This window comes from Lissotriton helveticus, chromosome 3_1 (genome assembly GCF_964261635.1).
Source record: "Lissotriton helveticus chromosome 3_1, aLisHel1.1, whole genome shotgun sequence".
In the NCBI taxonomy this organism is placed as follows: Eukaryota; Metazoa; Chordata; class Amphibia; order Caudata; family Salamandridae; genus Lissotriton; species Lissotriton helveticus.
Genome location: NC_136061.1, coordinates 1,619,207,450 through 1,619,279,538, shown reverse-complemented (window position 1 = coordinate 1,619,279,538; position 72,089 = coordinate 1,619,207,450). Strand labels below are relative to the sequence as shown.

The 72,089-nt window shown below is 44.1% G+C and overlaps 1 protein-coding gene across 1 annotated transcript; it reads right to left on the bottom strand.

The window, feature by feature from the left end:
* Positions 1-24,089: 24,089 nt before the first annotated feature.
* LOC144823665 (uncharacterized) lies at positions 24,090-65,843 on the bottom strand. Its single transcript, XM_078682373.1, has 4 exons — positions 65,687-65,843; positions 59,386-59,581; positions 36,157-36,215; positions 24,090-28,499 (listed from the first exon to the last, which is right to left on the bottom strand). Exons 1-4 carry the CDS (start codon positions 65,841-65,843, stop codon positions 27,964-27,966), a joined length of 948 nt encoding a protein of 315 aa, XP_078538499.1. The 3' UTR covers positions 24,090-27,963.
* Between the last annotated feature and the right edge of the window lie 6,246 nt (positions 65,844-72,089).

Genomic DNA, 72,089 nt, shown 5'->3' with positions numbered 1-72,089 from the left:
CTACCACAAAAGTCTGTCCTTAACACTGCATATTTCATTTCCATGCAGCCCTCTGAACTGAAAGCTTTAGTGCTAATTAGTGCTATTAAGCTTAACCGGTCAAAAGTTTGGACACTATTTGCGAAAGAGGGCAAGCAGGTCAGGCGAAGACTTATAAGTTAAAAAAGCGTAGCTGAACGAAAAGGGCCGTGCCATGTTTGTTTACTCGTACAGAGGCTTGTGCTGCAAGCAGGAACGTTTAAAATGTTTTTAATGGCGGTAAGGTACACACAGGTTGCACCCCTTAGAAGAGTTTCTAGTTTGTACCAAAGGGCTGCTCGGTTTCCCTTCTCCCCCACATTTTGATTAAGCTCTTTAACAATACCTCGTTATTTTAGGGATACATCTGCAGAGAAAATAGTTGATTTCCAGCTTTGTTCTTAATTTTTTGCACAAACTGCGTGTTTTTAATGTTGACCATCTGGATAAACTACCTACCAGTTCATCCAAAATTGGCAGTGACACCAGCATCATAAAGTGGTCCTCGATAGTTTGGGACTTCTATATGGTACAAGACTCAGGTTGAGACACCAAGACAAGAGCACACAGTGTCTGCCCCGCTGATACGCGCATTGAGCCTACTACCTTCTGCTCTCAAGAAGTTACCTGCATCAGTGGCACCAGAAAAGAATAAAATACGGGCTACTATTCCTAACATGTTTAGGCAGGAGGGGCAAAACGGATGAAACCACACAATGGCATGTTTGTACAATGCAAAGCCTGCTAAAATGTTAAATGTGCATCACTGCACACTGGATCTCTACAGTGAGGGTTAGAGAAATGATATCTGCAGGTTTTGACACTGCTGAGTTTTTTAATGACGCTCAGAAGCATGCAACAGTAGCCATGTTCGCCACGGAGAAATCCCATACTGCGGCAAACATCTTGGAAGACTTTAACAACAAGGTCTTTGAATGGATGAGACCAAGAGGGTTAACATTGGATTTGTTGCCACGGACCATGGCAGTAAAATAGTTAAGGCCATGGCAGATGGTGGCTATTTCAGGGTCCTATGTTTGGCACACAGCATCAACATCATTGTACAGGACTTTCTCAAAAAAGAAGACCAGGTCAGCAAATCACTGTCCACCTGCAGAAGAATCTGCACTCATTTAAGCCTTTCTTTCACAGCCTGGAAGCAGCTAAGGGTCATACAAAGTGATAACAGAATGCCAGTTAAAGCTCTCATACAAGAGGTGCCAACACATGGGAACTCAACTTATTACATGTTGCAGCGGATGTTTGAGCAGTACAGACTGATCAATAAATATGTCATGCAAAGAAGGGATGCTTCTGTGAAAGGCATGATCATTGAGATGGACCAATGGGACCTACTCAGATTCTTGACACAGATGCTGTTTCCTTTTGAGGTTTACCAGGGAAGTCAGCAAGGAGGCCAGTGCCATGGGCTCAGCTATCCCGCTGTTGCATATGCTACAGGAACAGCTAAAGGATGTTTCTGAAATGTACACAGGTATGGATGAGAAACAAAAGATGCACATGAGTTAGTGGAGAGCTTAATCCTTCGTGTATCTGTTAATTCAAGGGTACAAAGAGAAATTGTGCCATCCAAACATTATATGTGCGTCACAATTCCTGATCGATGGTACAATTATTGGCCACTTTCATTCATGTCATGTTTCAAGCTACAAGACATGGATTTCTGACCAAGCCTGGGAACTAGAAAAAGAACGTCTGGGAATTAGAGGCCCACTCTTCCAGGGGACAAGTTCTACGGTGCAGCCTTCAACTTCAGAGCCTGAGGGCAATTCTGCTATTTGCTCACAGTACCCAAAACCAACAGCAAGACCACCCCCAACCACAGGAGCAGGAGCATTGCACCCAAATCTACAGTTGATGTATTTTCTGAAGGCAAGGATTAAGTCCAGTGCAGAAGCAAAAGCAAAAGAGGTCGAGCAATGTGGAGCGCCAATGACTATTGAGAGAATAGTCCAGGCCTATCTGTATGACCCAACAGAGGTCGAGCTTGATCAAACCCCATTGTTGAATTGGTATGGGAAGAGGCACCAATGATCAGTGATCAGCAGGCTGGCAATAAAGTATCTGGCTTGGCTGGTAGGCAGTGTGTCCACTGAGCGTGTGTTCAGTGCAGCTGGTGGTCATCTCCTACGCTGACGACACCCAGCTAATTCTCTCCCTCACCAATGACCCCCCCACCGCCAGAGCAAACCTACACGAAGGGATGACAGACGTAGCCAAGTGGATGATGAACAGCCGCCTGAAACTGAATTTGGCCAAGACGGAAGTCCTCATCCTGGGCTCTTCACCATCCGCCTGGGACGACTCCTGGTGGCCCCCCACCCTGGGCAGTGCACCCAAACCAACAGACCACGCACGCAACCTGGGTTTCATCCTGGACTCCTCCCTCTCCATGACCAGACAAGTCAACGCCGTCTCCTCGTCGTGCTTCAACATCCTGCACATGCTACGTAAGATCTTCCGGTGGATCCCCACCGAGACCAGGAAGACGGTCACCCAGCTCCTCGTCACCAGCCGTCTGGACTACTGCAACTCCCTCTACGCCGGATCCACCGCCAAACTCCAGAAGAGACTCCAGCGGATTCAGAACGCCTCTGCACGACTCATCCTGGACATCCCCCGACGCAGCCACATCTCCGGACACCTGAGAGATCTGCACTGGCTCCCGGTCAACAAGAGAATCACCTTCCGTCTCCTCACCCACGCACACAAAGCCCTATACAACCAAGGCCCAGGATACCTCAACAGCCGCCTCAACTTCTACGCCCCCACACGCCAGCTTCGATCGACCGGCCACGCCCTCGCCTCCGTCCCCCGCATCCGAAGAGCCACCACAGGAGGAAGGTCCTTCTCCTACCTGGCCGCCAAGACTTGGAACTCCCTCCCGACCCACCTCCGCCTGACCCAGGACCACCTTGCCTTCAGGAAGCAGCTCAAGACCTGGCTGTTCGAGCAGTAGCGGACCCCCCCTCCCCTAGCGCCTTGAGACCCTCCGGGTGAGTAGTGTGCTATATAAATGCTTCGATTGATTGATTGATTGATTGATTGTGCAGTTGTCACAATGGGAAGGACCAGTCTCTCACCCCAAAATGTGGGGAGATTAACCATGATCAAAATGAATCAGCTCTTTATATCACCCAATTATACCATACCTGACATACAACAGGAAGGGAATGAGGGCGATTGGTCAGACTCAGGTCATGGTGGTAGTGTGTTAGCTGACTAAAATCTGGGTGGACCACCTGAGTTTGAGGACAAACTCTACTTCCCTGACTAATAGGCCTGGGCCACCAACCATGAACTTTCTATCTTTGAAGTGCTTTGACAACAAAAGAAAAGAAATTAGCTAAGAGAACATTAAATTATTTTGTTTGTTTGTGTCTGACTGACTAATGCAGTCCCACCATTTTAGACACATTGTATTGTATTCTTGGATTGGAGTTGGGCCAGTGTGTAGTGAAGAAGCCTCCCCCCATTCCCCTTAAGGACATTGGAGAGGAAATGTGCCTGCTGCCACCATGTGCCTATCTATCATTTCTTTATTCCTGTAGCCGGACTGCCCCACAATATTTGATTTACAAGACTCGCCAATGTATGTTTAATGAAACAAAGAGGATCAGCAATGTACCACCGTCACTGTGTTGGAATGAGAACAGGTACATTGTGGCATTTGCACAACAAAGGTTTTGCAGTGTTAGTGACCTAACGATGACGGGTGATAATGTTTTTAGCTGAGGTTGATTTTTTCCTCCTCCTTTGACACTTAGCGATATTTGTTTTCTAAGTCCACAAGCTTTGTCTTCTGCTTCACAGTTCACACTCCTCAAAGACCCAACCAGTCCCTTTAGTTAACAAACAAAATTGAATCTCGTCTATAGAAAAAATGACTCAAAATGCCTCTTGTTGTTCATTAACAGCTTTGCACTACATTTGAGTCGTGACTCAGTCGGTACATTACTCAGAGTCAGGAGGATGATAGAAGGACTCAGGGGCTGACTACTTCAACAAATGCCAGAAGAAGGACATTATCAACTGCACACAAACCATCATGGTGAGGACTCTAAGAGGCCTACTGAACTCTGTGAATTGGTGCTGAGAGTTATGTTGATTTTACTTGATTTGGGAAATGCAATGTTGATGAGTGTGTGTGCTACTGCTGGCTGGCTCAAATTTGAAACTATGTGGTTGTTGAGTGGGGGGGCCTGTAGTTGTAAGTAACAAACAATAGAAATGTGGTGGCCATCACACTATGCACACGCTAGGCTCCATAATATGATGATGATCATGACACTTGCGAGTTTGATCAGCCCGATACATGCGTCACTTGCCTATGATTGTTGGTTGTTGTAATCGCCCTCACCTAATTGATCCCAGATCTGCCATAAAATGAATGATTGTAAAAGACTATTCTTCTCTCTTGCACTGCCTCTGAGTCTGCTTGGTACACTCCTTATGAGGTTTACTTTCTGTCCTTTTCCTTGATTCTACAATATAATTTTTGTTTTACAATCCACAGGCCTTTTCTTCTCCTGCACAAAAAGACTGAAGCACCATAACTGCATCCGCCAGGTACTCAAGATTGGCGGACAATCCATGAAGAATGTAAATGCACCTCCCAATTTGGCAATACAGTATATTTTTTCTTTTAACCCCTTCCATGCTCATGATGGAACGGTTCCGTCATGAGCGTCGGTTGAGCTGTGCTCATGACGGAACGGTTCCGTCATGAGCCCATAGGCTCATTAGAACCTTCAGCACAGCGCGAAAATTCGCGCCGCGCTGAAGGGGTTAATAATCATTTTTTAGAACTTTGTGTGTGTTGTTCACTTCACTCCTACGTTATTTGTATTTACTATTTTCCCAACCTGGGGGACTAATAGAACATTTAGAGATACATTAATGTAATATGGGTCTCTCTGGGGATGATGAACTGTTTGGTTTGCAATGCACTGCATTCATGTTAAATATGTCACAGTCATTCCTTTGTTTCCCTTTTCCTCCCACCCATGTCCACAAGTAGTAGATGGTGGGGAAAGCAATGTACTGCAGTACAGGGAAAGGATTAAGGGACAGGATATAGCTTTGGCATGTTCATCACAGACTTTCCCATCCACAAAAGGCAAGCAATTATTCATTCATCATTTCATTGTTCTTTTAGTATTCTTAATCTTCACCCTTGGCTTTGATTTACACCATTTAAGCATTGCATTGTCTCATCCACTTTTTCAGCATTGAAAACCATCCATCCATGTATATATATCTAATCAATCCATCAATCCAAACATAGATCTGAACAAACCTTTCAACTACATCCATTAACCCATCCATGCATCCTCACACTCAGGTATTCACCCACCCTGCTTTGCCTTTAGCACACCCAAGCATTCCGTCCACCCACCCAGGCAGGCATCCTTTCACCCATATACATATATACTTTTTCATCTGTCCTTCACCCAGCCAGGCAGACTCCTATCATCATAATCACCCACATATATCTCTGCATCTTTTCACCCATGCATCCTTTCACTCATATAATACATACATTTAACCCATCCATTCTCCTCCCATCCTGCTTTCCATTTCCCATCAACCCGTCATTGTTAAAGTTCATCTATGAACCTTTGTCTACTGAGTTGCAGATAGAAGAAGACATAACTACTCAACTCCCGCTATATATGCTAAAGCAGGGTGTTCACGATTCAGAGCCCTTGCAGTGAGTATATTACTAGGCCTGGGTGGAGCTCGCAGAGTTTTACTCCGCTGAATTCCATGAAGTTACCAAAAAATGCCACCAAATTCTTTACAGTGATTGGAACAATAGTACTACTGCACACCACAGAGACTACAGTGCTCACTGCGATCCTAGGTCCTGCCTCCTGGCTGACAATCCAAGCACACATGCACCCACCATTACCCACGTCCTGCAAGTTTCCCACATGAACGTCTATGCAGTATGTATCTCTATTTCCACAGTCCAGCACCTGCCCCATGTGACAAAGTATGTCTGAGTCCTTACCGCTCTTGGGTCCTTTAGTTTCCACCGTCTGACCGCCGGTTGCTGCCATTGCTGCTGTCCATGTCAGCACCACAGTGCTGGCTGTACTCAGATAGGGATGGGGAGGCAGAAGGGGAAGCAGAACATGAAAGATGCTGGAGCAGGACACTGAGGCTTATGGGGCTCAGATGCTGCCGGAATATGAGGCATTGTGGAAACATCCAAGAGAAAAAGATCCAAGACAGCACTCGGTAGTCGGTAGAGAAAACAGCCATAGTGGTGGGCTTCCCTGGGTGAGGGGCCTGAGGGCTGCCAGCACAGGGAACAGACGCAGGGACTGGAGGGGAGTCCTGAGGTGGGTACTGGTAAGTGACAGATGAGGTAGAGGGGCACAACGATGGATACTGGGCTGGTACCTCGCTCCGAGGGGTGGTGGAAGTCACTGATGGATGGCATAGTTCGGGATCAGGCGCTTGAGGTGGACCCCGAAGCCACTCGCTACAGTAATAACGGCGCAAGCCATGACAGCTTAGACCCAGCCATATGCATATGCATATGATAAGGGGTGATGCCCCGAAACTGGTCCCAGGATGCTTGCTTCTGGTCTAGGGAGGACCTGGCTTGGCAGTTCGGTCTGGGCTGTTCCCATGAGGCACAGGGTCAAGACTGATTTGCCCATGGCTGGGTCTAAACTGGGGTGCCATGGTGAGCAAAAAGAACAATGAATTTAGCCTAGATCTATTGACTGGGGGAGAATGTTTGATTTACTCTACATTCCGTCTATTATCTGTGTGTCTTTTACAATGGAAATGCAACCAAAAGTGCGTGGGGGAATGGTCCAAATAAAATTAGATTGGAATTCTGAGGAGCAGAGTAGTAATGAAAACTTGTTCATTAGGTAGTGTCTGGGTTGTAATTTAGTATTTTTTACACAGTAAAGTATAAATATCATGCTTTAACAGTAGATTACTCCAAGATGAAACTATGAATTCTTGCGGAAGTAATGAAAATGTCAATATTTGGTTACATTTCGAATGCAAAGAATTTCTAAGGAATATGTGACAAGCATCTGACGTTGAATACAGGAATTTTCAGAAGGATATTACAGTAGGTGTTCTTTCAAAAGAGGGGAAGCATCTGCTACATAAATGTATTCTTAAAAAACGGGGAGAGGAGGTGGCCTAATGGCTAGGGCGGCCCACCTCGATTATGGGGAACTTGGTTCAAGTCTCGGCAAGGACACGCAACATCCAGTGATTCTGGACAAATCACTTAATCTTCCCGTGCCTAACAAAAATAAATGTGTCCTCATGTAATGCAACTGGTGCTTGTGTAAAGTGCTCTGATACCCGATACCTTTGGGTCAAGTTTGTGCTATATAAAACTCTGTTAAAAAAACTATTTCTGACAAACAAGACACCAGAGAGAATGTGCACTTTCGTCCAAAAAGGAAAGCCAATTGTGTGCCTAATGCCTACACTAGCAGAGTATAAAGAATTGCTGGATTTGAAAAGGAAGACATTTTAGAACAGACAGCTATGGACAAAAAGGAACATCAGGGCATCAAAGTATTGCTAAACGAATGATTGCAAATAAAAATGGATTCACTGAAAAAATCAGTTTAAAAAACTGTAGAATTGGTAAAATGTTTAAGTGTTGTTAAATGAATGTTAGGGTCATTCTCAACATTGCTAAATTAGCATAAGCTCTGCTGCCATGATGCTTCTTTTGCGCATGTTACTGTATGATTATATTTTGCAATACTCTGTCTGTGCCTTTCACATGATAGCTGTCTCCTTTCTGCGTTCTCAGCTTTTGCTTGGAGTTTACTCTGAACACGATGTGCAAGGTCGATAAACATGCCCCTTGTTATTCTGTTCTCGTCAGTCCCTAGCACCTAGACAGACCCTCCAGGATTTCACGATTTTGCAGTTTGCCGCGAAATCGGCACTTTTGTAAAAATGACGCGATTTTTACAAAAGTGCCTGTGAAATCGGCACTTTTGTAATATTCGTGGCATTTTTACAAAAGTGCCCGGGAAATCCAGACTTGCACAGGGGGGTTCTGACTCATAGAAAGCTCAATAGAATATTTAACTGAGATCCAAGCGACGTGTCCCACAGGCCTTTTTGATGATGCTTTCTTTTTCCATATGTTGTGGGACTGCCTGACACTTACCCCATTCTAGGAGTTAGCAACAGACGGTCTTAATGCTGCCACAAGCTGAACTCCTGATGGGCCACGTGCTGTCTGCTTGCTGGGGTTATTCCCCAAGCCCCGTGGAAGACTTATCATTGCCAAGTTTGTGGACCGGCCTTTATTCCGGCATGCCTGCGCATCGCTATGGCTTGCAGATTTCCTGTGGGATTCTCTCTTTTGGGATGGGGGCAGGAGCTATCCAGGTGTGCAGAATGTGAGGGTGACATTAGGAAACTGGAATCACATACGGGCCAATGCAGCATAGGTCACTTGCAGCCTTGGTACTCAATACTCCAGGACTGCCCACTGATAGCAGTGGACAGACGCCTACTTACCATACCTGAAAATTTCCTCTCTGACGAGAGCTGAGTTGTTCTTTCCCATTTTAGGAGTCGCTTATCCCACATGCACTGTACCCTCAAGTATTATTAAGCCTGTTTGGTTCCTGTACATGTTGCCTTCCCATCCAATCTTCATTTTACATAGAAACAAAAGCAGCTGAGTATTGAATGCTCCCTTGCTATTTGACCTTCATTGAGTTTATTTACAAATGCAGGAAAAAAATGAAGGGTCCATGCTATCTGCCTTTCATTTCTCTTAATCAGCTATTGCATGAAAGATGTCATATCCAAGATGACAACTGTAGTTCCATTTACATTAAATCTACACACAAAACCCTAGATCTTTCTAGGGGAGGGAAGTTGAGGCTATGGGGTGTTCAGTGTGAGCCGGCCTCCAAACCTTATATGCACACACAAAATGAGGCTACCCTGAATAAATTCTCGCTATTGGGCCAATAGAAGGGGGGTCCTCACAGCAGGCAGATGAGGTGGTGTTTATTTACACTTCTCATAGCCCTGCTATGCTGTTCTTTTTTACATTCTGAGGCTGAGGGGACTCACCTGGCTGCTGTGGAGCATCCTCGGATTGCGGATCGTCGGCGGCCCAGGTATGCTGCTGCTTCTGTGTTTGGTGCCCGCCTCGTGCCCAGTGTGCGGCGGGCCCTGGGGTCACTGTTTTGGGGCCCGCCGCACACTGGGCACGTGGCAGGCCCCAGTTGCCATATTTTTTTTACAAATGTTTCTTGGTGGGCCCGCTGCATGCCCAGTGTGTGGCGGGCCCTGGGGGGCATTGCTTTTGAGGCATTTATTCATTAACATGTTTATGTCCTATATGTAGCCTTGAAGCCAAACAAAGTGTCTACATTGTAAATAAACCAAATATACATAGCTTCATGTTGTTAAATAACTCAAAAAACGAAGATATCTGTGTTATTAGTTGGCAAAATGGCCAAATAAAATGCCGCAAAATTGCCGCTAAATTTCCATATTTGTGCCGCTAAATTTCCATTTTTGTGCCACTAAATTTGCTAATCCATGCCGCTAGATCCTGGGGGGGTCTAACGAAACATGCTAAACACAGCTGCACTGTTGGAGACTCGTCTTTGATATTACGGGGATGCATGTTGTTCACAGACACTTGGAGAGGGACCTTTCCTTGGAGAAGAGCTATGCTGTACCTATAAGTAAACCTACTATCTAGGCTTTAAGGTATGGGGTCTGCTGACAAAGCCCAGACATCATCCTTTATATAATAAACTTCAACTTACCAAGGGGAGGGTGGTTAGGTCTTATAGTCCTTTTCCCTCCGTCTGTATATGATGACAACACTCTTAGTAGTCTATGGTATTGTATCAATTTTGACTGTTTTAGGTTTTGCTTTTTGCTGCTAGTATTGGCTTGTATACTGCATCATAGGGCAAAATAGTTCAAATAAACATTTTAAAATATACAGTGACTCTGACAATCCTCATTCTGAACAAGTATGAGTGAGTGAGCGAAAGGGAATGTCTTTCTCCTGCGATTCCTGAGAGAGTCAGTAGTGTTATGTTCTGGGTTGTCTAATCATTTGTAGCTTTGTGATTGTAAAAGACAAAAAGAGATACTATAGCTAGTCGGTTTGGGGATTTTGGGTACTAGGGTGGTAGGAAGGTACAACCCCAATACACGAGGTCCTGTTTTCCTGCGCATAGTTCTGTGCATGTGCAGAATACCCGCAACATGGCTCCACCAATGTTTGGTCTGGTTCTTATCTGCGAGACTCTCGAGTAGTGCTTGTGCTAGTCCACAATCCCCTCACTTCTGTTTCCGGAGACAGCTGTGACAGTGTAGCCTCCTATATTGTGATATTCTATAGGATTTTCAAGCTTGAATTTTAAAAGGTCTTTCTCTTTTAACCCTTTGTTGCGCCGCCACGCATAGGTTGTTCTACTTTCTTATTTATTATGTCAGTTGCCATTACGGCTCCTAACCGCTCACCACTGAGGGCTTATTTGATTCAACATTGAGTGCCTGATCTGGGTATTGCGCTTATCTTTGTTGTTGAGGCAAACCCAGCATTCAGCTTTGAGGTATTTTATTCTTAGGTAACCTTTCCAGCGGTCGATAGAACAGATAATTTGTTTCACAAGTATACTGCCGCTGAGACCTCGCTGGAATATAGACCCTATAGAACTCTAGAGGTTCCGCTAATGGCTTGGCAACACCAAATATGGTTTAAAGGCACCCTCCCTCACCCAATGACACCGGTCCGTTTAGGTCCTTTATCAATAGATGGGCCACTTGGCCTGTTATGGCTGGGTATACACCACACCCAACTTCTCTCACTTCTACTGTTATAGGGCTATGCGGAATACATACTTCATTGATATGTATACATAGAGCTGGTATTCAGTTCATGTCGTGCAACTTCCAGGTGGGACCACCATGCGCTGCTGCGCAACCACCTGCACCAGGTGCTGTGACCATCAGTCCGTTGATGGTTAATTCCATCATGGGCAAGTGTACCCAGAATAAGGATGAATTTCCTTATTGGCTTGCCGAGAAATTTGGGTAACTCAAGGCTATTTTCCCTAATACAACACCTGTGAAGAAACACAGGATTTTGACAATAAATCGACCGAAAAACCTGGTTCCAGAATTAGCTGAGAGTAAGACTTGCGGTAAAGTGTTTCCAGCAGTATATTCACTGTGCTTTGGCACCCCCTCAATGAGGAAGGATTAGTTAATGGAGGTATGGCTAAAATTATTGATTTCTTTAGCTTTCCTAACAGGAGTGAGATACGGGTCCTAGAAATTAAATTTGATCAGATTGATAGCGTGAAGCAGATTGGAAGAGGCACTGTACATTTTTTGCTTGTGAATGACTTGTATGTGCAACTAAAACAGTTTTGAGATTCTCTGGCATACATTTTAAGTATTCGTAAATCTCAAGGATTAAATATAGATTCAGCATGGGTTAATGTTGGGAGTACAGTCGTTAAGGAAGGAATGTCATATGTACCCTAATCTAGAGTTTGAAGATTGTCGCGTTTGTATTTGCTTGCATTTGATGACAGCCAGGTAAATGCTGATCCAAATTGGGTTAATGTGTACAATCGATTAAGAAGTGTTTATCCTCCTCATTTAGGACAGTATCCTATTGATGAAAAATGCACCATCTGTCCAAAGTGAAAAATTACAAAGGACTGTATTTATGTTGTTGAAAAAAGAAAATAAACTACAAGGAAGCTGTTAAGAGCAAACAAATTGACAGTGAGGGAGATGTTGGTTACCAGTGGTCAATCCCCTCTGGTGTCAACTGCTATGCAAATGTTGTTCTGAATGTTCTGTTTCAATTGTCTCAGCTTGTACATGCAATTGAACATAAACCAAAGAAGAGATTGTGCTCTGCACTGTGTGCTTTGTTCCAGTGTTTACATAGTGATGGGAATATAACACATTGTGCTTCACACATTCCAAACCATGTAGATATTTGCAGTGGAACTGTGCAGTTTACCCAAAACACTAAACAAGATGAATTGGATTTTTTTATAGTGATATTTGGAGTTTTAGGAGAAGAAGAAATCCAAATTGATGAATTATTTGGACTCTCCTACTCATTGAACCATGAGTGTCAAGATTTATATCAAGTACAGAAATATATTCAGAGAAATTGCTTTATTTAATTCTTCCGGAATGCAACACGGTGTCTTCTGGCATATTATTCAAACAAGCTACACAAAAAAATACCTGCCCAAATTGTTGATCAGATCTCTTTTCAACATTATGTCTATAAAGAAGAGGCAAATATGTTTATTTTAATGCCACATCGATGTAGAGCAGATGGAAGTAAAATGGAAACAGAGATTACAAATTTCTATTTCTGGAAGAACGTATACTACCATGTCTATAATATTCCATGAAGGACTTACTGTCACATCTGGTCACTACACTGTTCATGTAAAAACTAAGGGCCTCATTTGAAACTTTTTGACGCATGGCAGTGATGCATGTCACTTTGCTCCTGTGTCCTGTGTCAAAAGAAAATGGAAGGAATGTACTGTGTCTGTGAAATTCAGTGCATTCCTGTCCTATTCTACTGAGCGGGCACACAATTGGCTGTTTTGTGCCAATGCAAGCACCCTTGCACTCCGCATTGTAGGATGGTGTATCTTCCTCCTCATCCTCAATAGGTTCTTGATGTTCATCCTGGACAGAAGATGAAGCTTCAGCCACTGACACACTCAGTCTTACACCGATACAGTCACTGCCTCATTAAAAACACAGAGTTAGCTTGGTATTTGACCAGATGGTGGTTCTAAAAAGAACCATTTTTTTGTAGAAGGTATTTTTAGTTTTTTTTCTTCTTGTCTTTTTTTCATGAAAAAGTAAACAGTGAACAAAGGGTAAAGCAAGAGAAGTCTAAAGAAGTAATTGGTTTCAGTGTTAAAAAAACATTAACCAGCAAATGGAAACAAAAAAAAAAACTAACAGCAATACTTCATCACTGAATCCAAGAATGCACCCACAGAAGACATGTTTACAGCAGGTACTTGGTATTGTAATGACTGCAGCTGATGATGGTTCTCCCCAGGCTGCTGCAGAGGTGGACTGTGCTGCTATACCTGCTCTCTCTGGCATCTTCTTGTTACAGACCCTTTCTTGAGTTTTTGTAGGTTGGAATATCTAACAGACGCCTACAAACATATAAATAATGCGCAATGCTATAAAAGTACCAATGTACAACACATAAAAGAAATTAATAACAGTTTTCAAGGGGAACTAATAAAATGAAAAAATGAGGGATATTGACAACAGAAAAATACCAGTTTCTCTGCAACGATCATCCAATAATGCCGGTCATACATTTCATTCCTAAAGTTCACACAATTATCTTCCCCATACCTAGAAGGCCCATAATTTTTGCTAGGAACAGTATTTTTTGAAAGAACATCCCAATATGTAAAAAAATGTCTACAAGAATACATGCATAGTCTGCCATTGTTTGATCAAGATACAGGTGATTTCCCCAAAAGAATATATGATATACCCTGAAACAGTGAATACCTACTAATGACATTGGATATAACTTCGCTTTATACAAGCATCAAGAATCAAGATGGACTGAGAGCAGTGGAATATTATCTCAGAAGTAGACCGTTGAGATGATATAATCATAGCAAAATGCTTTTATCTATGAGTAGACTGTGCTTGGAGAATAACCTTTTTCATTTTAAAAGTGAAGTTTTTCAACAACTAAGAGGAGTTGCCATGGGTGCCTGCTTCTCACCCAGTTATGCGTCTTTACACATGGGCTGGTGGGAAGAAAGTGTGCTCATGGTAGACGAGGGGGAAGATTGGGACAATCATGTTATCTGTTGGCTTTGCTAAATAAATGATGTGTTAATAATGTGGAAAGGGTCTGAAGTGAGTGTCAAAAATGTTGTGGAAAGGATCATTGTAAATTCTGTGAATTTGCAGCTTAAAGCACATATATGCAAAAAAATGGATTTTCTCGTTGTGCATGTTTTCATGGAAAATTAACAGAATGTAGTCCCAACTGTATGGAACAATAACAGCTTGCAATAATATACTGCGTGCCAGCAGTTTTCACCCTAGACACCTTAAAGATAGCATGGAGAGAGGGACTTAATCAGATGTCAAGAGGAAGCCAAACGGAGATTCTTGGCTCGTGGATACAAAGTTAAGACCCTCAAACAAGCAATTGTAAGAGCTAATCAGGAAAGTAGGGAGACCATTATATTTAGGGATGGTTCAACTAGTAAGAATAAACACATAAATAAAAGACACTACAAAAATACAGAGGGATTACTGCGAGTTCCTTGGAGGGCATGCCCCCTTTCTCCAATACTCGGCAAAACACACCTTCCGGCACACTGCTGGTTGGTGAATGAGGTTTTCGTGGATGTTGAGGGTCCTTGAGGGCCAACAAGCCCTCCTGTTACCTCCAGTAAGTCCCACACAGCGGGATTGCTAAGAGTTTGTTGGACACCCCCTTTTCTTCACCACTCTGTAAATCCACCTCTTGGCACACCACTGGTTATGGGAAGAAGTCCACTTTAATCCTGAGGCCCTTAGGAGGCAAGGGAACCTCATCCCGCAACAGGGCACCAGGAGGTCCGTTTTCAGAGTGTTTGTAAAATGGGATGTGGCCTCCAATGACCTCTCAGCAATCCAACTGTGTGGGACTTACTGGATATAACTAGAGGTCTTGCTGGTCCTCAAGGACCCTCAGCAGCCAAGGGAGCTTTATCCCCCAACCCATAGCATGTCAGGAGGTGCATTTGCAGAGTGGTGGAGAGAGGGGCAGAGGCCTCCAGCAACTTGCAGGGTGTTTTTTTCCCTTTCTTTTCTATTTTTTGGGAAGGGGTTAGGCAGCACCCCTTTCCTGGGCTGATATTGGCTCCTGAGACACCATACCCCGGGACATGGTGGGCTGTGTGGCCCCCTTCCCCAGGCAACTTTTGTCCTCAGGGACCCCATTCCCGGGGCCCGGCCTTTTTCCTTTCTTTTTTTATTATTTAAAAAACAGGGGGAGAGGGGACGTGCAGCCCCCTCACAGGCCAATTTTTACCAGGGGGGCCAGCCACTAGTGTGAGTGCCCTGGTCTCACCCAGGCCAACCACTCACAAAGGATGGGGACTGCGGTGGGAGCCTCAAGGCCCCTGCTGTCCCTCCTGGCTCCCCACCTCCTGCAGGAGACGGCATTGCTTTTCGACAGAGGGAGCTGCTGGACTGAAGCTGCCTCTGTCCAAAAGCAATTCTTCTCGGCTTCATGGAAACAAGAGCATTTTACATACTCTTGCTTGTACGAAGAAGAGCAGCATTTGCTAAGCCTTGATGGGAGTGGTGCTCCTGCCAAGTCATAGGAAACTGCAATGTCCTGGGGATTCGCATCTGTTCAGTATTTGCTAAGAAATATAAAGAAATTCACAGTTGTATATACAGAGGTGCAGTGGATCCGCGACCCCTCCCGGTCTCATGCTGACATCTGATTGGCTGCCAACACTTCAAACCAGGAAGTGTTGGCAGCCATCTTGTGACTCGCTTGAAACTTTTTTTTAAACGAAAAGGGGGCAAGGTAGAAACACCCTGACCCCTTAGGCCTCTTGGGACTCCGGGTTGAAGAATCCCAGATACATTTGAGGAGCGAAGCGCATTGGCCCCCCAGCTAAAATATCTAAAGCCCCAGGTACCGCCACCTACCAGGGGCATTTTTTAATATGTATGCATGGGTTGCCCTAGTGCCCGCCCCATGCCCTGTGGACCGCATCCTCCGCTGGGCTTCATATACCAGTAATGCAGGAGACCGCATGGCCCCCCCGTAGCTTCGGGGACCGCCACCTCCCAGGGGCACATACTTATTAAAACAATTAAAAGTGGGTTTGACCCTAGGGATTGCCCCTCAGCCTTGCGGGCCGAACCCTCCCAGGGTCCCAGGGCTGAAATAAATAATGATGCAAGGGTGACTCCAGCCCCCCCACACAGACCTGAGGACAGCCACCTCCGCGGGGCTCAAATAAATTAACGAAGGGGGTCTGTTGCGATCCCCTGGCCCTGGACACCATCACCTTCCTGGGTCAAATTTAAAGAAGGGAGTGGGCTGCGTGCCCACCCTCCTGGAACCCTTGATCGCTCTGAGGACCACCACCTCCCAAGTCTGGCTCCAGCAATGTCCCGCACACCCCCCTCACTTAAAAAAATTAAAAAGGGACATGCCATGGGGGTTGGGGTCCCCGGGGCTAAAAATTACCTAGGAGGGGGCCATTCCACCCCTCCCTTTGAGTTAAAAAAATAAATAGAAATATAGGCTGGGCTTTTTGCGATTGGGTCCCTGGGTCTGAAATTGGCCCAGGAGGGGGGCCGCCTAGTCCCTCTCCTGTTTTTTATATTAAAAGAAAAAGGATCAGACCCGAGAAGTGGGATTTCCAAAGCCCAAATTGGCCCATGGAAGGGGGGCCATGTGACCCCCCTTCCTTAAATATATAAAAACAAACAAAAAAGCTGGCAACTCACAGGAGGACCCAACTCTTTTTCCTCTTCTCTGCATACACACCTGCTAGCACACTGCAGGTCGGGGGCTTAAGTCCCCTTGGCTGCTGAGGATCCTTGGAGGTGACAAGACATTCTGTTACCTCCAGTAAGCCCCACACAGCAGGAGTGCAGAGAGGTAGTCAAAAGCCACGCCCCCTTTTTCCACCACAGTAAATGTGTCTCTCAGTACACTGCTGGTAGGGGGCCAGAGGTCCCCTTACCTCCTGAGGGCCTCAGGACTAAAGTGGACTTCCTACCCCAACCAGTAGTGCACCAGGACACAAGTTTGCAAAGTGGTGCAGATAGGGGGAGTGGCCTCTGATAACCTCTCAGCAATCCAGCTGTGTGGGTCTCACTGGAGGTAACAGGAGGTTTAGTTGGCCCCCAATGACCCTCAGCAGCCAAGGGGACTTTAACCACCAAATATTAGAGTGCCAGGAGGCACTTTTGCAGAGTGGTGGAGAAAGGGGGTGAGGCCACTAAAAACCTCCCAGCAAACCCACTGTGTGGGACTTGCAGGAGGTAACAGGAGGGATGGTTGGCCCCCAAGAATCTTCAATAGCCAAGGAGACTTCAACCCCCTACTAGTAGTGCACCAGGAGGCGCATTTGCAGAGTGGTGGAGATAGGAGGCGTGGCCTCCTACTGGGACTCAGCAATCTCCACTGTGTGGGAGGTACTGGAGGCAACAAGATGGGTAGTTGGTCCCTAATGACATCCTTGAGGGCCAACAATCTCCCCTGTTATCTCCAGTAAGTTCCACACAGTGGGACGCTACGGGGTCTTCGGAGGCCATGGCCCTTTTCTCTACCACTCTGCAAACACCGCTCATAGTGCACTAGCGGTTGGGGGATGATGTCCACTTTGCTCCTGAGGAACCTTGAGGCCCAAAAAGCCCTCCTGGTACCTCCTGTGTGTCCTTCACAGCGAGATTCCTGAGAACTGGTCGGGGGCCCAGACCCCTTTCTCCACCACTCTGCGAACGTGGCTATAAGTTAAAAAAACATAGAAATTCACTGAAAAAAGCAAAAGTTACAGGGACATTATAATTTGCAAATAGAATTACAAAAACCTTAAAAAATCTATGAAAAAAATGAAGGGTGCAGGGATTTTATAGTTAGGGTCAGTTTTTACTTGTATAAAACCAGTGAAATTCAGCAGATATAGTTACCTGAGCTAACTATAACTTATGCCCTCCATTGCACTGCTTATGGTCTCACATTACATTACTCATAACATGGTCAGTAACATCACTGATGAAATACCCGATGACATCTCAAATTACATCACTGATAACACCATCCACTTTGTTTAAGAGTTAATGATTGTTAAATATATATACTAAGGTACTACAAAAGGTAAAGTAGTACAATAGGTGTAGTAGTAATGAGTGATACAACTTTCAATGTGTACCATGTGAAAGGCTGTGTGGCTGTATGTACCCTAACTATGTCCTAACATATAAGTGAAAGGTTACAGGGATGTTATAGTTAGGCTGACATTTGGCTCGTACAAAACCAGAGATATTCATCAGTTACACCTACTGACTCATCCATATACATATTCCCAAAGCCCCTCATGTTAGTAGGTATGTTTAACACTCAGCAACTTTTAGAAAACACTCACATATGTCATCAGTGATGTGAGTAGTGTTGTCATCAGTGGTGTCATTTGAGATGTTATCAATGATGTCATTTGGGATGTCATCAGTGACATCATGAGTGATGTCACTGAGCACATCATGAGTGATATAATATGTGAGGTCATAAGTAGTGCTTTGCTGGGATGTAAGTTATAGTTAGCTCAGATAAATATAACTGCTGAATTTCTCTGCTTTTATACGAGTCAAATGTCAGTCTAACTATAATGTCCCTTTAACCTTTGGTTTTTTCAGTGAATTTTCATATTTTTTTCCCGAGTAATCCCGTTTGTAGAGTGGTGGAGAATGTGTTGCACTCACTAGAGGTAACAGGAGGGCTTCTCGGCCCCTAAGGACCAACAGATTTTGAGAGGACTTCATTCCCAAACTAATGGTACACCAGGAGTTGCGGTTCTAGAGTAGTGGAGAAAGGGTGTGTGGCCTCCAAAGACCTTTCAGTAATCCCACTCTGTGGTATTTAGTAGAGGTAACAGAAGGGTTTGTTGGCAACCATGGACCCTCAGCAGTCAAGGAGAATTCATTCCACAACCAATAGTGTACCTGGAGACAAATTTGCAAGTTTGTGGAGAAAGGAAGCAGGTCCTCTAAAGACCTCTCAGCAATACCGTTGTGTGGCACTTACTGGAGGTAACAGGAGGGCTTGTTGGACCCGAAGGACCCTTCGGAGCCAAGTGGACTTCATCTCCCAACCAGAAGTGAGCCACGAGGCACGTTTGCTGGCTGGTGGAGAAAGGGGCTGTGGCCTCCGAAGTCCTCTGAGCAATCAGGTTGTGTGGGACTTACTGGAGGTAACAGGAGGACTTGTTGGTCTCGAAGGACCCTTTGGAAATCACACATCATCAGATACAGGAACATTCTAAAATCCAACATCTATCCAGACTTCATCAATCACAGGGACATTGCAGAATGCAAAGCTCAAACAGACATTATCAACCTCAGGGATATTACAAATTTCAAATAGCAACCAGACATCATAACACAGAGGACGATTAAGGAACACAAAACGTTACCAAACTTCATCAAAGTATGGTACATTTCATAACCCAAGATACAACTGCACATAAGGCTACACAAGTGTATTCAGAAATCCAATAACACATCATCTACAAAAATGAGCTTTCGGGAATCTACATCCCAGCTAACAACATAAAAAAGAGACTCTTCCTTGAATTAAAAACAAACTCTAACGACATCGAACACCAGGGCATTCAGGAATCCAAATACCCACCATACATCATCAAGAAGGGAAATTCTGTGGTTCTTAGTTTTGCTAATTGTTGTGTTGCATGATTGCGTATGGAAAGCGTGCTGTTTTTATTTTCACCATATGACCCCTATGTTCTGCATCCTGGGTGTTCCTATAAAAAACCCCACTCCAATGGAGAAGCAGTTGTTAAGTGTTCTCTCCACTCCCATATGGAGTTCATTAGGTAGATTGTCTTTTCTGTGTAACTGGTGGGACTTCTTTGCTCAATCACATATTTCCTCACTCACCCAGATACACATACTCAGTCATTTCAAGTCAATTTTATTTGATTACACTAAGTAGCCATAAAAGCACATAAAAATAAAAGAAGTACATATCCATATCATAAAATAAGCAGCAATTAGAGCCGCATGCAACATAGTCATGGCATATGAGATTAATTCACATTAAGGTAAATCATCCATTTGACTGAATACAATTGATGCAAATGTATCAGTTTCTGTCTTTCTTGCCTAGGCACTGGTTACAGTAAAAATTCAAAAAGTTGAATATCAAGAGAGTGATAATAAACCACCCAACACAGGAAACCACATACTCAGCCAAATAGTAATTCATTTGAAATTATCATCCACCACAGACCCCTTATTAAAACCCAAATTTTAACTCCCTAAAATTTTCCATCAAGGTAAAAAAATCAAAGATTTCCTACTATTAAAGGCACATTTTAGAATGGAACAAATATGGATACAGTTGGATGGGGAATCCAGATGCTGCAGATAGACCAAGGCTAGTCTAGAACTCCTGATTCCCTATAACTTAATAATAGGAATAAAAACATTTTAGTAAAACCAAGATAAAATTAACAGAAGAAAGTAAAATGTAACTGGCTTTATGTAAAGGCTTTGTTACAGGGGCAAATTAAAACTTTACGTAGATCGAATTAACCAATTTGAAACCCAGAGGCCACCTCACGAATCCACCCCTAAACCTGGTTAATAGTATTCTCTTCCAAAACAAATATGGTTGCATGGTTAAGGAGCTATGCAAATCCAAATACTCCCTGACAGATGGTTTACTAAATTCCAACTCCTTCATGCAGACTTTCATCCTGGTCCTAAAAGTAGTTTTAACACAGTTCAAATCAGTTTTAGTTATGGAGGTGAGGTTGGTAAAAAGCGTTGGCCTTCTCAGCTTTGTCAGTTCAGTCTTGACATAACTAATCCAGCAGATTTTGAGGGCTCTCTCACACAAGAGGCAATCCTCAATACCCTCCCTATTAAGTTCCGCATGTGCATTTACCCAAATCGAACATCACAGTGTGTGTAGTTCCTAAAAATACATAGGATCTGCGCATTTGTTGGACAACATAAACCAAGGGATTAATGGCTAGACTGATTCCGGACACAGTGCCACCATTAAGCCCCCTAACCTTACCAAGGAACAAAATAGTTTATGGCAGCCATCGAACATAACAACCCTTGACCCTCTAGGGATCGTCGAAACAGTGCAGTACTTTTCGATCAGTCAAGCGTGCTCACTTAGGGGCTCATTATGATGGAGGATTTTCCGCATTCTCCGGGCCGGCGGAAGCCACCGCCGGCCCGGAGGATGCGGAAAATCCTCTGCGGACCCACCAGAGACCCACCGCCACATTAGGATGGCTGGTGGGTCCTGGTTTAGGTCTGCTGATTTTCCGCCGCGGTTGGCTTACAACCGCGGCGGAAAAGGCCTGATATGGTGGCGGTGTCTCTCAGACACCGTCCACCATATTAGGATGTCTGAATTTCAATGCCTTTACACGGCGGCATGTCCGCCGTGCAAAGGCATACGGATTCTTGTTTGGGGGCCCGTTGCGGGCCCCCAGGGGTGAAGAGGGGGTGGGGGGTGCACATGGGGGCCCCTGCATTTGCGTGCACAGAGCGGCAGGCACCACGCGGTGCCTGCCACGTTGTGCATGCAAATGCAATGCGTGCATTTTTAACATTGCTGCGGGTGCAGCTTGAAGCCGCACCCGCCGCAATGTTAAAAATAGAGGAAGTGACCGCCAGGGTGGCGGTCACATCCTAATTGCACAGGAGGGAACTCCGCAGGACATGCGGAGGCTCCCTCCTCCTCTATGGTCGCGGACGGACTCAAGTCCGTCCGTGATCATAATGTGCCCCATAGTCTCCGAGAGATACACAGAATAAAAGTTGGGTAAATTTTTCAATAAGCATTTCGTGACCCAGCGTCATTCTTGTATAAAACATATGTGCTGCAACAATCAGTAGACAGAAGCAAATGTAAGAGATTACAAGCACCAAAAGAGTGAACGGTAAATACATTTCTACCATGATGCTAAAGCAATGAATATATGCAGGCATATATGAAAACAGGAATCTTTGTGTACTCCTACGATGCGGGCCCTTCCGAAGTGTACCCACGTGTACCTAGCATGTATGTTGGTGTAAAGCCAAGAATCCCAGAGAAAAGAGCCAACCCCATTACCTGATGGGAAGGAATGAAGGACCCCGTCTTAATCACGAGTTAGACGCCCCACAAGAGATGTCAGACCACTGTGTGTTCAAGCCTCAGCGTGCAGGGACCTCTGCGTCAGTGTCAGCATAGAAGCATCTCCTCTAGTTACCTAGTGAAGGTGCTGTGCTTTTATACCAACAAGGTTGCCTTGGGATTCTACCACAATCAATATGTTGTGAGTAAATCAATAATTGTAATTATGCAAATTAGCCCCGTCATCCAAGGATGAATATAACGATGACTTTTGTACAGAGTATGTTAATTATGTTACGTACAGGGGATTTAAGATATGATGCAAGGAATTTTCATGCATAATAAATTAGGATGGTTTCAAGGAAACCAATCAATATTTATTCAGTAAATAACTGGGTAAAAAGTCATTGCTAGAACTGTTATGCAGAGCAAGGTAGGACAAATCAAGAAAAATTGTTGCTTTGCTACTTAGGTTTAGGTTAGGAAATATAACAACAGAAGCAGGGGGCTAACATAATAATATTCTCAATGTAGTCCATCCCCAGCTCATAAAGCATAATATAGGTAGAGCAGGCAATGGGACACCCAAAATTTGCCTAAGTATGCTGTTTTGCTCAACCCGTAGGGGGCTTGTAATAGAGTATCATCATATACCTCAGCTGTATGTAAGAACTAGGAGAAACTTTCTCCTATAGCTCTCCGGAGGGGGTGGGGGGGCGGGCGTGCAACATGTTTTTTTCCAATGTGTTTGGCCAAGTTAAAACCATGCCCCACCAACCTTAAACATTTTGAACGCACACAGGCAATGGGGAAACATCCTTTATAACGGAACCGCTACAACGCGGTACCGTTACGATGCAGTTTTAACAACGAAAGTCGTTACAACGACTTTCGCTGGAGGGCGCTCCAGGATAGGGGATAGTTTAATTTACTATCCAACACCTTCCCTACTATCCACGGGGACTGGGGTTGGAATAGTAAATTAAACTATTCACTATCAGCGCCCCCCAACGCAAGTCGGTGTAATGACTTGCATTGTTAAAACTGCGTCGTAAAGGGACGCGTTGTAACGGTACGTGTTGTACCGTCATCCCAGGCAATGCAGTGTCACCAATTACCCCTTGCGTCCATACCTACAAACAAGTAGGAGGAATACTGAGTCTGCGCAACGGGGTGGCCTTGTAAACATATATCCCTCATCTTAAGCTGTCTAGGCATGCACACCATTATTTTGGTGTTTGCTTGATAAGTAACCAAACCCAATGACCCCATAAAAGAAACACATTATTGAAATAAGGCATTGGGTCGTTAGGAGTTCTCAAGGGTAAAACTGCATTGTCTGGATAATGAGTACTGGTACCTTTTTCCTGCCAATTGAGGGTAATTAAATCTCTTACCTGTTAATGAAACATAAAGTGACTGTAAATTACACTGTGATGGAAAAGGAAACATTCAAATGTTCTCCTTAAAACACATCTCACTCTGAATTGTTGTTAAATATTCTGATATATATGACCTGCTTTTTCAGAATTTCTATTATTGTACTCTGCAAGCATTTGTTCTACCTGACATTTTTTCCATCGAGAGCAGAAACCATGGTTAAAACTAATACTACAAAATATTGTCAGACAATTTCCTTTGACGAGAACAGGGGGAGCTGAAGAGACTAGACACCCTGCAATTATAGTACAACTTCCAGCATTATTCGCCATTTCTCGATTTTGTTTATGATAGAGTAGATTATACCTTATTTTTTTTATATAATATGGGATCTATGGCTTATATAATACAGGTCCAAATGTGAAAAAAGAGTCCGTTCACAGTTCAGTGGTGATTGTGTCATGTTGGTGCAGTGTCAAAGCAAACCATTAATGTAATTTGTGTGTGAATTTTCACACCACTGCACCAGAGTTCTGTCCACCTCAAGAAGTTAGCATGAAATGGAGTAAAAAAAAAGTGTTAGTTAAGGGTTTGCCACTCATAAGCAATGGCAAATAATAATTGTTTTTCTAGGAAATATTTCTCTATCAGTGTGATTTTACTGTAAGGCCCTCCTTCCTTAAAATGCACATGAAAACAATTTCAAAGTACGTTCACCCCACAATAAGAAACAAAAAACGTCAAATCAAATCAAAAGAGACTTTATTTCGGTTATATTTCAAACCATAAAAGTGTACATATATACAACAGTTAAAAAGCATTACACACATTATTGCCATATATGAAGTCATTATGCAATACAAATTTCCTTTGTCCCAATATCAGTATACATACAAGATAGTTATAAAGTACAAAAAACGTCATGGTATATACCATTATTGCTTTGTTCCACAACATAACACAGCATTTTGGTAGCTGTTGGAATACTCTTTATTTTCATGCTTGGCTTCGTTTCTTGGGATGGCAATATTGCAAGGAATGTTTGAGGAGTCCAGTTTGACTGCTCCAAAGAAGTCCATAAACTAGACTCCACCAGATGAAAGAGGAATATAGACCAGACAAGCAAAAAAAAAAAAAAGATAACAAGAGCAGCCAGAATGTTGTACTATGATCTAGAGCCCTTCAATCATATTATATAATGTAACATTTATGTTTATAACAGTGGGTTGATTGTATTTGGTGTCTGTGGTTTTAGGCATAAAATGGAAAGCTGGTAAGCTCTCAGTTGTGACTCATTAGCCCTGAAAGTTTTCCAGTCAGAAGAAGGGTTAGAGTTGGAAGGGCATCTTTGAAACTTATAAGACTCACAAATATTCCTCGTAGTCATACTGTAAGTTTTGCAGGTCGATATGAGTATAAAGTTTCAAGAAACATACAGCACTGAAGTAAAGCATGTGCAAAGCAGGCACACAGACCAGCGTGCACCTGCTTGACTGCAGTGCTTTTTAGGTTTTTCCTGTTCAGCGCGTGTGCTGTGCTTCTGAAATCTCTAGTATTTAATATATCTTAAAAGGGGGGTCTTATCAGTTCCCATAGCCAAGTTACTGTGCTCATTCGATTTTGTGTAGAAGGTTTTTTTTGTTAACTTCCCATGGCTGCACGCATTTATGATACTTCTACTGAAGCTGTTCACACTGTTTAAGCCCCATTCACTGTCAAGATAGGTACTCTTCCCACGGAAAAGGCAGAGAGCTTCTTTCAGTATGCGGGAATGCTTGCTTTTTATTACCTACTTGTGCAAAGCAGATGCTTTAGCCTTAGAACATTTGTGGCATTTCCTATTCATGCCTCAGAACCTTTCTTTGCACTTTGTAGTCATTATCGGATTCAATTTTTCATTGAAATCTATTTGGTCTTTATGAATAAATTCAAAATGTTGCAATAAACATTGCACCTTAAAATAAGAGTTAATATACAATAGTTATGCTACATTTTACTACTAAATAGGCAACCACAAGTGCAGTTACCTTGCAGACAACAGGGTCATGATTTGAATGGTGCGGCAGGTGCAGTAGCACCGAGCCCAAAAGTTTTCAGAACAACTCTTAAAACATAAAATTGCTAAATTTGACTACTAAACAGATATTCACAATTGCAGTTACCTTGCAGTTAAAGGCAGCTTGATTTGAATGGTGCAGCAGGTGCAAAGGCATCAGGGCCAAACGCTTCAGGGACCCCTCAAACCCCACATTATTGCTAAAATTTAAAGTAAATAGGCAGTCACAAGTGCAGTTACCTTGCAGACAACAGGGTTATGATTTCAATGGTGCAGCAGGTGCAGTGACAACAGGACCAAGAGCTCTAGGCACCCCAATAAACACATACAATTGCTATATTTTACAAGCAGGCGCAAGTACAGTTATCTTGCAGACAACAGGGTCATGATTTGAATGGTGCAGCAGGTGCAGCGGCACCAGGCACAAAAGTTGTCAGAACTCCTATAAACACTTAATATTGCTGTATTTTACTACTATAGAGGCAGTCACAATTGCAGTCACCTTGCAGTTAAAATAGGCTTCATTTAAATGGTGCAGCAGGTGTAGTGGCACCGGGGCCAAAAGTTGTCATCACTCTACTAAACACCACATATTGCTATATTTTACTACTAAGCAAGAAGGCACAATTGCAATTACCTTGCAGTTAAAAGGACTTGTTTTGAATGGTGGAGCAGGTGCTGTGGCACTAGGGCCAAAAGCTCTAGGTACCCCACTAAACCGAGATTATTGCTAAGTTTTCTGACTAAACAAGACAGTCAGAAGTGCATTTATCTAGCAGGCAATAGGGTCATGATTTGAATGGTGCAGCAGGTGCAGTAGCACCCGGACTAAAAGCTCTAGGCACCTAATATTGCTATATTTTACTACTAAATAGGCAGTCACAAGTGCAGGTACCTTGCAGACAACTGTGTCATGATTTCAATGGAACAGCAGGTGCAGTTGCACCGGACCCAACAGTTGTCAGTACTCCTCTAGACACCTAATATTGCTATATTTTGCTACTATACAGCCAGACACAATTGCAGTTATCTTACAATAAAAAGGGGCTTGATTTGAATGGGGCAGCAGGTACAGTGGCACCTGGGCCAAAAGTGTTAAGGACCCCATCAAATGCTGAATATTGCTAAATGTTACAGCTAAACAGGCCGTCACAAGTGCAGTTATCTAGGAGGCACTATGGCCATGATTTCAATGGTGCTGCAGGTGCAGTGACACCGAGGGCCATAGCTCTAGGAACCCCTCCAAACACCAAATATTGCTATATTTTATTACTAAACAGCAGTCACAAATGCAGTTATCTTGCAGGGACTAGGGGCATGATTTGAATCATGCAGCAGGTGCTGTGTCACCGGCCTCAAAAGTTGTCAGAACTCCTCTAAACGGATTTACAGTTTTTTTACTCATCCGTTTTCCTCCTAGGGAATTAGAATGCAGTTGTTACAACAACAGCGTTGTAACCACTCATACCATTACCCCGCAAGTCGGAACAACGACTTGCGGAGGGGGGGCATTGGATTTTGGAATAGTATAATTTACTAATCCAACTCTAGTCTGTAAGGACAATTGGGAAGGTGTTGGATTTCAAATCCAACACTTTCTGTCCCCTCCGCAAGTCGTTGTTCTGACTTGCGGGGTATTGGTATGGGTGGTTACCACGCGGTCATTGTAACAACCGCGTTGTAATTCCCTGTGGGGAATAGTTTTCGTGGTAAATTAGGTTTACCCCTCTAAACTCATAATATTGCTATTATATCAATTCCAATAGTTCCCTCTTCCATTTCATTCGTCAAAATGTTATTACTTACCAGCAGTATACCACTAATAACAGCACAATATATTGTCTTTTTGTACATAAACAAATCATAACACTTTAACAGATTTTCTGTAACTTACATTATACAACTACTCAGCAAAGCCACAACTTACAACAAAAAACAGTGTATTATTAATCACATAGGCTAAACCTAATGCATTTAACAATGCTTGTTGTTTCTTGTAACTTTGTACTCATATAGATTTGTGCAACCTTCAGTACGGCATAGGGCATATTATTTGTTTCAAAGGTTCAGGCTTATTATTTGTTTACTTCCGTCACATGGACATCAGTCATCCAAAATATCAGGAGATGGAGGACATCACACACTCCTAGTAACATCATTTGGGGGGGCACTATTTTCCTAGCCACAGTTGCTCGCCAGCATCTTATTTTCTGTTGAATGGTTATGGTAGGAATAAGATACAGAATCAATTTAAAGTAAAAGAGGGGATTTGAACTATACGTAATTTCTGTTTGTGCCACTCGACACTGAGACCAGAGGTTCAACAGAGTTTAGTGGTATTTTGAAGACCACTAACAGGGGTTCAAAAGGGCAAGCCTGTGGCAGCAAACTGATATCTTTTTCTATCACTAATTGAGGTCCATGTCTCAGAGACAAAATTGTTGGATGTCACATCACAATCATTAATGTTCATTCAAATTTTCAAGATATGACTTTAAACCAGCATTGAATACAGATGACATTAGGGCTTTATAATATGCTTTTCTGTAGGCTGTTCCAATATCTAGCACATCACTCTGTTCTTGACCGCCATGTATGCAGAAAGGAGCGGCGCGATGAGTATCCAGCTGGAATATGATGCACTGTTGGCACTGCTTGTCGCTTTGACCGTACTGACGGTGACAGTTGTTTCATTACTGGATTTGGTTGCATTAATGACAGTTGTTTTGACCGTACTGACAGAAGTTGGGACAGTTGTTTTGACTGTACTGTTGGCAACAGTTGTTGGATTCCTGGCAGTGGTTGTATTAGTGACAGTTGCATTGCCCATACTGACGTTGACAGATGTTGGATTACTGGCGGTGGTTGTATTAGTGACAGTTGTATTGCTCATACTGACGTTGACAGATGTTGGATTACTGGTGGTGGTTGTATTAGAGACAGTTGTATTGCCCATACTGCTGTTGACAGATGTTGGATTACTGGCGGTGGTTGCATTAATGACAGTTGTTTTGACCGTACTGACGGTGATAGCTGTATTACTGGCGTTGGTTGCGTTGACTGTTGGTCCTAACTGTGGCATGGGTGTAGTGGTGCTCGCTGAATAAGATGTACAGAGATATTGTTGCGATTGAAATGCAAAAGAGAAAACAACAATTAATTATGCTTGTCATTGTTTTAATGCTTCCAACCATAAAATATCCATGGAGTTTATGCTCAAATTTTAGCAGTAAAGAATATATGGGGAGGGATGTATGATGTTACAACGCATACTTTTACAACGCCTACCATTACAACGCATTTTTTACAACGCAAAATCCATTACAACGCATTCCATTACAACGCATGCATTTACAACGAATATTTAAAAACTACCTTTACAACGCATTCCATTACTTCGCATACTACCTTTACAACGCATACCATTACAACGCATAACATTACATTGCATGTAAGGTAAGTATTGGATAGTGTAGGGGTAAAAATTACTATTCTAACTCCAGAGGGTGCAACAGTAGGGTAAGTGTTGGATAGTGTAGGGGTAAAAATTACTATTCTAACTCCAGGGGGTGCAACAGTAGGGTAAGTGATGGATAGTGTAGGGGTACTATGTGTTGTAATGCTATGTGTTGTAATGACTGCATTGTAATGACATGCGTTGTAGTGGTGTGCGTTGTAGTGTCATGCATTGTAATGGTTGCGTTGTAAATGCATGCGTTGTAATGGATGTTGCGTTGTAAAAGTTTTGTTTTAATGGTAGTGCGTTGTAAAAGTTGTGTTGTAACGGTTGTTTCCCTATGGGGATTGAAAACAAACCAAACATAGCAGGAGCTGAGAAGTAACAGCCCTGCTTATTCTCTAAATTCATGACCAAATGTTGTCCCCTTGGTATGCTAAGGCTGAAGACTTTTACAAGAAGTACCGTTATTAAATGATCAAGGGAATTGGTTCTCAATTGCAGGGGAAGCAATCAAATAATCTGAGCCTATTTGAGGTTAGTCAATTACAGAGATACTGGCGGTTCCTGGCCTCTGAAAAAAGTGGGGTCTGTGACTGGTCAAAGGGACATCTGGGGTAAGATATTGGAAGGAGGCATAACGTGTCTTTCGCATAGATTTACTGTGGGTAGTTATGATAAGTATTTTCTGAATAGGTGGTTTTTTAGTTATTTCTGTAAGATCGTGAGTTGGTTTAGTGTTTTTGGATCTGGGGAGGCGGGCAGAAGGTTCAAGGCTGAGGAGGCTGCACCAGGGGACTGTGGTTGTGCTGTTGTTACTGGATTTAGGAGATATGAGAAAGATGGTTCTATGGATTCTTAGATCCTTTAAGCCCCTAGGGACACTTCGAAATATTCTCCAGAAAAGGGCACGAATAAATATCTTTCCTGGGAGGGAAAAACATCAAAATAATCTTAAAAGGACTAGGGGAAAGGTTTTTCACTTTGTAATTGTTGGGCAGATTTTCAATGAGCAAACACGGATGTGCATTACAGAAATCGAATTTTATGGCAAGACCGGAGGCTCCTATTATGCATTCTAATCTTGCATTTATTACAATAGCAGCCAAATAAGTGAAAAACTACAGTTCCCAGAGGGCCAGGCGAGAACTGGGCCATGGGAACGAGAAAAAACGTTAGTACAATAGCCAATCAGCAGCGTGTAAACAGATAGGAGAACACACTGACTGCGCAGCTTCCTCTTTTCTTGCTGCTCGCTGTCAGATAAGTGTTCTCTTATCTTTGCTCCCAGTACAGTTTTATTTTCAATTAATGTTGTGCTTTCATGGTTTATTAATTTTGCATTGCAATTGCTTTTCGCTTTCCAGAGTTTGGGTTTCCTCGCGCTGTGGCGCGTTCAACTTTCATTGTACACGCTGCATTTCCGACCGCTCGCGGTCTGTCAGCTGTTCCCCCCTCCCTTCTCCCTTACTGCCGGTGGTTTCGCCCGGCTCCTTTCCTCGCGCTGCTCGCGCATTTCCCTCACCTTCGCTCTTGTTCCTCACACGGCGCTTCGGAGCTCTTACAGCCGACCGGCTTGGTGCTCCTCTTCTGCCTTTTGCTCGCCCCGCCTCAGCCTGCCTCAAGCCCGCCCCGCACACGCCTACAGTGCTATTCCCTCATTCTTTAACCCTTTCTGCCCCGTTTTTTGCCTGCTCTTTCACAGCACTATGGAACGTGACAGTTCCTCTGAGGAATTGACCTCCAAGGAGGATAATGGGTCTTTTAAACAGCACTTAAGTAAATTTATTAATACTTCTGTGGAGCAGGCTGTGGAAGTATCTATGAAACGTATGTCAAAAACAATGGAGAATTCTATGCTCAGCCTCATGTCCAAGGCTTTGGCCCATTCTGCGGGGGATAGCAGAAAACGAAAGGTGGATCACTCTGCTCCTGTGCATGTTGCTAAAAAGTCGTCATTGTTAATGAGCGAGTCTTTCTCGCCTATGACTGAGGACGTTGTGCCTCCCAGGCCTCCTTTGAAGGAGGGGTTTGTTGGTTCTGAGGGCAGGAAAAAGCAGAAGACAAAGCACGCAGAGTCACCAATCAAAAAATTGGTTATTTCCACCGTCTTGGACACAGACGATGATATGGCTGAAGCTGACGACTTATTTGATGTTTTTGATGTGACTGACCCCCCTTCCCCACCTCCCAAACTTTCCAAGTTAGATTCCTTTACATTTGAACCCGTTTATGATTCTGAGGGTCTCCCCATGTTCGACCCGTCCTCCATTCGACACCCTAATTCGACTGAATGGCTTCCATCCCACCACGTGGGTGAATATATCTCAGCTCGTTTGCGCCTCCCTCTGGAGACTGCTGTGAGGTCTTGGCTCAAATCTGAGTGCCCCAAACCCTCTTTGCCCGAGAAAATCACCCTAGTTCCCTCTATTGATCAACCCCTCCTCACCTTCTTCTCCAAGTTCGGCAAAGATCCTTGTAAGGGAGTAGACAAGGCGTGGTCCTCCTGTCAGGACAAGGTGCTGGATGTGGTGGGTCCCCTGGCCCGTATTTTGGACATGGCAGAAACTGCCCGATTGGACGGTTCAGACCTCTCTGCGGAGGATATCTCCATGTGGGCTCAACGGGCTTTCTGTCTCCTAGACAACGCCAACTCTGCCATTACCCATGAACGTCGTAAGGGACTTTTGATCAAGCTGGATTCCAAACTGGCCAACCTGGCTCCCATGGATCCTGGTCCCAAAGCCAATGGTCTCCTCTTCGGGGATAACCTGGTCCGTGACCTCAGTAGGTTTGTTTCGACCTTTGCCTCCCTTGACAAGGCGCAACAATCTATCAAAAAGGTCTTTGCCCCTCGTGTTTTTGGCCGGGCCGGACGAGGCAGGGGTCGCTCTTCCGGCCGTCCCTATAACCAAGGCTCCAGAGGCTCCTACAACTCCCCCCAAGAATACAAGCCTCAGTTTTACCCACACCGAGGCCGTGGCTTCAGAGGTAGAGGACAGAAATCCTACCGCAATTCCAACTCCAACCAGCAAGGTAAGCCTTTCTTCTTCCCCTCCTGTAGGGGGCCGTCTAAAGTTATTTCTGTCAAAATGGCGCACCATCAGTTCAGACCCATGGGTTCTCAACACTGTTCAAGGCTACCTAATAGAGTTCTCTTCTCCTCCTCTCCAGACCTCCTCCCCCCCCTGGTCTTCTCCTCCCATATGGCCGCCCTAATCCCAAACGAGATTCTGTCACTACTCCAAAAACAGGCCATTCAGATTTTTCCTTACGACTCTTCCGGCTTTCTAAGCTCCATTTTTCTTGTCCAAAAGAAAAACAAGAAACAACGTCCTGTCATCAACCTAAAGTGGTTCAACCAGTTTGTGATATATCGACACTTCAAGATGGAGACAATTCTCCATTTACGGGACACTCTACGTCCCAAGGATTGGATGGTTCGTTTGGACCTTCAAGACGCCTATCTCACGGTTCCTATTCACCAGTCCCATTGGAAGTTTCTTCAGTTTCAATGGTCAGGAGTGACCTACTGTTTTATCTTTCTCCCCTTTGGTCTTTCTTCCGCATCCTGGTGCTTCACAAAGCTTTTGAAACCAGTGATTGCCTTTCTCCGTTCCCTCGGAATCAGACTTATCATCTAATTAGACGATATTCTGATCCTGAATTCCGACAGACTCTCCCTTCTGTCCGATCTGCGGACAACGCAGTCTCTCCTTCTAGATCTGGGTTTTCTTGTCAACACAGAGAAGTCTTCCTTGACTCCGTCTCAAAACATGGAGTTCCTGGGCTTCCTTGTGGACTCGGTGGCCGCTTCCCTCCGTCTGCCCCTTTCCAATGTTTCCAGAATCAAAGTGGAAATTGCTTCAGTCCTGCAGTCGTCCCTCCTGTCCCTCAGGTCCCTGGCCAGGATCGTCGGTCTTCTTTCCTCCTCCATTCAGGCCATATTTCCAGGTCCTCTCCACTACCGCGCTCTTCAATGCCTCAAAATCAGGCATCTTCGACAAGGCCTTGCCTACGCAGATCTCGTCGCCCTAGACCCCGAGTCCCGCACCGAGCTGCAATGGTGGATAGACCATTTAGATGCGTGGAACGGGCGCACAATCTTCGCCACTGCCCCAGATCTTGTATTAGAATCCGATGCAAGCCTGTCGGGTTGGGGCGCCCGCTGTGGACCAATCTCGACTGGAGGTACATGGTCGTCAGAGGAGTCCAAGCTGCACATCAACTGTTTAGAGATGCTTGCAGGTTCCTTTGCGTTCCAAAGCCTTTCCAAGGACAGAATCCAATGTTCCATCCTCCTTCGCATGGACAATGTTTCTGCGGTTCGCTATATCAACCATCTCGGCGGGACCAAGTCCAAGCCTCTAGCGGATTTAGCAAAAAGTCTGTGGGAATTCTGCCTGGCACATCAGTTCTCCTTAACAGCGGAGTATCTTCCCGGAAATCTCAATTCCGTGGCAGATTGGCACTCCAGGTTTCTCCACGATTCCAGCGATTGGAAGCTTTGTCCCTCCGTTTTCCTGTCTCTTTCTCACAAATGGGGTCCCTTTTCTATAGATCTCTTTGCTTCCCGCCTCAACTGTCAATTGCCCCAGTTCTTCAGTTGGCGGCCGGACCCTTTGGCTTTAGCTACGGATGCTTTCCTTCAGGATTGGTCTCATCACCTCAACTATGCTTTTCCCCCCTTTCTTATGATCAACAGAGTTCTGTCTCAAGTCCGTCGCCAGTCCACTTCTCTGGTGCTGGTTGCTCCCTTTTGGCAAGCTCAAATTTGGTTCCCCTCCTTGCTGGAGATGGCTGTAGACTTTCCTGTTCTCCTTCCGTCTTTTGACGATCTTCTCCTCAATCCCCAGGGCCTTCGTCACAGTCTTATTCTGGACAACTCCTTGATCCTGTCGGCCTGGAAAGTTTCCGGCCTCCCTCTTCTAACGTCCTCCTTTCACAAGAGGCTACTCTCTTCATCAACCAGGCCTGGGCTCCGGGGACTTCCAAAGCATACAAATCCGCTTGGTCTCTTTGGGCAAGCTGGTGTTTGGAGAGGGATATCGATCCCCTTTCAGCCCCTCTAAATTTCATTATCAATTTTCTGGCTTCTGAGGCCAGTGCCGGTAAGGCCTATCGTACTGTTAACCTCTACCGATCTGCAATTTCTCTCAACCATATTCAGATCTATGGCAAACCGGTTGGCGCTCATCCCCTGATCTGTCGCCTCCTCAAAGGGGTTTGATGTGTTAAACCTCCGTTGGCTAAGTATTCCTTTTTATGGGATGTTTCTGTAGTCCTTAAACTGTTCATGAATTGGCCTGCTAACTCTGCCTTATCTCTCAAAATGTTATCTGCAAAATTAACCATGTTACTTTGTTTGATCTCGATTAAAAGAGTTTCTGATGTTAGAGCTTTAGATATTTCTTCCAGACAATTCTGTCCTACAGGTGTTTTGTTCCAGATTCGTAGAAGAACTGAGACTAATTTGGATTCTGTGTTTTATCCTTATTTCCCTGATCAACCACAGCTTTGTGTGGGACAGTGTTTGAAAGTATATGAACAAAAAACAGCTGATCTCAGGGCGTCCTCTTGTTCCCAACTCCTTATTTCTTTTCGCAAACCCCATCTTCCTGTCTCTTCCCCTACCCTCGCCCGTTGGGTTCGCTGGGTCATGTCTCTTGCCGGTATTGACGTCTACGTTTTCGGAGCGCATTCGGCCAGGGGGGCCATGGCCTCTAAGGCCTTTTGGTCCGGCTCCCGTCTGGAAGACATCCTGAGATCAGCAGATTGGTCCAATGACAGTGTTTTTCGCATGTTCTATTGTAAACCTGTTCATTCTGTTGCTTCTGATGTCATTAATATGCTTTAAACAAGCATAATAGGAGCCTCCGGTCTTGCCATAAAATGTAGATTTTCCTAGTTATTATGACAGAAAGTCTTAATTTTATTAAAGACACGGAGGCGAGTATTATCCCACCGCTACACTACTAATCTGTGTTCTCCCTCCCTACAGCGAATCCGGCCTTGCCACCTGCTTCATCATAGGAGGTCTTCTCTCCATCGACTTCGTGCCTCACCTTCATGGACTTCTTCAGCTCTCTCAACGCCTTCTCCAGTTGTTCAAGTTGGACTCTGCCCTTGGCTCCCTGTGGTTCAAGATATCTGCTCCTGGACTTTGGCTGTTTCTGTTGTTTTGGCTATTTTTTCTTTGTTCTCTAATGTTATCTGACCTACTCGCCGCGAAAAGAGGAAGCTGCGCAGTCAGTGTGTTCTCTTATCTGTTTACACGATGCTGATTGGCTATTGTACTAACGTTTTTTCTCGTTCCCATGGCCCAGTTCTCGCCTGGCCCTCTGGGAACTATAATTTTTCACTTATTTGGCTGCTATTGTAATAAATGCAAGATTAGAATGCATAATACTCGCCTCCGTGTCTTTAATAAAATTAAGACTTTCCGTCATAATAACTAGGAAAACCTACATTTACAAGAAGAAGAGTACACATAGAAACCTGTGACTACTGCTAGCCACCTTTGCAAAACCCGATCGAAGTAACTTTGCAACTATATAAAATCTTAGGCTGCAGGTAAAGATTTACCACTTTTTAATAAAAGATTCTAGCATTTATCTTGTGTGGATACCTTCAAAATCTGAGTTCAGTAAGGCCCATGTGGCCTTGGTTGGAATCCATGATAGTTAAAAAATAGTATGTATGTTGAAATCCAGTCGTTTGTGGACGTGTTATGTAAGTTCACGTGTATTTGTAACTACATATGCTTTTTGAGTCATAACAATATTTGTGAAAATGCCTCTAAGTTGGTTTGGCTCTCAGTGTTAATTAAAGCATTTCCTTTTTGGGTAATTGTTTTGTCTGCTTGTTATTTAGTAGCATATCTATAATATTTAGCACCGATGCTGCCTGAACGTCTGAGATGGCCATATTAAGATCATTCTATAAGTATTGTCTAAAATCTAATGAAGGTGTAGCCCTCAATTTACATTGAAACAGGTCATTTGAAGGGACCGTCTTTAATTTCTTGACCTGGGCCATATAAACACATCTGACATGCTTACGTATGTCTAGAGCAGGGTTATGCAGTATTTGCTCATGGGGGAACAACCAATGCCACATTTAGGGGAGAACCACTGACTATTTAAATGACTCTCATTTAGATTTTAGGTAAATGTTTGTTATGTGGATATTCTGAAACTCTGTTGTGGATCTCTGCTGAACAACCTTGTTCAAAAGCAAAGTGCAAACCAAGTGCCATATTGAGCATTTTTAGACAGAAAACTTTACAGATATGCTTACCATTTTTCAAATCATGAAAAACTGTGTACGTGGTATTGCTGTTTACAGTAATAAAAGCCCTGTTGAAATAATAGAGATATTAGTGCCAGATCTAATATACACCTTTAATGTGCGAAGCGCTTTGGCCCACATACATAACAATGCATTTTGAAATAGATTTTCAAGACATTTACATTTTTTTTAAATAATTTGCTTTCATATTGTTTCATGAAATGTGGTGGAAAGATGAACTATTAGATAGAATAAACGTTTCAGGTCATGTACTAAGAGAATGCATCATCCACTAAAAAAGCATATTAAAAATATACACAATTACTGAAGTGTGTCTATGGATGTGATTCACAAATAATTTTTCAAGTGAGGATTAAAGTTCGTTTTGTGCATGCACTGAATTGGAATAAATCTGTGAAAAATGTGATGAGGCTAGGCAATTTGCATTTTTAACTGCTAATATAATCAAAATGCTTGCTTGTGGCAGGTATACACCTTGTGACATCCCTTATTCATTGGAGCATGCAGTGAAGTATATACTTGACACACCACCGATTACACTATCCAAGTCCTGCTTGGCACAAGGGAAAGTTACTCTTCCTAATTTAAAGGGCATTGGATTACTGTGCTACATTTTTACTCCTAGATTAGGGGTAGAAATATAATGCAGTGCATATCCTGTTTGATTCCCATCTATGCCAATTAGGGGTGGGTGGAACTCGTAGTGCATCATTTATGAAAAGTGACGCATCGCTGCGTGAAAACAGAGATGCGTCACTTTTTACTGCGCCCTCCTTGAGAGTAAATATGATGCTTCATATTTACAGTATGACGCATCATGGCGCAAGGAGTTACAGATACGTCAGTATTTCTGACGTATCTGTATGGCACAAAAGTGACGCATTGCTGGAGTGTGTCACAAAAGTGACGCAACTCCAGCAACGTGTCCTTGTGAAAGGACCTGCGTCAGCCTTACGCCTGCTGTGAGGCAGGCGTAAGAAATTGACGCATCTTATAGATTTCACTGCATCACTTCTATGACCCTGTCTTGGGTCAGAACGCCCCCCCCCTGCATATATTATACCTGGCGTAGGTATAATATAGCGCAGGGGTTTACAAAGTGACACATCTACCTAGATGCGTCACTTTGTAAATATGGTGCAACAAGGCACATTTTTTACGTTGCTGGTGCGTCACAAAAAGTGATGCACCGGCGACGTAAAAGTGACGCACGGCCTCATAAATGAGGCCCGTAGAGTTTTACTCTGTGGAATTCCGCAGAATTACATAAAAACTCCACGAGATTCTGCCCACCCATAGTGAATATACCCATGACATGTGCCCACAGATTTTCGCTGCAATAAAAAGAGGTGGCTGCTGAACCTGTCTCTTACAAGTTAGTGGGTGAAATATTTTCCATGCTCATCGGCAATCCGGATCACTTGTCTCTTCACACCCTCACTCCCTGGTGAGCTTCCCCCATACACACAGACCAGGTTCTTTAGATGCCCACATAACCCACAGCTTGGCAGCAGGGATAACATTGTATTCCTTAATTTTATGTAAAATAGTTGGCACGAACTTGTAGATGAACGGCGACCCAGACAGAGGTCTACAGTGGATGCACTCATTTTTGGGTGGTGTGAGGCAGGAAATCGTTCTGTGTCCACCATTACCAGTGCGAACAGCAGCTCTCTGTGCCGCCTGGCAGTCAGGACCGCTACTGCGGCCCAGGCCAGCAATGCAAGAGCAAGGGGCATCTACCAGTTCTCATACCTGCTCTTCCGGCATCTGGCTGAGGCCGCCTCTCTGTTCCCCTCTGCCTGGTTCAACGGCAATGGGAATGAGCTGCCTGACAGGGCTTTAGAAACAGCAGCACCTCAGTGTTTACACCAAAGCATGAACTATTGACATTGATCAATGCCTGTTTAATTTGCATTCCTGGACTTGCAGTCCTAATTTTGCACTGGAATAAACAGCATTGTACCAGAGTACAAACAAAAATCCTGGACCAGCTGAGCTGTGCACCCCTGGACACAGGAAACTTGATAACTCTGTCGCCCTCCTTCCCAGCTCAGAAGGATAATTTTTTTTTTAAAGAATTGCAGTCAAAGTAGTAGCAGCTGTGTCACATGTTGCAGATCGTTGCAGGCAAGTTCAACTAGACCTTTCCTATTAAAAACAATGAATATTTTACATGAGTTGTGACAGCTATTATCGAGAACACATGGCTGCGTATCAGCCCCTAGTCAAGTTTCACATCTTCAGGGAGAATTTGCTTTTTAGGTGACATCCATGAGATTTCCTAACATACGAGTACAGTATTAAACGTAAAACTACAGATTCCACCCAATTGGAAAATGTAACCGATGCAGCCACTTTAAAGCTGAGATCAATGCGGTCCAGTCATACGTAGACTTTCCGTGCCCCACACAGACATACATACACTCCAACCAATCATTGCTAAAAATGGCAGGACAAGTGGCATATCCTCCAACCACGTCAGGTGTGGAGCGCTATTACGCCTAGTCCCAGTCACACAGTGTTTTCCATGTATATGCAAAATACTCCGTCTCAATTTGGTAATCCATATTTAACCATTTTATTCTGTGTCATCCAGTATTGTTACATTTCTTTCACCGTCCACATGTAAGGTTGCATGCTTTTCCATTGCTTCAAATACTAAAGATATGCCCATCCAGGCCTTTTTCTGAAGCACATGTGGAAATGCATCGATCATCCAAGGCAGTCTACATCCACCCAATGCATTTCGGGCTAAAATAGCCATTCATCAGGGTTAACTACAAATTTTAATAAAACAACATTACTTCTTTTTAGCACAATTTACATATGAAATGGTCTATAATGCTCTCCTTGCGTTGTATAAGATCTCTAAACCATGCATTACAAAACGCTACCCTTCGTTTACCATTGCTTTTGTTATGTTAACTGGAACCCACTATATCTTGATCATTCCTGAATTCAAAGGGTAGCGTTTTGTAATGCATGGTTTAGACATCTAATACAATGCAAAGAGAGCATTATAGATCATTTCACATCAAGGGCAGGTAATATGCTGCAATTGAGGAGAGGGTACATTGTCCTCTTTACGCCGCGCTACCATGCCGATGAGACCATCCGTTAATATCGGTAGGATTGGATTTAGGAACGCCTAGCGGATGTTCCCTCAGACGCACTGACACCGAAAACCTGAATATAGGTATCATAGGAATACTGAGTGTTACTGTCTCTTATTCCTATTTTTAACACCCCTTTTTCTTCACCTTATGCACGGTCCTGATGAAATGCCACGGGATCTTCTAGGTACCCAGATAAGGCGCGAAGCAAGTCGACCTAAAGTACTTACCGCCACTATCACCTTCACTTACTGACAAAGAGAACAGAAGGAAAATACTCACTCCTCTGATAATTTCCCAAGAGCCCTTCCTTGTCATTGGTTTTAATCTTACCACACAGACCCTTGAATATAGGTTTCTTGGGTTTCGAGGTGGTAATTTTAACACACTCACCCATCCCCCCCCCACACACCCACACTCACAATGGCGGCGTTACTCCGAAAAGAACTTCAACAAAGAGCCCTCTTGCGGGGCTCATGGGGGACTGCAACACTACCCCCATGAGGAGCAACACCTGATGATGAAGTAGGACACCCGCATGGGTGTGTGAGGGCACTTTTTCCAAAAGGAGGAATTCCCAGACCTTCATTACTATCAGTTTCCAATCTTTACAGTGAGTACTTTCCACTCACTAGTTTCCTTTAGCTACCAAATTGGCCAGCTTCTTCTTCCATTAGGAACAGTCACCCTTTAGTGATTACCACGTTAGCTTTGGGAGCGTGGGCGCTGGACCTATTTTTCCTTTGGCTCCCTGTTCCCCCTCTTTTGTTCCTAGGATGCTTGTTTCTGGTCCAGGAAGGACCTGGCTTGGCAGTTCGGGCTCAACTGTTCCCATGAGGCACAGGGTCAAGACTGATTTGCATATGGCCAGATCTAAACTGGGGTGGCATGGTGTGCAAAAGAATGATGGATTTAAGCCAGATCTTTTGACTGGGGTTGAATGTGTTGATTTGTTCTGCATTCCGTCCATTAATTGTGTGTCGTTTGTGTTTTATAAATATGCAGCAGCTCTCGTAAGATTTTGAATTACAAGTTTCTCATTGCTCCCCACTCTCCAGATAGGGGGCGCCTTTGCATCTTACTAAGAACTGCTATGAGCCTTTCATCAGGAGTGAAATATTGTCTTTATCCTGCATAAGTGTGAGAACACCTGAGGATTTATAACCTCAAAAGCACGACTGCGCAGTCAGTTATGTCAACTTATTTGTCAACCTCTGAAGGATGGCAAGCTTAGTCAGCCTTTCTCTGATTCCATCTAGTGACCTGTTGGACATCACATGCTGCAGAGGAGAGCGCTCAACCCACTGAGCAATTCTATCGGCTATGTGAGACACTGACTGGCAGTCCACGCAATCCCCCATCCGAAAACCATGCAGCAACGTCTGTTTATGGAAGGGTGAGGCTCGGTCTTTATCCTACGGTTCCAATCCCTTCCCGATTAATGCCTGCTGTTACTGTACCTTGTAGTTAATGAGAAACGGGGACCGTGTTGCAATTAAATGTTCAAAGTCTCCCATCTAAAACAGCCGGACACTTTTCATCTTGTGGGAAAACTTTACAACAGAGGGAATGGGTTTCAAAAAGAGCTACAGAACCTTTCAGTCTGTTTAAAACAAATGTAATGTTGATACAAGAGGGGCTGCTGCAAGCAAGGGGTACCCCTTACAGAGTACAATGGCAGTTAGGTATATGTTTCGCCCGCTACTAGGGTGTGGGTGCAAGCTGCAATATATTGAAGCTTACTTTTATTTTCAACTCATACATTTGTTTTGGGTGCCTGGTACAAGCTTGAAACCAACACCACCTCCCGGAAGTGACTCTGGGCTTCCTGGATAGATTCACCAGGGCACAGGGGGTAGCAGGTGCACACACTGGATGGACATAGCAGGCACCACCCCATGCGCACTCCAAGCACGCTGTGACTTACTGAAGAAGATGTACTCTGTGTAGCTGCTCCATATCTTGTCATCATATTACTGGTTGACGAAGGCCGTTGTCCCAGTGGAGTTGCAGGCTACCATGTGGAAGTCGCTCTCTAACAGCCGGTCGAAAACCTGCTCCAGATCAGTTGAACTTTAAGTAGAAGCGGGACATGTACTTTTCCGGGGCCGGTCCGGGTCCCATAAGTGCTTCATCTATTTATGTATTGCTGCAGATATACATTTATATATTTTTTTAAGTCCTAAGTTATACCTGCTTGCTATGGTCCCTGCAGCCAGATATATGCATTCTAGTTTGATGGGAATGTGTTTCAACACTGCTTCATAATTTACCTTTCACCGCTGTCCGAGTTTATTAACCCTTGTGTGCTCTTTACTTTTTATGTAAACAATGTCTGAGGATGCTTTTAAATGTCTACGCTTGCACATTTTTCTTTTGTTCTTGCTAACGCGGGATTACTGGTTACTAGTTACCTTACCAAATCCCAAACTATGTCGACTGAATCGTTGGTACCTGTCATTGAGTAAAAGGTAATCTTTCAATAGATCAATCAATTTAAGAACTTACACCACTCTAAATGACCACTGACCAAATTTTAAGTTTCAAAGATTTAATATAAAGTCAAAGATAACTGAAGATACAAACTTCTCAAAATGAGATTAAGAAGATAAATCGGTATCACTATGAACATGAACTTTTTGAATAGTCTGAGTCTGAAAAACAGAATAATAAGTACAAGCTCAAAAACCATAAGGGTTTCCAAAATGGATACAAGTTGCAACCTCAAAGTCATTACAGAAAAGAAAATTAAGGTTAGTCTGTCCCTACACTATCCTAAGTGACATCCCTACTTAGCAAGATCTTTACCCCTCTAGGTGTCAGCCGTGGTGACTTCCTAAGAAGATCACGCACTTCTCTTTGTCTCTTCTCTGATAATGGGTCTCTCCTGATCAGCCTATCTGCCTACCCATCCGCTTCCTTAGGCTCCCAAAATCATCTGCTCTGCTCTCCTCCCGGGTCTCTTTCCCTAATACCAAATCACATTTCCAAAAGAAACGCCCCTTGGGACGCCCCTCACGTGGTACATCTTTGCGCGGTAAACTCCATGATGGTACTCTTGAAGACCCTTGTTAAAGTTGACCTTGGTTCCCAGGCTTCTTCTCCAGTGCGCTGATACCCCCTGAAATTCCTGGAAACTCCTACAGGCCTGCGCAAGGCGCCACTGAACAAAGTCCCTTTCATTCGAGCTGATTAGGACCCTCGCACCTGCATACAGCTCGTCCTGCAGTGGGCCTCAAATTCCAGACTCCACCATATCTATAGGTCATAAAATATAAGTGAAGCTCTGTACTTGGCACCTCTCGACTTCTCCTCTAACGAGCACATGGCACATCAAAGGAGATGACATTATCAGTTCAGGCCTACTTGATTTACATGAAGCAGGTCCCTGCACTCTTAAAACGTTAACTTGATTTAAACAGTAAACATTCTTAACTAACATACGTTTCTAAAATAACACATCTATAAAGCATATACTTTTAACCCTAAGTTCAATAGTACATTTAGAAGAACCATGTCAACCTTGTCTCACATTATTTTAGCAGCACGTTTATATTTGCTTGTGAATTGCCATGAGGCCTACACAATATACTGGTTTTTAGAGTTACATTCAACTCTTACATTATTCCTTTAACATGAGAACGTGAGGTTTTCATATTCATCCCAAACATTTCTACATTAGTCTCACACAGTTATGATTATTGTTACTCTACTTAAACATTCTATGCATTTCACTACTGAATATAAGACACTCTGTGTATTTCACTTCTAAATATAAACACTCTGGTGCAAAGTACATGTTAACTAACTACGTGCTTGTAAATATGGTACACTTATACATTTTTTTCAAACTTGTGCTCTCTCAGTCCCCCCTTTGATGACCTTCAGGGGTCATCACCATCAAGACACTAAAAATGTAGAACCCTTCAAAGTGAAGACATGGCTGTGCCACTTCTTTTCATACTCTCTAATGCTTTCAGACTCTTGTATTGAGTGTCCTGCATCGCTGTCAACTCTTCCTCCTGTTTCCTCATCGTTCTCTGCAACCTATTTGCTCTATACCACTGATACAAACGCACCAATCCCCACAAAGTGATTACGCAAATCACAATTATGATGATGGGTTTCAGTATGTACCAAACGATACCCTTTCCTAAGTTGGCAAACCAAATTCCAACTTTACCCATTCCATGACCTACTTTTTCCCACACATTTACTTTTGCCAGGTCCTCAATTTCGTAGTGTATGGCAGTGATGTTTCGTATATACTTCTCTAGAGGTTTTGAATTGTCTGGAATGTAAGTGCAGCATTCCTGGACCTTCAAAGCCTTACAGACTCCTCCCTCTTTAGCTAACAGAACGTCTAAAGCAAGTCGGTTCTGAAGAACCATTGCCCTAATCGATTGCATCTCCCCTTCTATCAGCATCAATGATCTTGCAGTACTGGCAGATAGCCTATCTACGACTGTAGCTAACCTCCTGATCTTAATGTCATTCAATATCAGTCCTAAGAAAGGGAATGCAGCACCGAGTACATCTCCAACTACTTCTGCTGCACCCAGCCCTCGCTTCCATCTAGTTGGTATTTCTTTCTTTGGCGTGTCTAAATTCTCAACATGATATATTTTAGGGAAGACAACAGCCAGATAGCATGATCCGTACCAATTATCTGGTAGCTTCACATAGGCATTTCTTCCACATACAAAATATACATTTGGAATTGCTTGCATCCCTTTCAAAAAGTCCTTAGAGTAGTACTCCAATTGAAAGGCATGTTCACAATTGACTTGACCTACATAAAAGTTTTCATAATAAGAGTAACTCCTGTGAATGCACAGTTTCCCCCGTTTCTCCTTATCCAAAGCAATTGGACCAATACTACCTTTTCTTTGATGTGCCCTTTCCTCCTTGGTCCAATCTGTTTCCCATTGTCCTGATGCCTTCAAAATCTTCTGCCTCCTGTATCTAGTATCTACCTGTCCTATAAACTTTTTCTCAACTTCTGATATTTGACAAGTCAGATTGATTCTTCGAGCATGTGAAGTATCTAGCGTTTTCCATGGAATAAACCATTTGTGTAATCTGTCTTCTCTTTTGTAATAGTCCCATTTGTTCAAATGCTTGAAATTCGGGACCTCTGGCAATGTCGAGTCGAAATTCGAGAAATAATACTCAAATCCATCTCGTCCATAAAATATGCTCAACAACAAACTGCATGTGATTCCATATGTCAATGGAAGATGATGGTATCTGATACCCTCCTCCACAGAAGCTGGTAATTGCATACAAACGTAACAATCCTTCACTTCCATGGCATCAACATATTCATAAAGCAATTTAGCATAAGCATTTGACTTGTAATTTCCCTGTGACTCATCTGTATGTAGCCTTTTTATTTCTGCATCTAACAACGCTTTGTCTTTATCATTGATGTTTCCCTTTTCCTTAATAATGGTAGTTTTCGGTGTTGACACTCCCTTGACCTCCTTGACTGCAGTTTCATCCCTTTCGTGTCCCACTAGGAATGAAACAGTTACCACTAAAATTATAAGAGAAACCACTACTCCTAAAAATGTAACAACTATACATTTTGCCCTGCGGTTCGGGTTGCCAGCCTCCATGTTCTCAAACAGTGTAGTTCTTGACTTTCTTCCAGCATTCACTTCTTCTCTTTTCTGAGCCAAAAGTCTTTCTTTCTCGCAATGTCTTTCTTTTGAACACTTGGAAGCTTGACAATTTATTCCGCAAAGCAGTTCAAAGTCCCGTAGAAATTAGACAACCCTAGCCCTTCTCCATCCACTAAAAGGAAACCCCTATCACTTTTCTTCTTCCACTCGGCGCTAGGTTATCTTGCAACAAGTTTACAATTTCTTTTCAAAAGTCTTATTTTCATCTAAAGTTATGTATGGCTCAAGGAGGGACACTACGTCTTCATAAATGTCCATCCGAAGTATCATTCCCTCAGGTTCTGGGCAGTTCGTACCACAACATGGAAAGTCAACTGTTTCTAGGATTATTCTCCTTATTTCGCTTTGGACAAGTGGACGGACGAAATTGAGAGTTAGCGTTTTTTCAATTTCTACTCCTGGTACTATCAGTTCTACATCCACAATCACAAAGGGGTCCGTTCTAATCAGGATCACTTTCTTCACCTTTCCAGTTCTGCGCCCCCTTGAAGACATTCGCAATATGGTATTAATCCACAACAATGAGTGCTCCTAGAATTTCTACTACTCGCTCAAGCATTTCCAAACGAAGAAGAGTTCCCTCCAATATTGGATATCGTGAACAGCAAACTGGAAACTCAACTGTCTCTAAAATCAATTTTCTTATTCCGCTCAGGAGAGCAGGATGAACGATGTTGAGTGTCAGCAACCTTTCGGTCTCCGCTCCTGGCAGTAGAAACCTTATTTGCACTGTGATGATCGGGTCAGTTCTGATCAGGTCCACTTCCCGGATCCTCCCGGTTCTGTGCCCCCCAGACATCTGCAACGAGGTAGGTCCAGTCGGGAGTAGAGTATCTTCTACTAGGCACTCGCACCCTCCTTGATCTTCTAAGACCCTCCTCGGCTTGATCCTGGATATCTTCTTCTGGATCTGAGTCTTCGGATATAGGAGCAACCGTTTCTTCTTGGGCCGACCTCAAACTTAGCCTTCTTCTCCTTGTTGGCCAAGTGGCAGCTCCAAGCCTTATTCTCCTATTCCTTGTCCTCTCACTTGGTTCTTGGTCGCTCTGATACGGATCTGAGTCTGAGTCGTATTCACTTCTGCTCTCTCCTTCAGTTGCGTCTTCCGTCTCACTGCCGTCCTGCCTTCGCTCTTCTTCTGAATCCGTTGCGTTCCCAACTTCTTCCGACACCTCCTCAGCTGCTGCAATCCCTTCTTGCGACCCTTCTTCCACTTCCGGGCTTTCGTCTGGGATAGGAGCTGTTCCTTCTAGAGGTGCTGGAACTCTTCGAGTATGGGATGCATGGATCCAATTTGGCAGCCCCCCGCACTTCACCGCGGTGTTCGTTATCAGGATTACCTGAAAGGGCCCACGCCAGCGAACATCTAGGCAGTTCTTCCGGACGTGTTTTTTAACCAACACCCAGTCCCCTGGGTTCAGGTCATGACACAGGTTCCTCGATGCTGGAACTTCAGCCGCATACACCTGAAGGGACACAGAATGGATGGCGTCAGACAGTCCTTTACAATAATCCAAGATCAGATCATCTGTAATATTCAATAGGGCAGTAGTTGGAACTGTGGGAAGTCTCATGGCCCTCCCCATCAGGATCTCGTGGGGAGAGAGACCTGTCCTCCTGTCAGGTGTGCTGCGCATGCTCATGAGCACTAGAGGAAGAGCATCTGGCCAACTCAAAGATGTGGATGCCACTACTTTAGCCAATCTATTCTTCAATGTGCCATTCACTTGTTCCACAATTCCTGAAGCTTCTGGTCGATAACTACAATGCAGCTTTTGATCGATATTCAGTGTGGAGCACAACATCTTCACTATTTCGCTGTTAAAATGTTTTCCTCTGTCAGATTCCAAAGAGGCAGGCACCCCGAAGCGCGGTATCAACTCCCTGAGCACCAATTTAGCCACTGTGAGTGTATCGCACCTACGTGTAGGGTACGCTTCAACCCATCTGGAAAATACGCATACAATCACCAACACATACCGAAGGCGATTAACTCTTGGCATTTCGATGAAATCTAGTTGCATTCTATTGAAAGGCCCCCCCGACCTCCCAATGTGACTCAGTGTGACTGGTGTTCGTTTACCTACGTTCAGTTGTTGGCAGGTAACACATCGCTTGCATACTGATTCTGCTGCTATTCTAAATTTAGGGCAATACCAAGTTTGCCTAAACACTCTCATCATAGCATCCCTTCCTAGATGTACTGGACCATGTATTTCTCTCGCCATGGGATTAGCCAATTCTTCAGGTAACACAGCCCTCCCATCTGCTGAAACCCCAAAATCCATTTCGCTTCGCACACAACCTGCTATTTCCCATGCCTTTTTCTCCATTTCAGGTGCGTTCTCTTGCATTATTCTTAAATCCTCCCAAGTGTCTACAGTTTCTAACATCATGCTTAATTCAGTCTTTTCTTCTGCACCTTCTATTTCCACCTTTGAGAAAGAATAATTTTGTTCCGCACAATAGCGTGCGACTTCATCAGCGTATCTATTGCCTTGTGACACAAAATCTGTATTCTTAGTATGAGCTACACACTTTACGATTGCAATGTCAACTGGACCTTGTAATGCTTCTAACAACAGCCGCACAAATTCTCCATTTCGAATGGGCGAACCAGAGGAGGTCATGTAACCCCTCTGAGACCACAACTGCCCGAAATCGTGAACCACACCGAAACCATATTGGCTGTCCGTGTAGATGGTGACTCTCTTTCCGTTTCCTGCTATGCAGGCACGAGTTAGGGCAATAATTTCTGCTACCTGTGCGGAATGTACTCCTTCCAGGCAAGCGGCTTCCACAACTCCAGTAATAGTACAAACAGCATAAGCTGCTCTCAACCGACCAGTATCGTCTCTTAAGCATGAGCCATCAACAAAGTAAATTTCATCGGGGTCAGACAACGGCTCATCCACAATATCTGGTCTGGGTTTCGTGCATAGTTCAGTCACATCAAGGCAATCGTGGTCTTCACATCCTTCGCCTTCTATTACAGTAGGTAATGGCATCAAAGTAGCAGGATTCAAGACAGAGCATCTCCTAAGAGTCACGTTCTCCGCAGCAAGGATAACTTGCTCGTAGCGCGTGAGCCTACTATTGGTCAGATGCTGCGTCTTCGTCCTGGTCATTAGCAATTCAACTGAATGTGGTACATACACCACCACTGGATGTCCCATCACAATACTCTCGCTCCTTTCAATGCTGACACCCGTTGCAGCAACGGATTTGAGACATCCGGGCAACGCTGCGGCTACTGGATCTAATGTAGCCGAAAAATATGCAACTGGTCTACGGGCATTTCCGTGGGTCTGTGCCAAGACTGACAAAGCACATCCCTCTCTCTCACAACAATAGAGTGAAAATGACTTCTCGTAATCGGGCATTCCCAGAGCCGGAGCACGACACAAATCGTCTCTCAGCTGCAAGAACGCCACCAAGCATTCTTCGTCCCATGGTACCGGATCACTCACCTCCTTGCGCGTCAGTTTCTGTAAGGGCTTTGCTTTCAGTGAAAAGTTAACTATCCACTGTCGGCAGTAACCCACCATTCCTAGGAACATTCTAACTTCTCTCTGTGTTGTAGGCGCATTCATTTTCATTATCGCCTCAATCCTCTCTGGGGACACCTTACGTTTCCCTTTTTCTAACCTGTGCCCTAGATACTGTACTTCTGTCAGACAATACTGCAACTTGCTCGGAGATACCTTATGTCCATTTTCAGCTAAATGGTTCAGTAAGGCAATTGAGTCTGCTTTACAGGCTTCCTCTGTTTCTGACGCAACAAGTAGGTCATCTATGTACTGTACCAGAACCGAGTTCTGTGGCAGTACTAGATTCTCAAGATTCTTCTTCAAACAACTGATTAAAGATGGATGGGCTGTCTGTGAATCCTTGTGGGATTCGACACCATGTTAAAACGCGATCTTCCATTTTAAAAGCAAAAAGATACCTGCTCTCTTCATCCAATGGGATTGAAAAGAAAGCCTGGCAAAGATCTATCACTGTGAACCATTCTGCTTGACATGGTATTTGAAACAATATCACTGAAGGATTCGGTACCACGGGACAACATGAAACGACTATGTTGTTAATTTTTCGTAAATCCTGCACTATCCTGAATTTCCCGCTAGGTTTCTGCAAACCCATAATCGGGGAGTTACAAGGACTACCCACGATTTCTTTCAGTATTCCCTGTTGTATCATTGACTCGATCACAGGTTTTATTCCCGCAATCGTTTCCTGGGACAATTTGTATTGAGGCGTTCTTGGAAACTCAACATTTGGTTTTACCAAATTTTTTACCGTTTCTACCCCTTTAATCAATCCTATATCTTCTCCTGTGAAATCCCACAACTCTGACGCCACTGCATCTCTTAAATCTTGGGGAAGATCTTCTACAGTCAGAGTAGGATATAGTTCTACACAGAATTTTGAATTGGCCACCTTAAAGGTAGCATCATCGTCGGTAGTCTGTACCTCCACTCCTTGTGGGGTGCAGTATATGGTGCAATTCAATTTGCACAACAAATCCCTTCCCAACAGACATACCGGACTCGAGTCACAAACCACAAACTGATGTTCGTTCATGTGGTTTCCAATTTTCACAGACACTGGTTCTGTCAAAGGACTAGTCATTCTTTTATTTGCGACTCCTACCACCTGAATAGTTTCCCCTGACATTGGCAAGTCTGGAACCACCGCTGATCTCAGAGTCGAACGAGTAGCCCCAGTATCCACTAAGAACGTAGTGGGACACCCTGCCACTTCTGCCTCAACAAATGGCCCTCTTTGATCCACTTCTAGGACTGCCCCGAGGGTACAGTCCTCTTCACTGCTCACACGTTGTCCTGTCAATGGATCAATGTAGTAACACTTGTCTTCCTCGATGAAGAGAGGCATCTGCTTAAAGACCTTACCCCCTGTCGCTACCTTCGGTGGCTGTGGGAACTGGGCCCGTGGGGCCGAAGTCCCCCCTTTGGCCACCTTGCCTCCTGGAACTGTCACCTTTGGTGTTGGGACTTCTTGAACCTGCTCTTCTACTTCTACCTCTCCATTTTCGGGGTTAAAGGGACACTCGCGTCGCCAATGCCCCACCTGGTGACACTGATGGCACTTTGTCGTTTTCTTTAAAGTGGCAAAGTCTATCCTAGGTCTCTGCCCTTCTTCATTATCTTTGCTCTGACCGTTTGGTTTTCGTCCCATCCCCTGCTTCTGCTGGCCACCCTTCCCAGCGGACTGCATTTGCACCACCATCAATTTCTCCTTTAGATTCTTGGCTTTAGAATCTATCTCGTCACTGCAGTACCTCGCATAACGTAAAATCTCATCTAGTGGTTTGTTCTGCCAACAGATTAAATGTTGCTGTATCATCAAACAAATATCAGGTCTCAACCCCAAGACAAACTTTGACACAAACTGCCCTATATCTTTGGGATCCATTACATCTAGTCCACTGTATTGCTTGAATGTTTTCAATAATCTTTCATAAAACTCGTGAACTGTCTCCTTGGGTTCCTGCCTTGTTCGGTCTATTTTCACCCAATCTATGTCCTGTGGTGGTACCTTATCTTTCAGCCATGCTATTACCCTTTCATACTTTCGCATGACAATCTCGGACGGTCCATTAGTCCGAGCATCCCTCACTGGTTCAGTATTTGGCCATTCAACACTAGTCTTGCACGGGGTCCACAGATCAGATGGGACCACGATGTCAAACAACGTGTTCAAATCAATCCACAATACCTTCGAAATTTTAACAAACCTCTCTACCTGCTTATACCACTCTACTGGATTGTCCCGCAACTTCGGAAATGAGTTGGTAAATGCAGCTAAATCTCCTCTACTCCAGGGTACATGTACATAATTTCCGTTTGATATTTCTCGCAAAGGGAATGCCTCCATATGCATTACCCTTCCCTCGGGGGTCATCACATTTGCACTTCGTCTAACTGTGCCCTTTTTTGACCACCTTTCTTCCCATTTGTCCAATTCTCTCCACACTCTTATCCCTGTTACCAGCTCTCTTATGTGTATTTTTAATCCAGTAGTTCTCTTCTCATCTAGATCCTGGTCTGCGTACTGTAATCTGTGGTTACTCTGTAATGCCCTTGTCCTAGATAAATCCACGGCATACCTGTCTGCCAAATCAGTCAGTTTCTCATGAAACGCTCTAGCTTTCCTAGTAATATCCTTTGCCATGAACAATAACTCATCCTGTTCATACAATTCTATCCTTTCCAAAGGCAATGTTCCATCTATTATCTCATCAACATCTGATTTTAAACTAGTAACATCAAGCCTTTTTGCCTTAATTTCAGCTTTCAAGACACTCAATTTAGCTCCTCCATCCGCATCTCTCCCATCCCAGCTCCGAGATCTACGTTTAGGTATTGGTGAGTTATAGGGAGTCCTCCCCTGTTCCCATCTCTCTAGGTCCCATGCCTTTCCATCTTCTCGGGGTGGGTGGTGAAACACTCCTTCATGCCTCCTAGCCTCTCTCTCCCCATCCTGGCTAGTTTCACGGGATGCAGGGTAAGATGTTCCATTACTCCCTCTTTCTTCCCTACTTCCCTGTGATTCCTGATTATTCGAGGCGTGGCGGGACCTATCGCTGTTCTCCTTTCTCCAATGTTGAACATCTTCTCCGAGTACATGATGAAGGCACCTAAACCTATTCTGAAAAGCTCGTACCATTTCATCTTCTCCTTTCTCCCAGAGACGGGACATCTCCTCACACTCTACACTCCTACTATTTTGCTCCTGCTGTTCCCTCTCCTCCGTAGGACGTGTAACTCCTCTATTCTCCTGACTTTGGCCTTCCCGCCCCTGACTACTTTCGCTGGCCCCACAATGAGATACAGTCCCGTTACCTCTACTTTCCCACTCTGGTTCCGTTCTCGACCTATTATTCGGGGATACTATGGACCCGTCCCATTCCCTCAAATCAGCTCTTAATTCTGAATAGGGTCTTGGCCGCGGTCCCCTTAGATCCATTGGTCCTCTCGGACCTCCCTGTTCTGAATTGGGACCGACAGTTGTGTCTAATGGGGTATTCCATGTTACCGATCCTGGCAATTGCTTCCATGCATTTGTCACGTTATTCCTCCTTTCCATCTCGATCCTTTCTTTATCCAATTGCCTCTGTTGTTCCTCTCTATCTCTCTCAGGGTTATAGATCGAAACTATGGGTCCTATGGTAACAGGCACTTGAAGAGCATCTGGCAATCCAAAGGACTCAACCCTTTCGGTGGCTGGCGTTTTCTGCACCACAAACCTTCCCACTACACTCTGTGCTGTACTAGGTTGAGGTGTCTCCACACCTTTGATAGGTGTCCATTCCGATATAGGGAGTGGTGTATACCCCTCTATGGCATTCCCATCTTCCCTTGCAAGCCCTCTATCTTCAATTTCCTCAACTCTCGGAGGTGGTCTATCCATTAACAATCTATTTATCAGATTGTCTTCCGACTCGCTTTCCTCGTCTTCTTCCATGAGGTTTCCTCCTCCTGCCACCTCCCTCATCGGATACATTTTTTCCACCTCAATAACCTGTACCCTCCACCGCTTTGCTTCCTCATCCCATTTAGAATCTCGCACTGCTCTTACCGATCGCGTCAGCCTTTGTTGACGCCTGTTCAAATTTCGGTCGTGTGCAGCCTTAATCCATGCATTAAGGGCCTCAAACTGTGTTGGTCTGGGCGAGGGTTTCAATGAGGACATGGTTGCTTTTAGCCGATGTAACACCTCTAATTTAAACGTCCCGTACCTCGGGAACTGCATTTCCTCATTCCCTTCCGTAAGCTTATTCCAAGCCCCAATCCATAATATCGTATGCAGCCCCACATTCGTTGCCATATAATGAGCTGGTGTACCCTCTGGCGGAGCCTCTTCCCCGTAATAATGTTCACTTCGTTTACATTTAAAAATCCCTTTCAAACACTTAAAACACTTCATGATTTCTCTTTTCTCTGCGTTTGTTTACTTCCTGATGACACTCCACCAATCTCAGCGCCGTTCTCACTAACTGGCCTATCCGTACACGACTTTCCTCCGACGTCACTCTAGCCGCCCAACCAGAGCGCGGCTCTAGCTAACGTCACACCAACCGCTCAATCACAGCGCGGCTCTAGCCGACGTCACCCGTCCCCCTTCGCAGCAGTTCCCCTCCTTTCTCAGCTCGTCTCCTCGGTCATGCACGCGTCCCATTCATACTCTGAAAAATGATTACTTCCGTCCAAGCGATCACCTTTCTTGACTGTACGCCCACAGTCTTTCTGTAGTTGTCACCTTAACTTGGCGAAATATCTTTCCGTTTACTTCCAGACAATCGCCTTCTCCGATAGGTTACTCACACACAGTAACTTTCGACCAGCGTCCGTTACTCATACACTCACTCTTACACTCCCCCTATCTTGGATCCACGGCGGTCAATGGTACCTCGTGACCTCCGTACTATGGTCGACAACTACCCTGGATGTTCGATACACCCAAAACCACTTAAGCTCTGGCCTGAACTTAAGATTTCACCAGTTCACCCGTTTACCAGGTAACCAGCTTACCAGGTTGCGCGCGCTCACAACCTTCTCTCATTCACACTACAGGCATTCAACTCCGCAAGACATTACAATACAAATACAACACAAAACACCGCAATCTGTTCACGCATGACCCTTTTTATACTCACTCTCCGATACTGCTGCTTTTCTTTCACCGTCTGCACCTTTCGGCACACGATTCTTCCGTTGCTCGTCTCTCGACGTCTAGGGGCCTTGGGGTAAACTAACCTCTCTAGATTACCTTCCTCAAGAAGATAACCATCCTCACTCTGCTACCAACTGCTAACGCGGGATTACTGGTTACTAGTTACCTTACCAAATCCCAAACTATGTCGACTGAATCGTTGGTACCTGTCATTGAGTAAAAGGTAATCTTTCAATAGATCAATCAATTTAAGAACTTACACCACTCTAAATGACCACTGACCAAATTTTAAGTTTCAAAGATTTAATATAAAGTCAAAGATAACTGAAGATACAAACTTCTCAAAATGAGATTAAGAAGATAAATCGGTATCACTATGAACATGAACTTTTTGAATAGTCTGAGTCTGAAAAACAGAATAATAAGTACAAGCTCAAAAACCATAAGGGTTGCCAAAATGGATACAAGTTGCAACCTCAAAGTCATTACAGAAAAGAAAATTAAGGTTAGTCTGTCCCTACACTATCCTAAGTGACATCCCTACTTAGCAAGATCTTTACCCCTCTAGGTGTCAGCCGTGGTGACTTCCTAAGAAGATCACGCACTTCTCTTTGTCTCTTCTCTGATAATGGGTCTCTCCTGATCAGCCTATCTGCCTACCCATCCGCTTCCTTAGGCTCCCAAAATCATCTGCTCTGCTCTCCTCCCGGGTCTCTTTCCCTAATACCAAATCACATTTCCAAAAGAAACGCCCCTTGGGACGCCCCTCACGTGGTACATCTTTGCGCGGTAAACTCCATGATGGTACTCTTGAAGACCCTTGTTAAAGTTGACCTTGGTTCCCAGGCTTCTTCTCCAGTGCGCTGATACCCCCTGAAATTCCTGGAAACTCCTACAGGCCTGCGCAAGGCGCCACTGAACAAAGTCCCTTTCATTCGAGCTGATTAGGACCCTCGCACCTGCATACAGCTCGTCCTGCAGTGGGCCTCAAATTCCAGACTCCACCATATCTATAGGTCATAAAATATAAGTGAAGCTCTGTACTTGGCACCTCTCGACTTCTCCTCTAACGAGCACATGGCACATCAAAGGAGATGACATTATCAGTTCAGGCCTACTTGATTTACATGAAGCAGGTCCCTGCACTCTTAAAACGTTAACTTGATTTAAACAGTAAACATTCTTAACTAGCATACGTTTCTAAAATAACACATCTATAAAGCATATACTTTTAACCCTAAGTTCAATAGTACATTTAGAAGAACCATGTCAACCTTGTCTCACATTATTTTAGCAGCACGTTTAGATTTGCTTGTGAATTGCCATGAGGCCTACACAATATACTGGTTTTTAGAGTTACATTCAACTCTTACATTATTCCTTTAACATGAGAACGTGAGGTTTTCATATTCATCCCAAACATTTCTACATTAGTCTCACACAGTTATGATTATTGTTACTCTACTTAAACATTCTATGCATTTCACTACTGAATATAAGACACTCTGTGTATTTCACTTCTAAATATAAACACTCTGGTGCAAAGTACATGTTAACTAACTACGTGCTTGTAAATATGGTACACTTATACATTTTTTTCAAACTTGTGCTCTCTCATTCTCAACTTTATGTTAACACTCTCCGAGATTCCTTGATTGTTGTTTCCCCCACAAATTTCTGCTGCTTTCCTGTCTTCATTTACCCTCACCCATATAGCCTGTGCTGACCATGTCCTAGTGCAGTTTTCCAGAAACTTTTAGCAGCACCCTTATTGTGCCTGCTTTGTGTTCACAGCAGCAAATTGCAGGAGGTGAGGGAGGTCTAGACAAAATAATTCCTGCCTAACGCCGGTGTACAGCACCACTAACACTGCTTGTGACACCGTTTGTTACCTAGACTGCCATCTAACTCAAACAGACCATATTTGTTCAACGAAGAGGTGGTAAGATCAGTAGAGGTGCACATAAGGAGGCGACATTCACAGCAGAGAATACAAATATGAACTACTTTGTCTGTGATAAGCAGCTTGCCAGACTCTGGTTTTACTCCTGGTCTCCGCCTTCCATACAGAGGGATAGTTTTGTGGTTTTTGTCTGTGTCTATGTGCATAATCTCTTTAACTATTAGAACATCTAAAACAGAAACACAGCTGATATTCTGTCTGCAAGAGAGATAAGTAGAGGCTCAAATATATATATTTGTTGTGAGTCAGGCTAGGCTTCCTCGGATGGGATGTATGAATTTAACCATTTACATAACCACAAGGCCTTGGCTCTTCACAGTGAAAAAGGAGGTGAGCGTTGACCGAGACTAATTATTAATTAGTTTAGGCCAACCTCTTCTGACTGTGAAGAAAAAGTGCATGTGTTCTCAAATTTGCTTGCAAATGCACCATTTGTCCACTTATTTTTTAAAAGTTTCTTAGGGGAAGAACCCTCGTACATCCCCCCTCCCACCCACCCGAATCCTCCTTAGGTCGTTCGGGCTTGCTCGCTCGCTCGCCATGGTGTGCTCCACCACAATTTTTATGCCTCACCACTTTCAAATGTCACCAGCTGCCAATGGTATTTACTTTTTCAGGATTCTGATTTATGTTGTCAGCAGCTCAGGCATTCATTTTTTGACCTAATGAAGGCGTGTATGCAGGCCAGTTCGGGGCACGGATCCTGAATGTCACACAGCATTTCCCTTGCTTCAGCAGAGCTTTGATCCCTTGAGTCTGCCGTGCTCCAGGTCATGCAATGTCCCATGCCTCCCCTGCCCTTATCTTGAAACCCTTTCTCACTGTTGGTCCTCCACACAAACTTTCAATAGAGGGGAGTTAACGGAATGCATTCTCCATTAAAATATCAATAAACATTCGGAATACATACAAAGAGGAATACAGCTCTAGAATGTGTGCATCTTACACCAGCTCATCTCAGCCTAAATGTCCCTACTAAACTGAACCTCCAAAAATAAGAATTTAAGATTCTATGAGGGTTTTTCCCCCCTCTTTTTCTTCGTCTTCGGTTTCCACTATAATCATTACTGCTACAAGGATTAGTGGTAATACATATAAAGCTATTACTGTGATGGTTCTTGTTTTTATTAGCATTGCTAATATTATTTTTATTGTTATTATTATTTTTATTAGTAGTAGTAGAAGTAGTAGCGTTAGTAATAGTGGCATTAGTAAAAATTCTAATTGCTGTAGTATTAGTATTAACAAAAGTAGTAATAGTATTAGTGACAAATGAACAATATAAGTTTTGTTAATCACAGTAGGAGTTGTATAAGTAGTGTTAGTAGTAGGAGTTTAATCAATGCGTTAGTGGTGGAAGAATAGGTTATACTAGTAATAGTACCAGTACGAGTACTTGAATTATTATTATTATTATTACTAATATTACTAATATTATTATTGTTATAATAATAATAATAATAATAAACACATACATGCACACATGTATATATGGTTCTTAATATGTATTTTGTTGTTATTATTAGTAGCAGTGTTAGTAGTGATATTTACATCAGTGATATCCTTATTAATAGTAGCAGTGTTTCTGGTAGTCAAAGCATTAATAGTGACGTGGCAGTAGTATTAAGGGTAGTAGTACTAGAAATTGCAGTAAAAGTAGTGATAATAATCATTCTAATAGTGCGGTAGTAGTAATGATAGTGATGGTAGTAGCATTAATATTAGTAATATTAGACTTAGTGATCTCCGCAGTAGTAGTGTACATGTTGTCGGCCAGTAGTATTACCAGCAATGTTGGTGGTAGAAGTAGTACTTGCAGTATTAGCAGTACAATCATCTTCATTATTTCAACGGCACCCATACCTGACACATTAATGTATTCCTATAGACACATTGAAAGCTTCAAACACTCGCATATCATGAAGCACTACCCAGGAAACATGGCTACTCACTGAGCTCTCACTTGACCACTTTTTTTTATAGGCTGGGTTTCAATCAATAGCAGCAAAGTCTTCAAAATAACTCTGGATTTTGGAACCAAGGCACATTAAAGACATTTTTGGCTTTTCATTTCTCATCAACCTAACCGAGCAGGTCCATGAAAGATCTCAGACATCACATCCCCTTCTTTTGTGTACTGTAATGAAATGACTATATACAATACAAACACTTCCAAACAGAAATGGGCAACAGACTTATACAATAGCACCTCACTCTCTCACTGCTGTCTTATCAAAGTTATTGTTCGTGCACAAATTTTCAGCACCTGTCACCCTTTGGTGCTGCTGATCACAGATTCACATAACAGATTCAACAAAAAGTAGTTCACCAAACAGAATACATGTCAGTCCTTTAGTATTTTCTTTGATTTAATCCTTTATTTTAGCATCCACATAAGATCGAAAAAACAGGCAAAGCGATTCATTCTTTAAAGGCACAAGTCTTCAGAACTTGTTCAGGGCTCAAAAGTCAGAATAGAAAATCTCCTTTATCATAATCACTAATCCCGTCAGCAAAAACACAATCTGTAATCGCATTATAATATGATGGTAATTCAGGGCTTCCAGTTAGCCCACCACATAGTGAGGGCAACTAATCAAAAAACATCTTGATTAGAAAAGAATGAAGGGACACGCAGCCGCTTCCGGTTGTGGGAGTACCGGCCGGGCGGTGATGTGGGGAGGGGGAGGGGCAGGGTGGGGGGTAGTAATGTATGGAATCCGGACCTTAACAGGTAAGTAAACATAAAAATAAATAAAATGAATTTCGTTGCGTGCACGGCATTGCATGTGGTGATGCAGTGCGCGCAACAAAATTTGTTTTATTTATTTTTATGTTTACTTACCTGTTAAGGTCCGGAATCCATACATTACTACCCCCCACCCTGCCCCTCCCCCTCCCCACGTCACCGCCTGGCCGGTACTCCCACTACTGGCTGCGGCTGGGGGCACCCCTAGTGAATACGAGGAGCTCTAAGTAACAGGGTGGTAAGCCGTGATAAGCGAACTTAAAAATCGCCTGTCGTCATCATTGGGTTACTCCCATGATCATAATAAAGGAGATTTTCTATTCTGACTTTTGAGCTCTGAAGAAGTTCTCAAGACTTGTGCCTTTAAAGAACGAAACACGTTGGCTGCTTTTAAGATCTTATGCGGATGCTAAAATAAAGGATTTAAACAAAGAAAATACAAAATGACTGAAATGTATTCTGTTCAGTCCACTGCTTTTTGTTGAATATAAAATGAAGACACGTGTACAGCAAAAGGTGCTCACTAGGTGTGACAAAGGGCCGAAACCGAACTGGGTACCCATGCAAAACAGTGACATGGCATTAATAATGCAACTGTGGGCCCAAATAATGGGTGACTTTCTCTCTCTCCTCTTTCTGGACACATTAGGTGGCTCTGGTGTGCAGTGTGAGGAGCTTGCTGAGCCCTGGTCAGCAACATGTGTTGATAGTACTTGAGGGCACTGTGAGTACCTGACTGGTTCTGAGTGGGAGGAGCATGGTGAGTCCTTTTGGGCAATGTGGAAAGATCCACAATGGAGTCCAGCATAAGTATTGGTGGGCAATGAGAGTAGCTTTTGCTACTCACGAGTACTTCAGAACCTACTCAGAAGTGCTAAACATACAACCTAATCTAGTCAACAGTATGAGTCAAAGGAGACATCTCACTTGCCTTTCACCCCCTTCCAATGCACTATGCTCATGACACATTGAAGTGATCAACTCCCAATGAGGTGCTCTTACCGTATTGTTGCAGAGGTTCCATTGGAGGACTTCCAGTGGGCAACCAATGGAACAGGCCCATTAATGTAGATATCGCTGCTGTTCGGACAAGTATTTGTTACATTGTCAGTAATCCATGAACTGTCCGTGGGGTTAATGCCTTTTTCAGATGCCTGGAAACGCACATATGTAACATTACCAGTCCCGGTAACAGTCACTGCAAGGCAAAAACATGACAAGCAATTACTAAGCTTAGCAAACGAAGGCATCATCCACTCTGGAGTAGATGAAAGGTGGCAACGCTGTGAGATTAAAAGCGTAGAGATGGCGGAGTAGCTTAAGTGGCATAGCCTAGGAAGGCTAGTCATGGTATTTTTGTAAAAGCTGTGACCTTTAAAAGAATCTTCCTTTACAGACAAGTTACATTAAATCGGAGGGCAGCTATACTCTTAGTGAAAGGTTTATTTACCATGGATGTCAATTTATTTATGGGTTTTTATACAGCGCAAATTTTACCCGAAGGTGTCAAAGAGCTTTATAATAGTATCAGTTACATTACACAAGGACGTCAGAGTATATGAATTACATAAAACATACAAACAGATAAACTTTACATTTACATAAAAATGGTAGTAAGTATATAAGTCTACTACAGATACTTGTGGTTAGAGTTACATATACAAGTTGCAAATGCACTCAATGTTACATTTTTTAAAAAGTTGAAGCGATTAGGGGTGGACTAACACGACCTTCTCGCCTTTGCTGCGGTTCTTGCTATCAGCTAGGCCTTCAGGGTGTTGATGCACTCGCAGGTGGCGATCTGGGCATGGAGGGATCTCTGCCCTGGTGATGGCAGGCTGTCCTCCACGCTTGTTGTGATGGTGGCTTACACGCCGGGTCTTAGCACAATGAAGTGGCCATCAGTCCTCCTCAAAGCAGCTGCGTCGGGACAGCAGGTCGACCCTGCCCCTTCTTCTTCCTTGGTCCCCTCTGTTTGTGTGCCACAATGTCCATGGCCACACGCAAGGCCGCATCACAGGATCCACGGCATCACCGCTGCCCCATTCTCGGCAGTTGCGGACCCCACAATTGCCACAGTGGCAAAGGATGCTTCCCCAGGGCTAGCCTGAGTCCACAGGGGTCTGCGCTCTGGATCAGGAGAGCATCGGGAAGCAGCTGTGGCTGAGGATCAAGGAGGGCCTGGCCTCCTTCACACACCACCCCAGGAGCTGCGACTGCTGGCCATCCTCTGGGCTGAAAAGATGGGCTATCGGTCCTTCTCAATGTGGACATGTCCAGGCAACAGGCAACCAAGTCTCCTCTACATTCTTTGGCCTATGTATACTGCCAGCTGGCCGCCACATCCACGTCCTCACCCAAGGTCGCAAAATGTAGGAGTAGTATATGTAGTCCTACACAGCACCCACTACATCAGCCTAGGTATAAGGGAGGACAGCGGGTCTCTAGGGCGTGCCTTCTCTGACAAGGATAGCTAGGGAGAACAAAGGGGGTCGGGAGCAGCCTCAAGTTGCGACCGCCATCTTGGCCGCACCAAATGACACCATGCAGTGTTCTCGTGAGCAAGGGTCTGCAAAATGCCCAATTTTGGACACAAAATCGTCAGACTTGACATATCCTGCAAAACAAGTGTATTTAAAAGGCATTTAATTTTTCTGCTTTTCATTGTTCATTTCCTCTTTAAGTTAATTATGTTGTTGCTAGTCAATAGGGGCCTTATTTCCAAGATTTTGTCACAGGGCAGCACCACAAGCCTTCCTTCTGCGCTGCTCTATGGCAAATGCATCATATCTATCGGATATGGTGCATATATACAGCACATTCCTGTCCTTTTCCCCTGTGCTGGCACACAGAGGGCTGCGATGCGCCTGCACAGGCACCTTTGCTCCATGGTGCAAGGGGTGCCTTTGTTGCAGGGAAGATTGTTTTTATGCACCTGCATTTGCAGGACGCTTTTTCCTCTTTCTATGGGTGCTGCAGAAGGCAAACCTCCCGTACGCACTCCCCTAGGGAGGCATATGTTTTTGGCACTGACACAGAGTTATGATTCCTCGTAAATCTGGGATGCTGCCAAAAAGCCATGGGTGTTACAGGGAATGCCCCCAGCAACACCCTTTGCAGGCCAGTGTAATGCACAAAACTGTATTAAAGGGAACTATATTTACAAGGCCCTATTAAGCCATGCAAAGTGGCTTAGTGCTGCCTGGTAAACATGGCGCAGGTACCTGCACCATCGGAGCATTCCAAAAAGAGACGCTGGTGCAGATCCATTTTAAATGAGGCCCTTCAGGCCTTTTTTACAAGCACATTGCGTCTTCGGTGCATCACTTGTTTTGATGCATCAGTAGCGCCATGGTCTTGCCCATATTTACCAAGCCACCTAAAAGCCACTCTGCATGACTTTTCAAGGCCTTGTGAACATGGATCCCTTTCATGCATTACACTGTGAGAAAGGGGCAGGAATCCTGAATCTGGGAGAGTGGTAGTTAAGATGGGAAACATCCTTTACAACGCAACTGTTACAACGAAGTACCTTTACGACGCAACCATTACAACGCAACTTTCACAACGAATTGCACTGTGGGGCGCTCTAGGATAGGGAATAGTTTTAATTTACTATCCAACACCTTCCCTACTATCCACGGGGACTGGAGTTGGAATAGTAAATTAAACTATTCACTATCCAGCGCTCCCCAACGCAAGTCGTTGTAACGACTTGCGTTGTAAAACTTGCGTCGTAAAGGCCTGCGTTGTAATAGCATGCGTTGTAACGTCATACATCCAGTTAAGATAGAACGGAGGTACATAGTAGATCAAAGATTGGGAACAGGCCACAGCTGCAGGGAATGTACCAGGGTGGGCTTATGGTGCTACGAATTATGTCGATGATTTACATGACAAGAAAGAAAATATTTCTGATGTGATTATGAGCCCTGATGATGTTCGCACTGGACGAATCGCGTTGGCTTATTTAATTTGACTACTGGCTGGATTATTTTGAATTTGTACTGCTGATTGAATTTGACTACTGATTGGATTGTTTGGAACTTGTAATTTTAACGTCTGATGGATTGAATAAAATTTGAATTTGTACATCTCCCAACAAAACTCCCTCAAGATCTTTGTTTTGGAGGAAGAGCATAAAGCTCGGACATTGGTTGTTTATGAAAGACAGATAAATTACACGCTCCTTGTTTATAGGTTTGTATTCCATGGGTTTTGGGCATTCTGCAGCACGTATGAAAGAAGCTGTCTGCGCCCTGGTGCCACTGCACCTGTTGCACTAATCGAAGCTCCACCCCTGACAGAATCCTTTGTATGAGTTAATTCTTTTACGAGTGCAAAAATAACTTCACCAAGTTCCAAAAGTAGTCAGGCACTTTTTAAAAGAGTATTTGCACATGTAAGTTAGATTTACACTTGTAATTCGCTTAGGGAATCAAGCTTTTAATGTTGCTAACTGACTCAGTACAAGTGTTCCATTCAGCTCTCATCGTTGGCTATTCGGGGCTTGGTAATCAGAAGGTAAGTGTCTTATTTCATTGATTGAATAGTTGATTTCTTTAGTATTCACTGTGTTTGGTCTTGGCCTACATGCACATGAGCACACTTACATGTCTGAAGAAGCACGGAAGATGGGCATGTTGCGAGACATGATTCAGCCTATGCCAGGTGAGTTCATGTGGTTATTACTGTGTGGTTCATACTCTGCAGCAAAGAACTGCATGACCACTGATGGCCCACCAACACGTTTCGATCTGACGTCACATACTGGATGGGATATAATTCAATGTCAAAGTCTTTCTGAACATTCCTGGATCTTCAATGGCTCAGGGGTTTTCAGTGAGGTGTTCCAGAGCAGTGCTAAAGTCATAGCCACCTCCACACATTCTAACTTCTAGGAGCCTCGAGTCCTTGTAAGGGTGCTCATCATCAAGAATTGTGTCCTGGCGGTAAACATCTGAATGGTGATGCTACAGAATATTGCATCCATAAGCAGCAGACAACCTGTGCTCAGATTTTAGGGCCACTGTGATATATGAGCCCCATTAGTTCACCTTCAATAGGAGGTAGTAGTTTAGTTCTGAGCTCTGGACTTGGATAAGTACTTGGATGAGGGCGGTGGTGTGCTCTGTCCTGCGCCCCTCACCTTAGTTGATAGATGTTTCCTAACTATATTCTAGAGTCAGTAACTCCATTCACAAGTTAGAATTTCAATGTTTTTCATCTTGCTGAAAAGGGAAAGGAAGAAATATATGTGAGAGTAATGATCAATGGTCATGTATGGTTTGGCAGTGTGAAATTTTAATGTGTCCTTCATATGTCTCTGTGCCCTACATTTTCCCTGTGTAGATCCTCAGATTATACAAAGTTTTCTCAAAATGGCAATATTACTACTACTATAACATATTTAGGACTAGGTCCTAAAATAGAAATAATTGAAGGTTTTGGGTTACGATTTCGCATGCTCACATTGAGCATTCATACCGGATAAACAAGTATATATTGTGTGGAACTAATCCCCCAAAAACGCTTACACAGAATATTGCACAAATAGCTTCGGGCAAACGATATATCAAAATTGAATATTCCTCATCAACATGCATGTAAATTTCTTTCAAAACATGGTGAATCAGTTCTGAATTTTTTTATTGCAGGTCACTGTGTGTGCGCGTGTGAGTATGTGCATTGATGTGTGAGTCCCAAACATATTCACTCCACAGCTAGCACATCTTCACGTACCTCATCAAACCCTGGTCTGCAGTGAAAACCTCTGAGGTATCTGGAAAGTCGCTGTTGGAACATCAAAAGCGCAGTGATGTCACACCAATGGCAGACTGCAGCAGGGATATTAAGTTAGGGAGTCTGAGAATAGGAGAAACGTGTTATCTTGGAAAACTAACATGGGCATTAGACAATGATCAAGGTGATCACGGGGACTACACTGCGTTGTTTCACAGTCATGCATGAAACACTTTTCTCCAAAATATCGTTGCAATCGAGTGCCCTATTTCAGGGAGTATGAAGGGAATTACTTGTGCCAGGGGCAACATCAGCTTGGTTGGCATCTGTTGTATGACATCAGGTCAGCACATGGTGGATTCAGGACACAATTTGAAAGCCCGTAGGCCTGTGCCATTAACTGGATGCAAAGGAAGACATTTGTAACTGGGCAACTGGAATTTCCACTAGGACTTCCCACCTCTTCGTGCAATGGGGGTTTTACAAGAAGGGTCCTACATATGGCTGACACCACTACGTTTTCTGTGCTGGACTGCCTTTGCCCTAAGGGACACAGGATTCAACAAGCTTGGTCTAAGTTCACAGGCAACTGTAATTTTGTTTTTTCTGGTCCTGAAAATGTTAACGATTGTGCAGTTATGTTTAGGTTTGAGTAACTCCCTCTTGAAGACTTGGAAAGCCAAAATGTGAGATAAAATAGTGTTGGCACAATGTTAGAATCTCTTCACACCGGGAAAACAAATGGAGAATAGCATCCTTGAGCCTCTGAGTGCCAAAAACTGGTCAGAGCTGCCACACCGCAGCTCATCAGTGATTCACACTTTGAGACTTCAGAAGTTATCGGCCTCATACTGGAAGCCCCTCCCTAAATCAGAGCTTATCTCTATAAATTGTTACCAGGTGCAAGGAGAAATCATAAATTACCACGTACACAGCTTAAAACTGAGATAATATGCACCAGTACAAAACGTATTAAAGCTATGTCGCAGAATATGAATTAGTGGTGGGTGAATATTTTAATCAAGTCCTGATGGTGTGGGTATTCAAGAAACTTCTAGTCACGTTGGCGAACCAAAGTTTTCGATTGTGGATTGATGCGCTCGAGACGTGCCCGGACTCAGCTCAGCAGTCTCCTCAATGGCATCCTGGCTCAGGGTCTCGAGAGGGAGCAACAAGTAGTGCCTGGAAGTCCAGAAGGAAAACGCTACAACTCCACAACAAGGGTTTGAATAATAGAAGAGCGGCGCAAGGGCAACGGGTTCCTTGGTAAAGGTAGATGGGGCAGACGGTGTAAGGGGCCGGGGGAGGTGGGGGCAATTCTTCACGCTCGGGGTGAAATGTATGGGTGGATCTGGGATTGTCAACAGACAGCACAGGCCTTGGCTTCCTGCTGCTGCAAAGTACTGCAACCGCCCCACTTCTTTTTATAAAACAAGGTTTAGAACTTTGAGACGCATGCAGCATTTAAAAAACCAGGAATGTGTTGGACCTTAGGTTTTCTAAATTCGCAAAACCAATGTATGACTCACTCATTCTCTAGGTTAGGTAACATTCAACTTACCAGTATAATTCGTGTTCACGGTGTAGGTGGCAGGTGCCACAATTAGGGTAAAATTGCCACTTGAATCTGTAATGTGTTCAACGCTGCAGTTTTGCTGTAGATAAACGGGGCCGACCATCACCGTCAGCATCAGGAGCATGGTTGTTGTTGCCGCCATCTTTATGTGTGCAATGCTGCGCTGGTTGCTTAATCACGGAAAACACCTATCGGAGTGACTCATTGGGGCAGGGTCAACCGTATTTGTACCCTTTGCACGATGTGCAGCTTGGGACATATTTGCAATTTTTTGCTCACTCTGAACTGCCAAACTGGCTTGTCATTCGTCTCTACTTCCTCCAACTGCCAATCCCTGTCATTTTCTCGTAATATGACATATATTTGTCTGCAAAACAATAGGTGAGAATCCTCGGAATGTCCACGAAATTTAATTTCAGCCCAGTTTATGGTTTGTAGTCTGCCTAGCTTCCACACCCCTATCCGAGGCGCGATTTCCAGCAAACCGAGGTGTGTCTGGTTCCACCCTTCCCTTTTGAGACTCGCTGAGAGAGACGAAACACACACCTTGATAGTAAATCGCATTTATTTTATCAACAAAGTAGGTGAACACTATTTCAGAGTTCACAAAGGTTTCAGAGTAATATTTTTCATTCATATTCCATACGTGAGCTGTCTATTTTAGTAGAACGTTTGGGTCTCTAGAAATCTCTTATTGGCTCATACTTTTATTTCATTTTTCGAGGCACAAAAAGAGTGCAAACTTTACCAAATGTTTCAATTGACACATCCCTAGGTTCTAAACCTTCCTCCTACAGCTGCGTGTTCGCATGTCTTGCACGTTCATCCACGCGCCTGCTCACCAGTGACAGAAGGACACGTTTGGCCTCAAAGCCACTTCGAGTCGTGTGTCTCGTCACCTGGTGCAGTCACGAATATTCCAGACGTACGAGGACCGCATCTTGATAGACTGCGGTGGCTCGGGGCTGAGCTGCATTTGCGGTGCGTACTGTTTAATTCATGTAATAGTCTATAGTTCTACGAGTCATAGCATTCTACATGGCAGAGCAGCCTAGAAAGAGGCACTATCTACAAATCGAGCTCTAACTGAACTCCAAGAAACATCAGGTTAAATTAATTCACTTTACAGGTCAGAACAGGCGCTTTGCTCCGCACTGACCCCTTGAACTGCGGGGCAAGGTAAAAACCTTGCAATCTCAATGCAGATAAGAGGCCATGCCTGGTGCTTGCAGGCAATACACAATAGCATTTTCTCCAGGGTATATCTGACGAATCAGCTTCCGTGGGACTTGTAGAAAGGTCAGAATTAGTCCCACAACCGAACTCATTTTCCTTTCTTTTAGTACCTCTAGGGCGAAATTCCAGTAAAGGAAGAAGAGAGATAATAGATTGAGAAAAAGAGAGAAAAGAACACAACAAGATTCAAGGCTTCCCTTACTGCAACTGGACCTGCCGTGGACCATGGTGGTGACCTCGGTTGGAGTGAGCCCTAACCCCCCAAATAGTGCCGGAGGTCCTGGATCCTTTGCTGGTGTTAGAGTGTACTCCTTCTGTCCCCAATCCACAAAAAGTGGGTCTTAGAAACGTTTTGCCAACCTTCTGCCTGGAGAACCATTTGGGACAGGCACCCCTGTAGAAGCTGCAGCTGTCGATGTCGAATGGCCATTTGGCCTCAATCGCCGGTTTGCCTTGCTGAAAGAGATCTAACTTCCAGAAACGTTTCTAATTCTAAACATTGAGGGCTTTATCGGCAATGACGGAGAGCAGCATCCTGTTGACATTGAGGCTTTCCTGGGCATAAACTTCAGATTTTGCCCGCTCTAAGCTTTCCCGACATTGACACCATCTGCACTGGGACAGCGCATTCCAACAGCTTTTTGTCATTGAGTTCCGCTTCATATCCACGTTGCTGTTTTCCCCGCCAGCAACACATTGATAACCACTTTTTATAAATAAAAAAATTCAGAATGTAAACTTTCCACCGGGATGAACTTGGTCCCTGTATCCAACCTGGCTCCTTCGTGGTCAACCTTAACTTTTGACTTTAACCCAGTTTAGCTTGACCTGATAACCGTGGTTGGCACTTTGTGCTTTTTGGCACTATTTTCAAATAAAACTTTAAAAAATCATATCTCTGGTTCTCCTTGCAGGATTTTTGTTGTTTTGGTGTCATTTTACTTTTTTTTAATAATTTATTCTATTTTAATTGGTTTGGGATTTTTCTTGTGTTGTGTTTTTACTCTATTACTGTGTGAGTACTTCATAAATACAATACACTTCGCCTCTACCTTAAGCCTTGCATCTTTTGTGCTAAGCTACTGGAGGGTTAAGCAGAGGTTTATTTAGTGACTTTTGTGCTTCACACTGACAAGGGATGTGATTATTATTTGAGGTGGGTTCTCACCCCCCCTCAACTAATACTTCAATTCCTTACATTGATGTTCAACAGTGGGATTCAGTACTTTTGGAGTGCCTCTCAGTGAATTGTGTAAAACCAAATATCCATTGCAATAATATGACATAAAAATTGGTTTCTGACCTTTAAAGTCTCCTTTTTGTAATTGGGCATTTTTGCTTTTTTCCTAAATTTCGGTTATTTTCTTATGTTTTATACCTGTGATTTTTACAAAGATGTAGGTAGATCTCAACAATATTGAAAAATTCACTGTGGCAGAATTGAAAAGAATTGTGTTAGAAGAGTTGGCTGAAGTTAGTAAAAGGCTTTAATAAAATGGAGTACCAGGTATCCCTTAGAGTCTGGAAAGAGGTCTGCCTATTACTGTCTGCATCATACGGACCGGAGGATTATACTGCAGAAGAGGAAGATGGAAAAGAAGAGCAGGAAGAGAATCTCAATATGATGGCGCCAGAAAAGAGAGGAGGTCTCACAGGAGTGAGCACTGTGTCCACCCACAGACTGACCTCTGAAAAGTTGGAGGACAGGAAAACTGAGAGAGTTGAAGCCGTAGCTGGCCACTCTAGTGATGGAGGAGAACAAACTTGCCATAGAGGAAGCAGCTGCAACCAGGGCCCTGCAGGAGAAAAGGCAGAAACTGCAAGAGCCCTGGATAAGAAAAAGGCAGGAGCCGAGAGAGCCATGGAGGAGGAAAGGATATCTCTGGAAGAGAAGACAATTTAGCAGACAATGAAATTAGCCAACAAGAACTGGACCTTGAGTAGGCACAAGGGCACCCAGCTTGCCACTTGTCCAGTGTCCTCTAGTTCCTGCTTGTTCCATCCTGATCCAGTGGCACCGCCACTGCCGAAGGTTTTCCTACCTTCTTTTTGATAACTGAGTTTCTCCGCTCAGCGTTTCTCCCACCAATAGAAGACCCACCCAACCCAGAACCTACGTTATGCAGGCCACAGCATGACCGCGCAGCAGGTGTATGCAGCAGGCACACAAAAGGCAAACCTGTCCGTGCCTGGACTGCACCCAGCGACATGACCCCTGGCCCTCTTGCTCCTGCAGTTACACCATCACCAAGCTCTTCATCCTCGATACAAGATGCTGCAACAAACACTGCCACTGTGCCAACACATGCTCCATGGTAGGACCTATCGCCTGTAGCCACTGTCACAGAACGAACACACCTCTCTACCGATCAGCTCCATCCTGAGCACACTACAGACACCACCTGAACAAAAAAATCAAGTCACATGCTTCCTTCTCAACACACACTCACAGTGCAAACACATGTTTGGGATTTGGGAACTTATCTCTAACGTCACATCTGATGTCCTCTTCTTCACTGAGACCTGGCTCAACCCCACTCCCACACCCAATATCACCACAGCAATACCTGAATGATACAAGATCCCCCACCATGAACACATTAAGAAGCCTGGCGGAGGGGTCACCACCACACACAGGAATCCATCCAATGCACCACCATAAATGATAACATCATCCTAGCCATGGAACACCTCAACTTCTGACCCTAAACAGACAACAAAACCACCATTAGGGGCATCTTGCCTACCGTTCCCCAGGAAGACATCCAACCATCCTGCAACTTCATTGTTGAATTCATCGCCCCACTCACCATAGAGTCCAACAACTACATTTTCCTCTGCATCCTCAACTTCCATCTCAATGACCCCAGTGACATCAACAGTACCAACCTCCTTGACAGCATGAAAAACATTGGACTCACCCATCTAATCCATGAGCCCACGCACACTGCAGGACACATACTAGAACCCAGCTTCACCTCCAGTGACTGCATCAGGTGCAGACACACCATGGAGCTTACTTGGAACAGTCACTCCATCGTCCACTTCATCATCGAAAGCTCATAGACATCCACCTCCAGCCTGCCCAATGCCCACCACCACAGCTGGTGCAAAGTCTCAAAGTACACATGGATCAATGTTGTCAACCCCACCCACCCCATTTCCTCCATCAAACTAGACCTGCACATCAGAAACTTCAACAATTGGATCACCAACTGTGTCAACAGTGTCACTCCCATTCACAACAACACCCACAGAAGGTCCACCACGCAGGCTTGCTGGTACACTGAAGACCTAAGAACTGCTCAACGACACTAAACAACTGGAAAGGAGTTGGTGCACTAGCAAGGACATGGCCGACAAGACTGGCTTCAAGACTGGCCTAAACATCTTCCACCGGCAGTTGAGAGAATCAAAAAAAGAAAAAAAGGCCGTAGCCTCATACATCGAGCCAGTCTCCAATAACAGCAAAGAACTCTTCAACATTATCAAATAATTCTCCATCCCCTCAGCTGCAACAAACAACATTAGCCCCAGGACCTCTTTAACAAACTAGCAAACTTCATCCACGACAAGTTCTCCAACATCTACAGAAAAGTCAAACCCCATCCCAAGGCCACTGACTTCTTCAAGCAATACAACTACCCCGCTACTAACACAGACATCTGGCTAACCAAATGTTACCAGCTCGCCCCACAGGACACTGCCTCCATCATGAATTTGGTCCACTTAGGGCCCCAACCTACCCTGCCCTCACCACATCTTCATCATAGGCGAAGCCAGAATCAGCCGCATACTCACAACCTTGCTCAGCACCTCAGTTTGGCACAGTCACCACCCCAGAGGACTGGGATCATGCAGAAGTCAATGCCCTATGAAAGAAACCATCTGCAGATTCCAGCAAATTCAACAACTGCCAACCAATATCCTATCTCCCTTTCCCAGCCAAAGTATTAGAAAAAGGCATCAACCAACTACTCTCCTCCAATCTGGAACAGAACCTCAAACTCGTCTCCCCCAATCCAGATTCCACAGCAACTACAGCACAGAGACAGCCCTCATTGCGGCATCCGACAAAATCCAAGCCCAACTCAACTGAGGAGAGACTGATCCTCTTAGACCTTTTGGCAGCCTTCGATAGATCTCCCACCACACACTCATCACAAGACAGCACAACATAGGCATCAAAGGTAGCATTCTCAGATGGATCGCAACTTTCCTCACCGGGAGATGCAAAAAGTCCACCTTCCCTCCTTCACCCCTTCACCCAAAGAAAACATTTGTGGAGTACCCCAAGGATCCTTGATCAGACTCATACTCTACATCACTTACATGCCAGCATCACCAAAAGCCACTAACTGAACATCATATCCTACGTTGACGACATACAACTCATCCTGTCCCTCTCCAAAGACATGACCAACACCAAGACCAACTTGCACAACTGCATGACAGACGCTGCCAACTGGATCAAGGACAACTGCATGAATCTAAACCTAGACACGGCAGAGGTACTGATTTTCTGAACCAAAAGCGCTCCCTTGGATGCATCCTGATGGCTCTCAGTAGTAAATCCAACACTATTATATTGTTGAATTTGTCCTAAAGTACACATACAATAAGTTATAAGACTTACTTGTTTCTAAGTCCAAATGCAGCCTTTCAGTGGTCTGCCCTGATCGGTCAGAGTTAAGTGGATTAGCCAGGTTGCTGGGAGGGCAGTGTGCTGTTCTATAGGAATGCCAGGCCAGGAGGGGCATTGTAAACTATGCGCTTCAAAGGCAGAGGGGAGGTCTGGGTTTCAGTCCACTATGACAGTCTTGACCCAGAGTCGGGGCTAGGCTTAAGGAAGGTATGTGCAGATGGTAGGGGGTGTGTTTATCCAGCTCTTACCTCCTTGCTGGAAAATCAGCCATTATGGATTTGGAAGAATGATGCACTCTGGGACAAACTAATGCCACACTCCACAGGATGTGGTCATAACTATGAGGAGTTGCCCTGCTCTCATTGGCCAGCAGTGACCTGGTGCTTGACCCAGATACTTTTGAATAAGTATCTGAGAGGGGCAGAGCCCTCCAGATCTGCTGCTTGAAACTGAATGAAGCAAGAAGTGCCCTGCTGAAGTTTGCTGTGCAAGGAACTCTAAGGCCTG

Coding starts and splice junctions, on each gene's coding strand:
- LOC144823665 (XM_078682373.1), bottom strand. CDS start 65,843: ATGGCGGCAACAACAACCATGCTCCTGATGCTGACGGTGATGGTCGGC. Junction 59,582..65,686: donor CGTGAACACGAATTATACTG/GTAAGTTGAATG, acceptor TTTGCCTTGCAG/TGACTGTTACCGGGACTGGT. Junction 28,500..36,156: donor TTTTCATGATTTGAAAAATG/GTAAGCATATCT, acceptor CATCTTATTCAG/CGAGCACCACTACACCCATG.